Source organism: Carassius gibelio, chromosome A21 (assembly GCF_023724105.1).
Source record: "Carassius gibelio isolate Cgi1373 ecotype wild population from Czech Republic chromosome A21, carGib1.2-hapl.c, whole genome shotgun sequence".
NCBI classification, from domain to species: Eukaryota; Metazoa; Chordata; class Actinopteri; order Cypriniformes; family Cyprinidae; genus Carassius; species Carassius gibelio.
In genome coordinates, this window is record NC_068391.1 from 19,917,582 (window position 1) to 19,987,997 (window position 70,416).

Below are 70,416 nucleotides of genomic sequence, written 5' to 3' on the forward strand. Positions count from 1 at the left end.
GGAATGAAAACAAGGCTGTGAAGGACAGAACTACAGAATTGTTCTGTTGCCAGTTGTTTAGCTAATGAAACATATTTCTTGACAATAAAAGGGGTTTGAAAGTTGTGAGTTAATTAATATAAGTGATCTAGGAACATTATACAGCTCATGTCATTGTAAAGACTGAAAGTTTATCCCTCACAAATATGAACTAAGGTGTTTATGTGTTTATTAACAGTACAGTGAGTTATGCCAGGTTGGATTCAAATTGAGACAAGATATAACAAGTAGGTATAACTTTACTGGGTAAAGTGCAATATTCAAATACAATGTGATGCAACAATATGCATGCTCTCATGCTGTCTTTATAATGATGATAATACCAATAATAACAAATAATGATAATAATACAGTGCTCATTATACAGAGGCTTTGAAATAAAGCCTGGCTTCAGCAGTTGTCAGAATAACGCATATCTATCTGATCTGATCTGTCTGTCTGTCTAACCAGTATTTCCATCTGTTTTAGGTGTAGGATGCACAACCTAAAGTGTAAGCAGTTTTAACAGAGACGGCCTGAAGACACCTGAGACTGATCGCACTGAATTAACACTGACAGCTGCTGCTGAGAGCCCTATCAGACTTCAGTTTTACTTCTACCACAATGGCCTCGTTGAACATTACTCATCCCTGGGATGTCTCTTCGGACCTCAACCACAGCTGTTTCAAATGCAACCTCACAGAATTAGAGGACACACAACATACGGAGAAGAACTGGCCAGCCCTGTTCATTCTGGGGTTTATTTTTTTTACTGTTGCTGGGAATATACTGGTAATTATGGCCGTGTCAATCGAGAGAAAACTGCACAATGCCACCAACTACTTCCTGTGCTCACTAGCCGTGGCAGACATGCTGGTGGGATTCCTAGTAATGCCAGCCGCTCTAATTACTATTCTTTACAGTAAGTATTATACTACAAAAAAAGAACAACTAAAGGCTACCCAGGCTCCATTTCTGCAAAACTCAAAAAATATTAATATTAGGGATGCTCATTTCGATTAATTTTCCTGACCGACAACCGCCGCTCGTTAATCGATTATTAACCGTTAACTGATAAGATTATAATATTGAATTGGCATTAAATACAAATTAAATTGACGCGTATCTGTGACCCTTTAAAAAAATACAAACATTTTTTTTATATATAAAAGGGTTTATTTTAACGTGCAAACAGCAGCAGCATACAGAACCGGTTTCAGTTAAAATGTCCACGCACCTGCAGCATTTCTGACAGTGAGAAAAATAGAATAAAAAATTTACAAATAAAAAACACAATAGGCCTACACTAAATATATTTTTTAAACTTAAATAATTAACAAATTAAGATGACAAAAAGAAAACACTGAATCCGTTTGAATGAAGCTTTCAAAAACCGGGAATTTTTTTCGTTAGACTAAGATTTATCGTTAAATAAAAATAGCAGCCCTACCTCAACTCCTTGTCTAATTTTTATTTAAAAAAAGCAACATATCAATGTGATGTGGGGTCAGTCTGGAGCGCAGCCTTTTGACAGTTAGACCCGCGGCAGAAAACACCCTCTCCGATGGGACAGTTGTACCGGGAATACACTGGTAACGTCTCGCTAGTGGCCAGCTTCGGGAAGCGCCTTTCATTTGCTTTCCACCAGTCAAGAGGATTAATATCGAGAGAAGGAGGATCATCTCTCATATAGATGTCAACCTCTGCTTCTGGATAATCAGTGCGTTATCTCCTCAGATCGCCGTGCATCGCATCTTCTCCCTGATAACATGGAGGGCAGTGTTTGTTGCCCTTCATCACTCGAAGCGCGTGGGTGTTTGCTTCGTAAATCGTACTTGTGCTACTGCTGTATTTTAATACAGCGCCGCATAATTTACAGGTAACATTGTCGCCCTTTCTGTTAAAATGATCCCACACAGTGCTTCTTTTCGCTCGCTTCATTTTGCTTCCCTTGCTCGGGTGCCGACGCGCTCCGTGAGTTAATAAATATAAGCTATATAGTAGGCTATTTTATTTTTAAACCATGCAGCAAAAAAAAAAAAAAAAAAAAAAAAAGAACCTTAAAAAAACGTTTTAAACCGTTTAACTGATAGTATTAATCGGTCAAAATGTTTACTTTCGGTTAACGGTTAAACGGTCAATATGAGCATCCCTAATTAATATGCATGCTAATAAGCAACGAGTTGATAGTGATTTTAGTTCCCTAAACTAAAGTGTTACAATGGTTTATTAACTCTCCTCGTGTGTCTCTGAAACGTCTCCTCTTGTCGTCTGTTTCCAGATCACACCTGGCCTCTCCCTGAACTGCTGTGTCCCTTGTGGATCTTCCTTGACGTGCTCTTCTCCACAGCCTCCATCATGCACCTGTGCGCCATCTCTCTGGACCGCTATATCGGCATCCGTAATCCAATCAAATACAGCCAGAGCAACACACTTCACAAGACCATGATCAAAATAATCAGTGTCTGGACGGTTTCTGTAGGTGAGAATGAAGCATCCAGCTCAGAAATACAACAGATGTTGTTGTGGTTAATGATGATATACAGTCCTGAATCAACACATTAGTCAAGCGAGCGTTTTGACCCTGTTTCTGTGTGCTTCCTGGTGCGCCAAGGACTTTGCTTGACATCTGAACCTAGAGAGTACACAGCACGAACAGGAACTGACAAGAGAAGCAATTACTGCTGCATCAGGACTGTGCACCTTTTGGCTCCGTCAACCATATTTTCTGAATGATTTTAGCATTTCTGATGCATAAAGATTGATATTTCTGCACAGTTCTTCTTATGGTTTTGTGCTTAACACTCACCAACCCTATGAGCATCTCTTGTTTGTTAGAGGTTTTGCAAAACTTTTCGCTAAGGCTAATTTTGAAGAAGTTTGCAGTCATGCATGCACCATATCCAGAAGATGCATCTCCCGTTCTTGGTCAAGAGTTATCTTCATTATCTTAGTATGTCTTACAATGAGTAGCGATACAATGCTAGAATTTGTTGTTCATAATGTTGAAGTTGTGTATCTGTTGTGGGACAGATGTGCACAAAATTTGTGCTATTGTTTTTTTTTTTTTTTTTTTGTGGGAAGGGGTTGGTGCATTTATCTTTTGACTTTTTATGAGCAAATGCTCTACTACTGGTCTCTGGACCAATAGATGTTTGTCTTTGCAAGTCATGCAAATACTGCTTTGCCTCACACTAAAAGTCTGTCACAATTTTCCATTTCAGATCTGACTTCCATTCTATATACCCTTGGTTTGGTATTATATAGCAAACTTATTTATTGAACATATGTCCCTGGATTGCACAGTGAAACAAACTGCGTGCTTTTTATTAAAAGATAGTAATAAAATAAAAAGTTTAGATTTATTATTTTTCACTGTTTCACTGAAAATACAGAGAAAATCAGGCCGTTTTGAATTGATCAGTTAGACCCAGTACAAAACTGACCAAAAAAATATAGCATAATTTATTTTTTTGCATGATTTATTTTTATGCTTCATTTAACATTTCTAAATCTGCAGTTTTAGAATGGGACTCACATACATGTTTATGTGTTATAAATCAATAACAGGTCATTAAACATTATAGATATTAAATTGCTTTTCCTTTTTTTAGTGTGGCAACCTGAAATGAAATGGCTTTGTGTGACTGTTCACACCAGTAAATGTGTTCACACTTTCATTTAATTTGTGGGATGCGAACATGCTTTCTGAACTGATTCGTCTTTCTTCTTGCTCTTTTTCTTCCAGTGTTGTCGCTGCCAATTCCAGTAATGGGTTTCCAGGACAAGAAGAAGGTGTTTGTAAATAGCACTTGCACCCTGAATGAGCCTCGTTTCGTCCTTGTTGGCTCATCCGTGGCCTTCTTCGTTCCTCTGGTCATCATGGTGGTCTGCTATTACCTTACTCTCCGTCATCTCCAGAGGCACAGCGCTTCCTTCCCTCAAGAGAGCAGGAGCACCAGCAAACATTTATCTGTTCAGAGAAGTGACACAAGTCTGCTGAACCTCAACTCCTCCTTCAACAAGCCTGCACAAGGTGCACGAAACAACAGCAGACGTGGCACGATTCAGTCTTTGAACAATGAGCGTCGAGCCTCCAAAGTCTTGGGGATCGTCTTCTTTCTCTTCCTGGTCATGTGGTGTCCGTTCTTCATCACCAATGTGCTGATCGCCATCTGTCAGGACAACTGCAGCGAGCTTCTCCATGACCTCATTCACTTTTTTGTCTGGGTGGGATATATCTCCTCTGGAGTGAATCCTCTGATCTACACCCTTTTCAACAAGACGTATCGACAAGCCTTCGCTCGGTATCTAAGATGTAAATATCATTAAGCTGTGCCACAGAAGAAGTCCCAGGCCATCTGATGATATTGACAAAGTTACAGCTTAATGGTTAAAACTGATCAATAATTGACTGGTCGATTAATTTAGAATTTGACATGACAGATTGTTTGTGAGTTTAAAAAAATAATAATGTGTTGTTCCTGTGTTTCAGGATATAACAAAAGGTCCACAGAAGCACTGCCTTATGTTGCAAGCTATTTCTGTGAATATGCACATAATGATATGAGGTACACCTGTAAACACATGTTCAGTGTAGCTTCTGTTGTTCTTGAGATTTGTCTCTAAGAAGCACAATCAGGATTCTTTACTCGACTCAACTTTATTTATAAAGCACTTCCAACACCACAAGAGGAACAAAGTGCTGTACAGAAAGTATAAAAGAGAAACATAAAAACAAAAACAGACATATGACATACACACTTACAAAGCAATACATACTCAGGGGCTAGACCATGCAGAGACTTAAAAACGTACAACAGCGCTTTGTATTGAATTCTGTATCGTATGGGTAACCAATGTAGTTTAATTAAAACTGGAGTAATGTGTTCTCTCTTCTTAGTACCCGTTAAAAGTCTAACGGGAGAGAGAAGCCTGACTCACACTGAGATACAATACATTACAATAATCCAAACGTGAAGACACAAAGACGTGAACAACCTTCTCCATATAATTAAAAGTAAGAATAGATTTCCATTTAGATATTTATCTAAGATCGAAGAAACTATTATTAACAACAGCATTGATTTGCTGCTCAAATCTAAGCTCAGAGTCAAAAATGACTCCAAGGATTCTCACGCTAGACCGTTTTTCCCAGGAAACAACCCCAGGCAGTCATCGTCCACACACCCCTTATTTCCGAATAAAATGATCTCAGTCTTATACTCATTTAATTGGAGAAAGTTATTTGCAAGCCAGCACTTAACTTCTGCCAAACATGCATGAAGAGACTGAATGGCACTTTTATGCTCATGTTTCAGTGGTACATAAATTTGAGAATCATCTGCATAAAGATTATACTGAATCCCAAATTTTTCAAAAGTAGAACTTAGAGGGAGCATATAAAGGGAAAATAAAATTGGTCCCAGTATTGAGCCCTGTGGAACCCCAGACACAAGGGGGGCAATGGAAGAAAAATAATCCCCTAAGCTGACTGAAAGAGTCTTATCCTTCAAATAGGAAGAGAACCATTTCAGGGCTAAGCCCTGAACACCAACCTGATCCTTAAGACGATCAATGAGAATGTTATGATCAGCTGTATCAAATGCCACTGTAAGATCTAACAACAGCAAGACAACACGGTTTCCAGAATCAACACCTCATAGGATATCATTAGACACCCTCAAAAGAGACGGTTCTGTACTATGACCAACTCTAAAACCTGACTGGAATCTATCCAAGATGTTATTCCTAATTAAAAAGTCACAATTTTGAAAACGGACGAAAACTACTCATGTCAAATGGGTCTAAGCTGTTTTTTTTTAAAGGGGCTGAATAACAGCGTGCTTAAAACTAGCCAGAACAACACCAGATGACAAACTAATATTTATAATAGACAGAATACTTGGGCCAATCGAATCAAGAACCTGTTTAAACAGAGAACGGAGAGACATTAAAAGCAGCTGAAAAACTACTCGCTGTACATGGATTGAGTATGCGAGATGAAATCGAGGCAGAAACAGTATTACCCGGCGCAACACAAGGAAAGTTAGAATTTAAAATAACAGTCTTATGGTCAGGAAAAACAGTATCAACAATCTTCACGCTATCAATAAAAAATCCCATGGATAATACAAGGTCAAGCGTATGACCACGTTCATGAGTTGGACCCGAAACACATTTCAAAAAAATCAAACTACTCAATCAAACTAATTTACTAAATGTAAATTTTACTCTCCAATGGAAAACCTGAAACAAGAGCATTTTGAATCACTCTCTACAATTATTTTGCAACTGCACCTTCGGGACTCGTGAAGCGTCGGTCAGATGGTTTTGACTGCAAGAACAAAGCAAACATTAACTATTTCCTACTGATATAGAGCACTGACCAAACAGATTCCTTGCACTGTTTTCTTTCCTTTATCGCACAGCATGTTTTAACTGCACAGATACTGCTGTAGACTGTTTGTGTTACACTTGGGTAAGAGATTAAAGTGCATTAAAGTGAATTGATAATGAGAGAGTGCCACCATGTGGTGACATTCATTTGATTAACCAATGATTAATGGGGTTACTAAAACAATAAATTAAAAAAATATATTTTACTGAGAGTTTTGTTTTGCATTCTTGATTTGATTTGTATTTGATATATTGTATAAAAAGAAAAAGTGTGAAATGTATATTATATATATATATATAGAGAGAGAGAGAGAGAGAGAGATTAATCCGCTACTGATGTACAATTTGGACTTTTTAGCTTTTTTCACTTTAGTAATGCAGTGTGACAAGTGAAGCAAATAAAATGCATTTAAATTAACTGCAATTGCAATTTAATGTAAAGTTTACATTAGTAGTTTTTACTTATGGTGTGTTTAAAGTGAATGGGTAACAGTAATGGGTTCTACTTAAATACGTCTACATTTCAGGATGTAGTGCATCCTCGGGGATAATCCCTTTGGATCTAAAGTAAACTGCTTTCAAAATATGGCTTTCCAAAAAAAGTGATCTCTGGCTCAACTTAACTACCCCACTAAAATACCCCACTCCCTCCATTTGAACTAAACTGTATCCTCCAGCAGTTTAGATCCTACATAATGCTTACAGTATAACCTCATATTATAACCTCCTGAAGCACAAACGCATGCGTGTTATTTAATTTATATGTTTTTCATATTTGTCTATGATTGTTCAGACAAAAAAAGATCACTTTGAACAGCGAAAAAAAACAAACAATTTTTTTTTAACTTAAATGCAGTTACCATTTATTCAATCACTGGGTGAGTAAACCAGATAACTGTTCGTATATTTGTGGTCACATGAACAATTTAGTTTTAAGGTTGCCAAGAAACAAGGGTGGCTCAACTTTGGCCACTAGATGACTATACAAAGAAGCCATTTAAACAGTTAAATGGCAAGACTTGGTTGAATTGGGTAACAGCGTTAAAACTCATATTTCCTCCATCATATATCAGTGTTCCCCTCACACACACACACACACACTCAGGGTGGTGGTCTTTTGGGCACGCGCACACATGCGCAAAACATCCACGCTGCAGCGCACAGCGACTGGCGACGCTTCCAGGCAACGCGCGCGTGCATTTTCAGCACCACCTCCGCCGTTCATCGCACCACAACATCGACGTGATGCCACCGCGTATTAACGGCATGTGACGGCGAATATTTCACCGGAAAAGAACACCGAGAGGAGACAACTACAGCTATAAGTAAGTAAATGGCAATTACGCACAGGGTTACCTTCAGTGTTCTCATGTACGTGATAACCCCGAGATGACTAGAAGGAAAGACGCCAAGGTATAGGCTAACGGTGCTGGCTCTAATATCTAGCACCTGCTTTCAAATAAGTTAATAGATCATTAATCGTCAAGCTCATATTTATGACTGCCACCGTTTCGTTCGTTTTCCCATGTGGCCGAAGATACACCTGTTATCATATCACATGCCAGCACAGGGGTCTGGACGGATGACGTCAGCGTTCTGGGTGAGTGACGTCATGTCGATCAACAGCCACAGACCGACTGAGTTCTCACACAGTTCAGCTCGTCCTAAATTTTGTCTACGATGCTTCTGCTGAAATCTGAATTTAAAAATAGCCACAAAATGTCACCCTTTCAGTGGAAACCCAGCTGAAGTCATTTTTTGGTCAGTTACTGTTTTCTGTATAAAATCATCAAACTTTTATGCTTGTTATCTCATAATTAGATTTGGAGACTTTAGCCTGTATTTCACAGAGAGGGTCACAAAATGATGTAATGATGTGAAATCTTTGATTATGAGTATCTTGGCAAATCCGAGCAGAATTTAAGACACTATTGGGTTGGCTTCATGCGTGTTATTGCATTAACATGTGCTAAAGTAAACTGATGGTGCAGCAGTCATGTCTTGTAAACGTATACTTCCTGATTCCTCATAATAAATTGCACCCATAGTCTTCTGTCAAGAGCTTCATCTTGTGGTCAATTTAATTAGCACTATTAAACATTAGCATCTAAAAGACATTGGTGACTAGTTCACTGAAAACATGCACAAGCCTGAAACCAGTAATCAATGCTCTTATTAAAACCCCTTTGTGAGCACCAGCTTGCAGTTTAGAGGAATTCTGCTTATTTTAGTGATTAACAAACTCCAGCCTCCTGCTTATAAGCAACAGTTGGCAAGAAAAAAGAACATTTGGCCATGAGGTGTAATCTATGTTTGTCACTTAATGTGACATTTCCTTATTTCCATGATACTCCACATTCTACCGAGCCTGAAACCCGGGTGCCCCGTTCCCACAGATCTGAAAGCAGCCGCAAGCCCGGGAATGCAGGGTTGGATTCACTGGGAACAGATTACGTAAAGGGTTTTTTTGGTGAAGGGGTCTTAACATGTCTTGTCACCAGCATAGTTGAGGCATTGCCATGGTTTCCTCTCATGAATCAGTTCCTGCCTCTGACAATAGAGACAGGCTGTGTGTTTCAGAAAGTGAGAGATAATTCTTCTGTGCAGAGAAATAAGGATGTTTACTGAGGCCTGGTTTGAGGCAAGTAGCAAATCTTGTTTTATTTTCTCATACTAAGCAGATATAATACATGCAACATTTGTTTATTTCTTTACAAAATGCTCTGCTCTGTTGTTTTCTTATATTTGTGTTTGTATTTCATTCACCCATTGACTGTTTATTATATTTATTATATTCTGTTGTGTTATTTATTCAGTTTTTCTTGTTGTTTCTGTTTGTTGTTGCACTCTGGAAAAAGAAACCTCATTCTTGTAAATGGAAATATTAGGACATACAATATATTATCCTGAAGTTTTTGAAGTTTAAGAGAAGTAAAAATCAGTTTATGCAGGTGCAGAACAGATTTATATTCACGTGCTTTGAAGCAATGAATTTGTCAAAGTAGTGTGTGGACCTCTGTTTCTCGTAAATGCTGCCATGTATTGTGCATCTTATTTTTTTACAGACATCGATGTTGTGATGTTCAAGTAATGTGGATTTGGAAACAGATGTAATTCAAGGTAATAATTATTTATTTATTAGCCGGCACGTGTTCAGTGAAGTGATTGATGCCTGTGATCTGTGTTTTTAGTTCAGATTTTCCAACTAAAAGTTTTTCAAATTCCTTTTTGCGTCATTCATTATCCTTTTTTACTGAATAAAATTCATTTTGTGGCTTTAATAAATGACGTCGCTTAGAGACTGGCATGTTTGGCTTGTCCAAAATGTTACGTTTGCTGTCACAAACTTGTTAAATATTATAAATCAAGGAAAAGAAAGGAGCATTTTTTGTCTCTTATAACAAAAAGCTTTTATTTAAACACATGAAAATGCAGATCTTGCTGTAAATAATCATGAAAAATCGTCTTCGCACATTCTGCCCAGATTTAGACTCAGATATATATAATATGATTATTTTATAGCAGGCTACATTTTAAAAATACAAAGCTAATAGTTATTTATTTGAAGTTTCATCATAAAAGTGAAACACTGAAACCGTGTGGTGAGGGTAGGCTTTGATACATTGGTTATGAAATATAAAAATCAATTATAATGACTAATTACCCAATGCTTTAGATTAATGCAGTCAGTAAATGAATGCAGTCATTTTTAATTGCATTCATCCAAGTGAGGACGTGACTTCATTGTTTATCATCTCTTTCCCGTTTACAATCAGCTGTATTATGCATTTTATGCAATGTTGGGAAAATATGCAAGGAAAATGTTCTCCCCGTTGCAAATGTACCTTCAATCATATTTTTGACATTGCTAACGAATCGTGCTGAAAATAACTGGCTCAATTACACATTTCATGAATAAATATTAACCATATATGAACAGACCTAACACCACTCCACTGATTAAAGAGGCGTTTGTTTGTTCACTTATGAATCATAATGTAAGACAAGAGCTACTATAGTGCTAAAAGACATCAGTGTTCATACACACCATGTTTTGACCCGGAAAACCCTGTTTTAGGGTTTCTTCTGACGAATGTAGACAACACTTTATACAGTAGCAAATAATCTTTATTCATATTTTATGTGGAGATTAGGTGCAATGAATTTCCCCCACAGACTCAGAGTTCTGTGATATCCAAATCTCAAAAATTAACTGTTTTAGTAAAATGAGCCATTTAAAAAGTTGCATTTGTTGATTTAAAAAATGCATTGTTTAAAATAGCATTAATGTTGTGTGAAACCCCCTTCTGTGCTCTCTCAGGTCGTTGTGTGTAGTTGAGCACAGCCATGCCTCTTGTGAAGAGGACCATCGAGCCCAAACACCTGTGCCGAGGTGCCCTGCCCGACGGGGTGAACAACGAGCTGGAATGTGTCACAAACACTGCACTGGCGACTATCATCAAACAGCTGGGAGGACTCAGTAGGTTCAGTTTTTCTCCCTGGTTTAATGCAGTCATGGGTTGATATGAAGCCAATAGACTTTGCAGCATCAGTTCTGAGCAGTCAGCTGTATTTCAGCTTTGAGCATGATGGTTTTCTAGTACAGTCATTTTCAACATTATTCACCAGCGTAATCCATTACACAAAGACAGACAACTAGTTTATGACAAATTGCTTGAGATGTTCTTGACTTATAAGTTTCTTGGGATAAAAAATGTCTGATAAATAAATAAATGTAGCCAAATCATTTTAATTCAAATAATTATTGTCATTTTAACGTGTTAATTTAACTAATTAGTGACAAATGTTTTGCAGGGGAACAACAGGGGACAGTTGTTAACGTTATCAAGATTCATTTCATTAAGCTACTACAACTTCATAAAAAAAAATTATAAATCCATTAATTGTATTAATTAATCAACTAAGAAATGTAAGTTTAAATTGCGCACTATATTAAGCAATAATTAATATTATGTCAGCGTAACTCATCAAAATAATTTTTTGTTGTTTTTTATTTTTATTTAATATTATGTCAGCGTAACTCATCAAAATAATTTTTTGTTGTTTTTTATTTTTATTTAATATTATGTCAGCGTAACTCATCAAAATAATTTTTTGTTGTTTTTTATTTTTATTTTTATTTATTTATTTATTTATTTATAATAACTAACCCCAACACACTGATCATTTTGATAATAATGTCGACATATTTTCAATATAGGAAGTTTTAGTTCATATGTGAGAACTAATATATTAAGATCAAAAGGTAAGTTACAAAAGATTGTGAAATGAAATTGTTGAAGATTTTAAAATGCACTGAGCATTTTATATTAATCTGTTTTCACCTCCGTCGGGAGCTATGATTCAGATCATAACCCACTCACAGCAATACAGGAGGTGTCTATATCCCATAGTGAGATACTGAACAAATGTTAGAAAGAGAACGTTAGGTTACTGATGTAACCCCGATTCTCTGATAACATGAAGTGAGCTATCTCACAAACATTTCCCTCCTTGCCTCTCCTGCACAGAGCAGAGATATGCAAAGAATGAGGAATTGGCAGGTAGTGCATTTTTTTTTTTTTTTGCACTTTAGCATCTTGGCTTGTAATTTTTTTGGGGAAACAGCAAATTATTTTTAAATATTGAGTTTTTACTCCTTTTAGAAGAATTTTCAGAAGAAAGTACACTGTAAAAATTTTAAAATACATTGTGTAAATTTTACCAGAAAACACTGTTTTAGTTTTTTTTCTTCAAAATTATTTCAGTAACACTTTAGTTTAGGGAACAATTCTCATTATTAACTAGTTTATTATCTTATTACATATTACTAGCATATTGGCTGTTTATTATTACTTATAAAGCACATATCAATGTCTTATTCTGCATGAGCCTATTTTAGATCTCTTAACCCAACCCACCTAAACTAACAACTACCTTACTATTACTAGACTATTAATAAGCAGCAGATCAGGAGTTTATAGAGGGAAAACTCTTAGTTAATACTGAATATGAGGCCCTTATTCTAAAGTGTTACCATTATTTCAATGTGTTACTTGTTGTTTCTTTGTAATTATTTAGTAAACTAACAATTTTAGACTTTCTACAACATTTATTCAGTGTAGGTAAAACAAGAAAAAATCTGCATATTTCATGGTATCTCTAATTAAAAATGAGATTGCACATCAGTGATAATGTGTTTCTTGATTCAGGTCGACATGCGGAGGACATCTTCGGGGAGCTGTTTAACGAGGCCAACAGCTTCTACCTTCGCATGAACAGTTTACAAGAGCGCGTCGACCTGCTGGCGGTGAAGGTCACACAACTGGACTCCACAGTGGAGGAGGGTGAGTAAGAATGAATGTGCATTAGCGAATACAGACCCAGTGCTGACCTGATCTTTTGTGACACAGCCTGGAAATACACCAGAATGCAACCACAGGGCTGTCGAGAAGTTTGGTGCTGGTACCCAGACTCATACTGCAAGGCTAGGGCCCTGTGAAATCCGATATGTTTTTTTCTCAAATTCTATTTTATTTTTTCCCAAATAGTTTCACATTTTTTATCTTAATTTTTCAGCTTTTAGTTTTTCTATATTTCTGGTCTTTAATGGTTAATTAAATTTAAGAGATCAAAAAGCATGTCTAATTAACTGAAATGATGACTTTCAATCGGTTTACAGATTAACGATTTAACAACATCAGTTTATTAAAAATGTAACAAAAAGTAACATTTTCAGTGCCTTATGAAATAAGCAGTTTTTCTCTCAAATTACATTTTATATTAACAAAATGTTGTGTTTTCCGTTTAGTGAAATTGTATAATTAAAATGCATGTCTAATTAATTGGATTCATCAACAAGCATCTTATTCATTAATTCATTTATTAATAGGGCTCTATGATTCTGTGTTGTGTATTTACATTTTTCTGATAAACAAATGAAGGCATAAATGAAATTAAGAGTTCTTCACAACAGAAGTTTACTGTTAAAATTGAAACATGAGGGAATTTTTTTATTATTCCTTACAAAAGTAATAATAACGGTATATTATTATTATTATTATTATTATTATTATTACATTAAGATGCACATTCTGTGCTTTAATAGTTATATATTTCTGTCACAATTTAAGTTTCAAGTTAAACAGAACTTTTATTTTGATGGGTTGCTGTGAATACCTTTAAGTTTCTGTGTGAGTGTGATATGAGGATAGTTTTTCTCATATGAAATGGTAAAATGCACAGATGAGGCAGCTGCAGTAATTAGCCGTGTAGATGCAGTGCTGCGTGTCCCACTGACGTCTAGACACTAGCTGAGTTATTTAAGAGCACAGTGGAATAGTCAAGTTGAATAAGAGGCAGTTGACAAGAGAGCATAATTAATAGTGCAGTGCCTTCAAGTCCTTATGGGAAGTTCCTACGTAAATGCTGTGTGATGTAATGTGCATCCATAATGTGCTTCACTGTCTGACTCTCTTCATTAACAGTGCATAAAATGAATGAAACTTACTGTGCAGTTAACATTTACAATTGCAAAGTAATTTCAAACAGAACCACGAGTCTCTAACTGATAGTGAAAGTTCTATCATTTCTAACATTCGTTCAGTATCTGAACTATAGGAACACCTCAGGTGTGACCGATTGTCGAAGCACCAATAACACCACATCTGCCAACCATGGCAGACCAATCACTGCATTGATCAGGGAGTGCCACCTTCCTTTAAATAAACCACTGTAAATAAACACAAAACATTCCTAACTTTTGTTGATTGACTTAACTTAGAGTGACATAACTAATGTGTAAAGGCGAGTTTTCTGCTTTAAGTTTTAAATTTATTTTCCAAGTTTTTGGGTCGCTCACCACATACCAAAAAGCAGGAAAAGGAGAGCTCTCTATCACAGCAAAAATCCATACTAATTGTCACGTTGTGGTGGGCTTAGCATACAAAGAGAGCACAGGCTTCATAGCCACTGCGAAAGAGCCAACAATCCCCGGAGGAAAAGGTTGTCCTCCTCATTTGTGTGCTTGCGGAATGTGGATTTCTGCAAAGGATTCACATGGTCTGTGCATCTCCTGTTTGGGCGCTAAACACACTCAGGCAGCTCTGTCAAACCCCGAGGGCTGTCCTCATTGCATGACATTCTTGGTTAAAACCCAAGAGTGGAGTTTTCTTGTGGAAGTAGCTGGGAACTCGGACCCATGCCTCTCTGCTCAAACCAGAGACGAACCGATAAATTGTCCGTCAGAGGCAACTGAGGCCGTCAGCTCGTGGGGAGAGATGATGGAGAGGTAGTCACCCGTCCTTCCCCTGCTGTTTGAAGACCTGTTCATGGGAGAGGAAGATGACGATGACAAAGTATTGTCAACCATCATGCTATTCCGATGAAAGACAGCCACAAAAGCTTCTACTCCCATTATTTTGTGATTCCGAAAAGAGGGTGATGTCTCCGTCACATTTTGAATTTACAGGTCCTCAATAAACACCAGAAAATACCAATTCAAAATGCTTTTGCTCAGAACTTTCTGTCAAAGTATTCGTCAGGTTGATTGGTTCACCTCAGTGGACTTCCATGACGCATATTTTCACACAGATATTTTTCCTGCTCACAGAAAATATCTGAGGTTCGCTTATCAGGGCACAACATATAAGTATATGAAAATCCCCTTTGGCCTTGCTTTAGCTCCCAGGGTTTTCAGCAAATGTGTGGAAGGGATGAACAGAGGGCTCCCAGTTTCATCATATCTGGATGATCTGCTCATCTTCACACTATCCCCGTGGCATGCAGAGAGCGATATGTACACACTAGTGACGTATCTGGAGTGATTAGGTTTCAAGATAAACCAGACGAAGACTTGTCTAACTCCTTCACAGGAAATAGTCTAATTGGGTCTCAGGCTGAATTCAGTGATGTTTCGAGCTTTCCTATCAGAGGAATGCATCGAGACATTTCACAGCTGCCTCTCTTTTTTTAACAAGGGAGATCAATCCGCACACACTCCAATTTTGGTCTGGGCGGCGTGGGATTCCCTCTAAGCACCCTTCCTGGACCCACGAGGACACCAGCATGCATGCACAAGGAGTGCCTTGTCAAAAGTCACCAGCCCTGGCTATTTCAGTGCCCTTCCTCTCTCATCCACTCACTCCTGTCGGGAACTTGGCTGGCGGAGGGCGGCGATTAAGGGCCGGAGTGTTGATGATAATTAGGGGGGAGGATGCTGACTCGTCACAGTATGTTCAGAGAAACCGCACACTTCGTGGTAGCAATCCGCTGTTTGTCTTGTGGACTGACTCTTACAAAGAAAACAAAAAGAAAAAAATCTCCTGTCAATGCCTTTCTCTCTGGGTGGTGGAGGCTATCATGTTATGTTACAATAATGAGAATATAGAGCCCGCAATAGGACTACGAGCACACTCTACTAGAGGTATGGCTACATCTTGGGCTCTGTTTAGAGGCATTTCTATTTAATAAATTTGCGCTGCTACGAGCTGGTCTTCTCCGCACACATTTGCTCATTTCTGTAGACTAGATGTGATAGAATCCTCTCTGTCTCGCTCAGTCCTGGGAGTGAGTAGTCAGGTTGTAGTTTTATTAAGGGGCAATTTCACCTCCGTCGGGAGCTATGATTCAGATCATAACCCACTCACAACAATACAGGAGGTGTCTATATCCCATAGTGAGATACTGAACAAATGTTAGAAAGAGAACGTTAGGTTACTGATGTCTTCTTTTTCTCATCCTCTTTATGATGCGCCAAATGTTTTGTATGGGTGAAAGATCTGGACTGAAGGCTCCAGTACCTGGATCCTTCTTCTACGCAGCCATGATGTTGTAATTGATGCAGTATGTGGTCTGGCATTGTCATGTTGAAAAATGCAAGGTCTTCCCTGAAAGAGACGACGTCTGGATGGGAACATATGTTGTTCTAGAACTTGGATTTACCCTTAGCATTGATGGTGTCTTTCCAGATGTGTAAGCTGCCCATGCCACACGCACTCATGCAACCCCATACCATCAGATGCAGGCTTCTGAACTGAGCGCTGATAACAACTTGGGTTGTCCTCGTCCTCTTTAGTCCAGATAACATGGCGTCCCAGTTTTCCAAAAAGAACTTCAAATTTTGACTCGTCTGACCACAGAACAGTTTTCCACTTTGCCACAGTCCATCTTAAATGAGCCTTGGCCCAGAGAAAACACCTGCGCTTCTGGATCATGTTTAGATATAGCTTCTTTTTTTACCTATAGAGTTGTAGCCAGCAACGGTGAATGGCACGGTGGATTGTGTTCACAGACAATGTTTTCTGGAAGTAGTCCATGTTCTGATTTCCATTACAGTAGCATTCCTGTATGTGATGCAGTGCCGGCAAAAGATCACTGGCATCCAGTATGGTTTTCCGGCGTTGACCCTTACACACAGAGATTGTTCCAGATTCTCTGAATCTGAATCTCAGATTCTTTTCTCTGAGAAACTCTTTCTGATATTGCTCCACTATTGTTCACCGCAGCATTCAGGGAATTGGTGATCCTCTCCCATCTTGACTTCTGAGAGACACTGCCACTCTGAGAGGCTCTTTTTATACCCAATCATGTTGCCAATGACCTAATAAGTTGCAAATTGGTCCTCCAGCTGTTCCTCATATGTACATTTAACTTTTCCGGCCTCTTATTGCTACCTGTCCCAACTTTTTTGGAATGTGTAGCTCTCATGAAATCCGAAATGAGCAAATATGTGGCATGACATTACAAAATGTCACGCTTTCAACATTTGATATGTTATCTATATTCTATTGGGAATAAAATATAAGTTTATGAGATTTATGAGATAACTTTTTTGGAATCGGGTTTGTAAACAAAAGCTATAATAGTTACAACTTGAGTTTTTACTTAAAATATAGCTAAAATTATTTGTTTGTCATTATTTAGTTTACTTACTCTAAATAAAGACAAAAATATTCTCTTTGAAAGACCTTATTGTGATGTTTTTTTTATTATGCGTCATTCATCAGACTGAGCTAGCATATATTTTCTAAAATGACCAACATAATCTACACAGAGCAATGCAAATTAGCACAGCGTCTCAAACAAACATAGTTGATGATAACCAGGTGTGTATAACAACACTGGAGTAAAATAGATTAAGACCTACTTTTTTGAGCATTAAATAATGGTGCAATTACCAGTAAACAGACTACTGCAAACCTTAGTAAATCAGCTGGCACGATTAATTTATTAAATACTCTTGTCTAAAAAGGACACTCCTACAAATTTCTATGCAATAAGGTCAGCCGTAAAATAGCTGTGTTCACATCTTTACATCACTAATGTTTCACTGCACATCTTTTGTAAATCCAAAGTATAGTTTCTAACAACAAAAGAAGGTTTGCACAGGCGCAAACTGTAAATCTGGCACTTCTGTCATTTCTAACAGGTTTGTGATAGTGTTTGATAATGTTTTCCGGGTCTGTCTGCTTGCTCTACAGTGTCCTTACAGGACATCAACATGCGGAAAGCATTCAAGAGTTCCACTATTCAGGACCAGCAGGTGGTGTCCAGAAACTCCATCCCGAACCCTGTCATGGAGATGTACCAGCGCTGTGACAAACCACCTCCTCTCAACATCCTCACGCCATACAGGTCTGTATATGCTTCAGCAAGAAAAGTCACCCAGAAATGAAAAGTTTCTTGCACAGACCAATCATTTCACCCCATAAAACCCCAATATATCGTCAGGAGCCACAGGGATTCATTTAGTTTCTGTTTCACCACAGTTTCAGCTCAAAATGTTCTTTACTGTTCTACTGAAGAAAAAGTCACCTACATGTTTGATGGGCTGAGTGTGTGCAAATTAACTGCAAATTTTCATTTTTGAGTGAACTATTTGAGAGTTTATTAGTTTATGTTAAAATGGTCAAATCCAAATGGATATAAATGTATATGCAATTCAAATGCATACATCTTAAATTTAGGGACTAAAATAGTTTTAAAATTTAATTTAACCTTCATTAGAAAAAAATAGATGTGAAATCATTAGACAATCACAAAAAGTTAACTGTGTGTCATATACAGTTATGGTTTAAAAAAAGAAGATGTTAACACATTACTAAAACATTTTCTAAAAATAGGAATTGCTGTCAGGATTACAGTATTCTTACATGTAGAATGGAAGAAATACAGTAATTTCGCTATGCCCCTCCTCATGTTCCAACCACCACAATAACAGAAAAAAACATGATTAAATTCAGTTTTTCACATCTCATGCACAAATTACAGCTCTCTCACAACACAGCTTGGGTCTTGAATAAAACATGACCAAACAATTAACTCATTAAAACAGTTACTACTAATCTAAATGCTTCCTCTGCATCATTATTTTTCTATTTGAACATAAAATTGCTATTTTATCTGTTGCATTTTGGTGTACAGAAGACATTTAGGTTAAGGTTCTCTTTTCATTTGTCGTTATTATCATATGGCGTTGGCTAATCCAAATAATAACTCTTAAAATATTCTTTATTTTCTTTATGCAAAATAATAATAATAAATAATATTATTTTTCTGAATCTATAGTATTTTTAGTTAAATCTCGGGGATGAAATGTAAGCAATATGAAATATTAATATTAAGCAAAACGCTTTCATTTCTAAGTACAGTGTTTTGTTGTCTAACAGGGATGACAAAAAAGATGGGCTCAAATTCTACACCGATCCATCCTACTTTTTTAACCTTTGGAAGGAAAAGATGCTGCAAGCCACAGAAAACAAGAGGAAGGAGAAACGACGGCAGAAGGTGTGTGTGTTTGTGTATGGCCAGAAACATGCATTATGTAAGTACACAGACTGCTTACAGGATCAAATACACTGCAAGTGCATTCTTGCATTATTGTGACGATAATAGACACATTAAAAAATACAAGACCTGTCCCCAAGCATGAAGGTTTAAATACACAAAATGGGCCAAAAAGACACAGCAGAAAAGAGGAAATAGAAAGCAAGAACGACAAGATACAAAACAGAACTTCAAACTAAAAGTGCAAACAACAAAAGACAATAAAATACATTACAGTATTTGTAAATGCAAGATATTTAAAGTATATTTGCAAATGATAACTTCACTAATCACTTCCTCAGAATTAAAGTGCATGAGGTACAAAATTTGTTGTTCCAGTTTAGCAGACTTTAAGTATACCATTTTAGTATACTAATATAATACAATTGCAGGGTATTTTTATTAAGTACATAAATATGTTAATGTATTTGTAGTAGACAATTTCAGATACATTTAACTATATTTCTTATGAGGGTAAATGCAATTTAGAGATTTACAAACTTATAATTTACAATTATAAACGTACAATTCTGAAAAATAGTTCTGAGAAATAAAATCTTTGTGAGATATAAATAAAGTCGTAGTTATATATATATATATATATATATATATATATATATATATATATATATATATATATATTTTTTATATATATATATATATATATATATATATATATATATAATGACAATTCTGACTTTATTTTCTCACAATTTTGAGCTTATGTCTCAGAATTCTGACTTTTCCTGCAACTTTGAGTTTAAATCTTGCAATTCATATTTTTTTCTCACAATTCCGTCTTTATTGCTCAGAATTGCTTCTTTATATCTTACAAATCTGACGTGCAATTGTGAGTTTATATCTCAAATATATATATTAGAATTGTGAGATTTAAACTCAAAAATTGCAATTTAAACATAATCTGAACTGGAATATAAAAAGGCGTAATTAGCTTTTTTTAATGTTTTTATTTAGTGGCGGAAACTGGCTTCCATAATATATCAATTGCATTACACTAGAAATTTTTGCCATTGACCAATATGTTTCAGATTGCTCTTAAAAGTGTGAAGTGGATTTATTATTTTTCACATCGCAGCTCAGAATATTCTCTAGTGAAGGCATTGGGAACATTGCATGTTCTGGTAACACATGGTAAGTTGGTAAAATAGATAATATGATGAAATAGTTGCATTGTAAAATGTTGGCTGCTAAAACAAAATCACTGATTAGACATAATATAGAGAGGACTGATTAAAATACAACAGAACTGTTGACATACCCGAGTGTAATTCTATACGATACAGGAAGCATGATTGATTTTTGATGATCTGTTGTGAGAATGGTACTTAGCGTTTGGAAAATATGGAATTTATTTGAAAAAAATTTGCCCCAAAAAGATTTGTTTAAACTTATAGAAACATTTCCTTTTTTCTGCCTCAGCAAGAGCAAAAGCACATAGAGGATCCCAGTCGCGAGGTAAAGAAAGTCCGTAAAGCTCATAACCGGCGTCAGGAGTGGAACATGATGGCGTACGATAAGGAGTTTCGTCCGGACACTCGACTAACACCGTCTCCTTACCATGGCATGTCCTCTGAGGGATCTCTGTCTCCAGATCGGTGAGTCTTGAGATCTCTATACTGTATGCTCAAACCACTTAAAGAAATAGTTCACCCATAAATGAACTGTGCTTTGACTCCTCTCATTATACCAACAATATTCATTTTTTTAGGTTAAGTCAGTTAGAAATGGCTCTTTAAGGTAACAACCTACAAAAAAAACTTTTTATTTAAGTGTTTTAGGAAGTGTACTTTCTTTAGCTTCAAGTACAGATTTGTTAAAATGTACTTTTTAAGATTTAAAGTACACTACAAGTGCGCAATCAGGAGTTAAAATTGCCATTAGTTTATCAGCAGTTAAGCAAGCTAAATAATAGTAGCATAAGCAGTTATAGTGAATCCTATGCCATAAAACGACTCATTTTGTAAGTTCATGGGCACATGCAGTTTAAAAAAATAAAGATATTATTGTTCATAGACAGTAGTTATATTTAACAAACCCTTGAAAATAACCAACAGTCAGCTTTAAATCCTTATATTGAAGCAACACTATAAATAGAGATGCCTTAATTAAGTGTTGTGTCATAAAAGTGAGATGAAAAAACATCATTATGTAACTAGTGCACAAGTGGGCAGATTCATCTCATCCTTTTTTAGAAAATAAAAAATGATCTGTGTTCTGAAAATGAAAAAAAAAAAACACATGCAAATTAAGAAAACATCGTAATAAATTTGAAGACACACGCGCTGCAAATACTCAAACAAACTCCAACAAAGAAATGCCTTTGCGATGTGGTCTGTGCGTATTTGCAGCACGTGTGTGTGTTTGCTTTTGTTGTGAGAATTTGCAGCATGTGTGTGTGTTGTCAAATTGATGAAGGATGTTTTCTAAATTTGCAGGGTTTTTTTTCTATTTGCATATGTTTTTTCATTTGCAGCACGTTGTTCTCTCTCGGCCACCATAGTTAAGTATTATAAAACACTGTTTTAAATGACCTACCTTAAAACCTATTAGGAAATTCTTTCACTAATGCAGAGTCTTAAACTAGTAAAAAGCATTATATTTTGTTTTTGTTGCTTTGGGAACATGAGCATTTGTCATCATGAAATATTATTTTAACTAGCAAGCTTCAGTAAAACAGAAAAGCAGTTTTAATGAAATTATGTTCATTACTCATTTTAAATAAAAAGAGTGGAGAAGAGTTTTTGAAAGATCAAAAAACAGAGACTTGGAAACATGACACTGATGAAGTAAAGTGACCCGTACACTGAATTCATGCTCTGCATTTAACCCATACAAGTGCACACACACAATAGTGAACACAAACACACACACACACACGTTTGTTTTTATGAAAAGTGTGTTCCTCCCATAGGCGTAATATATTCTGTGGCCCTACACCTAACCCTACCCCTAACCCTAACCCTCACAGGAAACTTTGTGCATTTTTACTTTCTCAAAAAAACTCATTCTGTATGATTTATAAGCGTTTTGAAAAATGGGGACATGGGTTAGATCCTCATAAGTCACCCTCTCCTTGTAATACCTGTGTCATACCCATGTCATTATACAGAGTTGTGTCCTGATATGACACAAAAACAAGAGCACCGTGAACACACCCAGAGCAGTTGGCAGCCATATTACTCATTTTAATGCATGACAACTAAATATACATGAATGCAATGTGGTTTTCTTCAAAAAGAAAAAAAGTACCTTTATGTTAATTTCAAATAAATAATTTAGGAATTTAATTACACACACATTTTTAAACGATGTTAATCTTTTCACTACCTATGTTCATAGAGTGTATGATCAGAAATTAATTTCAGTATAACTCATAACTATATGTGCATGGTGTGTCTGAATGTTATTCTTTGCTGTAAACAAGATCTGGCATGTCAGATGAACACTCGTATCCAGCGAGTCCCAGTCACCCGCAGGAAGCAGGTGCAGCAGGGGCTGATGGGAAGGACACAGGCCCCACACAGACTCAATCCCTGGACCGAGCGTATCGGCCCCAAGCCTCGTCCACCGCCGCTGCACCTCGACAGCACTCTCTAGGACGCGTCCAGACCCACCACGGACCCCCAGCGGCAGACTCGTCCCTCAACGGACCCCGGCCAACAGCTGCCAAAGAATACAGGCATGTCACTCCTCTGACTAAAGCTTCAGTATATGTATATATACTTGAATAGTTCACCCAAAAATTTACATTTGCTAAAAATGTCCTCACGCTCGGGCAATGCAAGATGTAGATGAGTTTGTTTCTTCATCAGATTTGTAGAAATGTAGCATTGCATCAGTGTCTCATCAGTGGATGCTCTGCAGTGAATGGGTGCCGTCAGTCCAAGCAGCTGATAAAAACATCACAATAATCCACAGCACTCCAGTCAATCAGTTAATGATTTTAACTTTAAACCATTGCTTCAGTATAAAATTCAAGTCGATCATATTGCTTTCTACACTGAAAAAGTCATCTGGTCTGAATCAGGAGTGAAATACGCACAGATCAAGCACCGTTTACAACAGTTCAAAACAACTATGTTGGTAGATTTTGATGTGAAAGGGATGTGTTTTTTTTTCCACTGGTGCAATCATTGCTATGGATTGTGGACTCATAGTTTAGCTAGAAGCAATAGTTTGAAGTTAAAAATATCTTGATGGATTTGTTTCTTACAAACACAGTTTTCACTTCACAAGATATTAACTGATGGACTGGAGTGGTGTGGATTATTGTGATGTGTTTATCAGCTGTTTGGACTCTCATTCTGACGGCACCCATTCACTGCAAAGCATCCATTAGAAAACAAGTGATGTAATGCTACATTTCTACATATTTGTTCCCCCATAGAAACAAACTCATCTACACCTTGATTGGCCTGAGAGTGTGTACATTTTCATTTTTGGGTGAACTATTCGGTGTTTGGTGGTTGAAGCTTGAAAACTGTAGGAGATACATTTTAAAATTTAGTCTCAGAAGAAGAAGTTTAAAAAGTAGATCAATCTTTCTCAAGCCAACTTGGTAATAAAATTATTTTAAAAAACATGCCGTTATGCAAAGAAAGTAATAATTGCCATTTAGTTCTTAATGGAAGAAATTGTTGCAGAAAGACTGATCTTTACTTGTGTGAACTGTTCTTTTGAGCAATGATGGGATGTGACGAATACTCTTCTGGTGCAAAATAGTTCCTTAAAGATTTCTCCTTTGTAATCACTTCTCAGGGGCCATCAAATCCTGGAGCATTTCGTCCCGCCTGCCCCTCCTCCACCCCCTCCCCTCATTCCTTCCTCCCAGACCGCCTTTGACAGCACGTCTGGACCTCCGTCACTGGCTCCGGGGACAGTGGTGTCCCTCTCACGGCCCTACATCCCATCTCCTCCTACAGCTCCTCCTTCAGCCTACACTGCTTCACCTTCACATGCTGTAATGGGCGGCCCGCCGGTGGCCCCGCCCCCTCCTCCACCAGGACACCCCACCCACACCCCATCCCCATCCCGAATAACACACCCATCTGGAGAGTCTACTCTTCCCAGGAAGGGCCAGGTGCCTCTCATCCCCGTGAGTGATGCCCGGAGCGACCTGCTGGCCGCCATCCGCAGAGGTTAGTATGCACAGGACACAACTCAGTGTTCAGCATATTCTGCTAAATGAAGCATGTTCCATGTGCTGTTTTCATTCATTAGACTACTGGAGATTCAGAAAATAGTCTTAAAATAGGCCTTTTACATATTTACTTTTATAATGTAAAAAGAGACATGCACCTCTGTGTATATATACGTATATATGTGTGTGTGTGTGTGTGTGTGTGTACATATACACTTCCAGTCAAAAGTTTGGAATCATAAAGATTTTTTAAATAAGTATTTTCTGTTCACCAAGGTTGTGTTTATTTGATCAAAATACAGTAAAAACTGAAATAATGTGAAATATTATTACAGTTTAAAATAGCTGTTTGCTATATGTATATATTGTAAAAATGTACTTTATTCCTGTGATCGAAGCTGAATTTTCAGCATCATTGCTCAAGAAACATTTACTATTGTTTTTGCTGCTTCATATTTTTTTTCATTCAAAAATTTAAGATAAGTAGTTTTTTAATGAAAAAAGAGAATTCTTTTATTAAGCAAGGGTTCATTAAATTGATCAAAAGTGACAGTAAAGACATTTTTATTGCTACAAATCATCAAGGAATCCTGGACAAGGCAAGTATTTAAGGCTATTACTTTTAAGCAATTTAACACATCCTTGCTAAGTATTAATAAGTAATAATTTATTTTTAAAAAAGGAAGAAAAAAAAGGTAACACTTTAGTATAGGGTCCAATTCACACTAATGACTAGTTGCTTATTAGCATGTCTATTATTAACATATTAGGTTCCAAAAAAATATTAAGCGGCACATCTGTTTTAATAAATCAGCATACTAGAATGATTTCTGAAGACTGGGTTAATGATGCTAAAAATTCAGGTGCGCATCACAGAAATAAATGATATTATACAATACATTGAATGCAGCATCGAGGAGCAAGAAAGGCTCTTCTTTAAAGTATTGAACTGTTGGCTCCTCCTCCAGGTTTCCAGCTTCGTAAGGTGCAAGAGCAGAGAGAACAGGAAGCCAAAAAAGAGCCAGTGGGTAACGACGTGGCCACCATCCTGTCCCGACGCATCGCTGTAGAGTACAGTGAATCAGACGAGGACTCTGAGCCGGAGGAGAACGAGTGGTCCGACTGAACCTGAGGAGGCGAGATCTGCGACCGTAGTGCTGCTATTTTCCATTCCTGCACAGAGTACACACTCCTCATTAGATCAGAGGGACATCGGATGGGGCTAGCGACGAGATCATGACAGAGAGGGAAGGAAACAGAATTAGTGCAATGCAAGGAGAAGGACACAAGGGCAGGTGCACAAATAAACAGATGACAAGGTGAGGTAAGCACAGGAACCGTTAGAATACAGTTGGTCTAATTATCATAATGTACATTCAACATGCTAGCATTTCTTTAAGAGTCACCAAGAAAATGCTTAAAAACGATGGTCAACAGTGATATTAGCACTTTAGCACTAATTTTATGTTACAGATCATTGCCACAGTGTTGTTACACACACATATGTCATGAAATCTCTGGCTTGCTTCACTTGAGATGCCCTGAATACAGTATGGACAATCAGGTCATCGCTATCAAAGTATTTCTCCTTCAATATTACAACTCTCCATTATCCAAAACTATCACTTTGTTCAACTGTGGACAGTGTTGTGATGAATATTTATACCCCAGTGAGTACATTTCTTGATGCTCTTGTTGGTTGCTTTTTTATTTCTTTATTTCACAATGTGGCCAATAATTTATTACTGCTTTAACTGTTTACTAATCGTGTGTGTGTGTGTGTGTGTGTGTGTGTGTGTGTGTGTGTGTGTGTACCTCAGTTTGTAACAATACTCTATAACTTACAAGTACTGTATCATTAATGTGTTTTACAATTTATTGTTGTATAGATTTTTGTAACACTGCTGAAAAGAAGAAAAAGGCAACCTTATGTTTAAGCTATCATGTTGTAGTAATATAGCCTGATATGCATGTATGAATAATAAATTAAATAAAAATAAATATACTTAAATTTTCCATTTATTGAATTTTTCATTTTGCCGCCATTTTTAATGATTTTTGATGCATTCAGTCAGAATTTGCTGAATTTGTCTTTACTCTTGTTGACAAAAATTATTGTCAAAATTCTGGTGTTCCTCTCAATCCTTAAACTCTACAAAACAATTATATCTACAATTGTATTTCCTGCTGCGGATTTTTTCCACCATTTTTAATTTTCTGAAAAGCCTGCTTGTTCAAACTTCTCTTACAAGGGTAGTTGGTATCTGGTATCTAAATAGCAAAATAATTTTCATACATCAAAACATTTGCAAAGATTTAAACCAATTAATTGGTCGAATTGACGTAGAGTATATCCTGCAAACACAATATTCAAACTTAAAGGATTAGTTCACTTCCAGAATAAAAATGTCCTGATTATTTACTCACAAATAAAAAATAAAAAATGGGACCAAAAATTATTCAGACACTTTGACCTGACAATGTTATGCCTAAATGTTTTGTCCTTAATTGCTAATGCAACCTTTGGTGACACTTCAGATTAGGTAACACCTATTAGTTGCTTATTAGCATGCATATTACTAGATTATTAGCCATGTATTAGTGCTAATTAAGAACTTTGCTTGCATTACTCTCCTAGACCTTATTCTACATCCCTAATCTTACCCAATACATAAACCTAACTACTACCTTACTAACTATTAATAAGCAGCAAATTTTGTAGTTAATAGTTAACAAGTGTTACCTATTCTAAAGTGTTTTTATACCACAGATTGAACAGAATCAAGCATTGCTTGGTAATTGTTCAACACAGTATTGAGAGTTGTGTAAATATTGTCATGCTAAAAGTCATCTGAATTTTGTTTTGACTATATATACTCACCTTTTCCATATTTGGAGTTTTTCCCATTAGTGTATTCCCATTTTATTCAGGGTTCTTTGATTCGGAAATATACACTAAAGTTCAAAAGTTTTGGGTCAGTATATTTCTTTAATGCGTTTATTCAGCAAGGAGATAATAAAGACTTTTACTCTTAGAAAAGAGTTCTATTTTAAATAAACACTATTTAAATGAACACCACTATGCCCCAAGTGGTATTTAAACCAATGTCAATCCTAAAGATTTTGATTTAAACTGTGCAGGAGTTTTAGGGCCAGAATCCTCCGCTGATGATTTGTATTCACCTCAGCATGTGTATGGACCATCTAAAGACTTAATCAATAGTTTTACAGTTTGATCTGTATCTGACAGCTGCATATGCCTGTTGTGATCTGTGTTAGGAAAAGGATCTTTAATGTCAAGAGAACACAAAAGAAAACTCTTCTCGCTGCTAAAAATGCTTGCTTCTTTAAACACGATGAGCAGAAATCTGAATTGTTTTTCTAAAGTAATATTTTGCTCCCATGGTAGCCAAGACACCACAGCTATGCAGCCATCTGGTGCCTCACAGCATGATGTCAGCTGTGCTTTAACAAAGCTAATTTTCAGGTGATAAATCATTCCATCTTTAATCAAGCCGTTCCTTAAACACTTAGGCAAATTTATAGATTGCACAACTACTAGCATTTGGTCTGACAGGTCTTGACATCATGAAATCTTCCACTTACATCATGCCCCAGATGTGCATAACTTTGCTTTCAATAATGCAGGACAGACGACATTGAATGCATTGTCTTTGAAGTGACCCCAAGTATTCAGCGGTATTGGGTGGGACAGGTAGGGTTTTGTTTATGTCTACAGCTTCCCTCCGAGGCTATGACGTCACTGTCTCTTTCCATCAGCGAGGCTCCATCTGTCCCTTATATCTCCGCCAGCTCTCCAGTGACTCACTGGGGAGCCGAGTGGATGCTGAGAGGAGACCCCAAACAAACAACAGATGCACACAACCTGTTTACCCCACATCAGTGAGTCACATAGCGCCATTCACTCTCTGGCGCATTTATATGTACCTTTTGTATGTTTCCATTTAGGTACAGTATCTGTGCTGAAGCTAGAAAAATAACTTCCACAAGAATTTTTTATGTGACTAATGAAATGGAAGCAGTAACCAATTTGACTCAGTTTGTGATTGGACAAACATGCAGTGTAATAAGATGATGTGATCCTTGTAGCATGCAAGTGTCTTGTATAATGTGTACTGTTTTTATATACTTAAAAAAAAAGTAAACAGTATCCCAGATAGCACATGTACGTCTGCGAGCTTCATCTGGAAAGAATCTGCTGTGAACAAACATCTGATCTTTAAGATGTCAGTTTTACAGACATTCTACAGTATGTAAACTCTATGTCAAGTCACCTTTATTTGTGTAGCTGTAGCGTATCAGACCCGAACCAGACAAATTAAAGAGTCGATCAGGTCTCCACAGAACATCTTTATGTCAGAGAATGGCACAGGAACTGTCTTCTCTAGATATAGATGGACCAAAATGAATTCAATGAACATCATAAATGAACATCAGTCCATCGCTTAACTCCATATTCATTTATATGTAACCCACACATCTGACTATCATATTATAATCACTTATTGTGTATGTCTTTTAATAACTATTGGATAGCTTAAAGGTGCCATCTGTCATGTCTGGCAAAAAAATCAAGTCATACTCCACATTCCATAACAGATGGGGGCAGTATGCCTCAATAAAGTGAATTGGTCTACTCTAGAGTAACAAACGAGAAAGGCATAGTCTCTAAGCTCCGCCCCTACTTTCACAACAACACTACAGCCATAGCCGAAGCCTAAGAGGACGTTTTGCCTCCAGAGGAACGTTGGGTGATGTCAAGTGATTTAGAAACATGACATCTTCAAGCTACTCCCCTTCACCTTTACCAGTTAATATGTTCCTATTCGTTTTGTTCATATTACATTTTGAGTTGTATATACACATTATTTGAATTAAATTAATTTAACAGACAGCATTCTGTCAACATCATTGGTCAACATCAGACAGCTGATCAAAGCTAGCGCCAACCAATGTAACCAGAGCTGCCAACTCTCAAGCATTCACCGTGAGACACACGCAATTAACTCTTTTCACATGCTTTCACGCCACATATCAATTTTCTCACGCACAGAAAAACCACGAAGCAAAGAGGACACGGAGACCAACAGACTAGACAGAGCAGGTTAGTTATGATATAAAAAAATGGGTAAGTTTAGCTATATAAGCTATATAGCTAATAAGCTAGCTAATTATCAAACTCAGCTACGGTTAGCCATCGCTATCATTAGCACGTTTATCGAACAGCCTTCGATACATTTCTATGTTATAACTTCCCGAAAACAAATACACAAACATATAAAACAAACTTCTAGCGAAATACTAACAGCAACTAACTGACCAATCCAAAAGAAATGTTGCAAGTTCGGAGTCGAACCTCATTTCTTTCAGGTCCATCAGTTGTCTCCAGCGATTAATAGCAGTGCCGATGTTTACTCTGGGTCGGCTCCTTTTCTTAACGGATTTGATTTGTGATTCCGAGCGTGGTTGTTTCCCTGTAGCGGGTGGTGGTCTCTTGCCAAGGGCTTGAGCCATCCTTCCTAGCCCCTTTCACACTGCACGTCAGACCCGCAATATTTCCGGAACATTGCCGGGTCGCCTTCTGTGTGAAAGCAACCACGTCCCGGGATTGATTACCGAATTGAACCCGGGTCGGGGACCTAGTAACATTGCGGGGTTCGACCCGGGACGAGCGATGTGTGAACAAAAGCCAGATCTAATTCCGTGTCGAAGTGATGACGCGCGTTATCGCGCAACTCTTTTACCGGCTGTTTTGAAGGAAGATCAATGTTCGCGACGAAAACATAAGTGCAAACTGTAATGAAGCAGAGATCAGTTAGTTCCTCACTTTCCGCGCTGACGGCGAGATCGCTCGCTTGCTTCAGTGAAAGTATAACGTGCCTAGCGTTGTCGACTCGTACATTACACGTCACGCGCTGATGTCACGTGTCGTTACGGGATCTTCAAGGGTTGTGTGTGAAAGCACGAGTTATTCGTGTATTGTAGGTTGGCTGGTGGTTATGTTGCCCGCATACCGCCTCCCATGGCCGAAACTGGTATTACGACACCTGTCGGGCCGGGGCTAGTAATGCTAATGCTAATTAAGGTTGATATCTCTGCAGCACTAAAACTTGACATTTTTTTAATGACATCATCGCCCTTATTTCTTCTCATTCTTTTGATGCGTGTAGGTCATGTTTTGGATATTTTTACCTCAATTTTTGCATATGGCACATATGATTCATAATCATGTTTCGTATGTTTGTGTTTCAATCTGCTTGCTTGAGACATTCCTGATCATCAGTTATTTGTCAAATGTATCATATTCTTGCTATAGTAATCATGTCCAAAATTATACCCTGCAAGAGTGGACCACGTGCTTGATAAGATAACATATGATTTATGATACCCCCGAGCCAAGACAATATCTGATTGGTCAAGACAACATTTGAATATTTAAATTAAATACTTAGGAAACCATAAAATCTGGCTTTTAGCGTTTACTTTTCAGCTGCTGCTTTGAGTCATCACTGTTAGCGTTCTTTAAGTGCGGTTCCAGCCTGCTTCGGCCTGCTGCTACTTAAACACAATGAGAAGAAACACCACCCAGTCTCGTCAAACTTTACTTCTTTTCTTTTACTTTCTTTTATTTTCCGTTTGAGAGTTTCGTGTTCTGAATTAAGGTTTGAAACGCCGTGTCTCCGAGTCTGACCTCTAGTGCCTGTTAAACTTCAACCAGCCACACAACTCTGCACCGTCAGACGACGCCCCACCACGGGCTTCCCAAGACGTCACTTCAACAACTACTGAACTTCCAGCCAATCAGCGACATCGGGAAACCCTTTCAACTACAACAAAGGGAACCCCTTTACACAGGAGACGCAAGTAACTTTACCTCCAGACAGACATTTGTGCTGGTGTATCTAATATCAATTTTATTGAATTCCACATTTCCATTCTCTTAAACTCATCTTTCCCTAACTTTCGATCTTCCTGAAACTTCTATTAATGTGTGAGTGCCTGTGCTTATGTGTTAGATTAGTTTATATCTCTTAGATTTATCTAATAAAGCCTTATTCATATTGAAAAGAGAAGTATCTTGTGTTTTGTGCTTACAAGTTAATGTCTTAAACTGCCGATCTTGTTACTGTGCTAATTGATAGTGTTTCACTATAGTTTGGATATTAATATCCAGCGCAGATTTGATGTTAAACGGCTCGTTCAGTGAACCGCAGGCGCGTCTCAGTGATCAGCCGTGAAACACTGATTCTGTTCAAATTCCCTTTAAAATCTTAAATGATTCCCTTTTGAGCTAAATTGACTTGTTTCCCTTACAAGCGCTTTATAAAATACTGGTTGTGTCAAAGCATCTTTATTGAGTCAGATAGGAAAATAGTGTCAATGATGCAACAGGACAATAACAGTTATTTTTTAGTTGAAGTCAGTTTATTAACATTGTGCAGTACGCAGAAGGCTTTCAAACATGAAAAATACAGCCATGTTTCTGGAGTGAAAGCTGACAGAGATCAGTGACACTGGGACCCGTCTCAACACACAAGGAGTGCAACTTTCTAAGCAAGTACAAAAATATACTTCTATATAAACGTTACACAGAAAATAATTGTATAAAGACCAACATTTTAAGGTTAAATTGTTTTACAAAATTAAAGTCTGACACAATCACAGCTGCTCAAATAAAACTTTTCTCAACACACAGTACATTCAGACATGTAGACATTTCAGACTGGCTGTAATATTTCAAATAATTCAGTAGTTTCATTCAAGTTCAGTAAATCCAATGTGTCAAATTTGTTTTTTTGGCTGCCTTTACTTTGTCTCGGGTGAACTTCATTGAACAGACATCCCATTAAACCCAGAACTACAGAGTATGAAACACTTTTTTGTGTGGCTTTTCTGCGAATTAATAAGGTATTTCAGTAGTTTGACTGGATATCATTGTTTTGGAAATCACTTTGTGTCCTGGATGTTATTATAATATTTAGCTGACAATATTGTATTATTTACCCACAATATTTCATAATTATTATTATTATTATTATTATTATTATTATTATTATTATTATTATTAACCAGCAGCGGATTGTAGTTATGTTATGGCTATGTGGTTGATTTTACAATACAGTAGGCATCCTGTAAATCTGCCACACAAACAACAATCACTTAATTGTACATTCATCCTTCCGTTTTCTGTTTTTGCTTTATTGTATGTATTGTCACAAGGAAGTGCTGGAACATATGCCACATCTCGACTCAGTGGCTATAAAACACCATGGACAGCTATTAATGATTTGCCCAGTACAGTAAGTCATTGTACGGTATGTATTAAACCAGTACCATTGTACAATGAAGCAACTTGCAAGTTATCTGTTGCCAGTCAGTTTGGAGCCCCTAAAGGGAAAAATATGAGATTGGAGGAAAAATTATATTTGATGCTTTTGTGTACACTTTTGTGTAAACCATCACTTTCCACCAGAGAAATCTGCTGCGCTCTTGCATTCTCACATTTGCATTTTCTCGTAAAACTATTGCATTTCCGTGAGTAACTTCTAATTTACTCTCAAGAGCACCGAAATGCAATTTTTCCACCCAAATCATATTATTTCTAACATAATCATTTCACGAGGGAAAGCAATACAAAAGTTTTGAGTGAATGCAAAATTTTAAATACATTCAAATAAAGTTTTTCCTCCCACCTCATATAAATTAAAAATTTCTCTGGATATGCAAAACCTTCGCATGCAAATGCTAAATTTATTGGGCAAACACTATAGCTTTGCGAGAGAATGTAAAAACATTGAAATACAGTTTTTCCTCCAACCTCATTTAGCACAAAGTTTCTTGGGGCAACACAAAGGTTTTGAGTGAATGGAAAATTTCAAATACATTCAAATATAGTTTTTCCTCCCACCTCATATTATTCCTGATACAAAAGTTTTGCGAGCAAACAAAATTGAGTGAATGCAAAAGCACCAAAATCTCTCTCTCTTTTTTTTTTTTACTCATCACCAACCATGTCTTTTACCATAAGGAAGTTAAAGTATTATTCTGATATCCTGTTAAGTATAGTAATGTGTCTGTGTAACATGGACACAATAATATGAAGTGCTAGGCTATTAAATCTGCCAAAAAAAAAAAAAAATTAAATTACAATATGTGGATTATATGTGCTTTACAGACAGGCCAATGCCAACATTGTGCTTTAAACTGAAGATGCTACACATCGCTGGGGGTCCTGGGTCGCATGATGAAACTGTAAGGCATGCACCAGCAACAAGCAATCCTCAAAGATCGGAGAATTTCAGGGTTCCTGAACGCATATATCATGGGGTTAATGATGGAGTGGCAGATGGCCGGAAGAGCCGTGGCGTAGGTGTAGATCACAGGGGTTCGAGAGTCGGCCACCAGCGAGTACATGGCGAGAGGGACCCAACAGAAGGCGAAAGTGCCCAGGATGGTGGTGAGGGTGGAGACCCCTTTCGTGGTGGAAGATGAGTGCGAGGTAGTCATAAGCTGCCGCTGAACGGCGATTTGCTGAGCGTGCCGGAAAGCGATCTTACAGATCTGGAGGTACAGCTGCAGAATGAGAGCGAAGACCAGGAGGAAGGACACGGCGAGCGCCGCGGCGTTGTTTTTGTTCACCGGTCGACAGATGCTACAGGTGCTCTCGTCCTCCAAGCAGTTCCAGCCCAGGACGGGGAGCAGACCGAGCGCGGTGCTGATGACCCACATCAAGATGAGTGTGATGTAGGTGAACGTCACCGCGCCCTCGGTGTGGTACGTCAACGCGTTGTACAGCGACATGTAACGGTCTACAGTTATCGCAAAAATGTTGAGCACAGACGCCGAGAAGGCTGTGATGACGAGCCCCGTCGACAGCAGCGTGACAATTCCCGAATCGATTATGTAAGTTACGACGAAATTGAGGATCAGGCCCAGGCCGGCCAGGAGGTCAGCGAACGCTAGACTCCCGATGAGGACGAACATAGGTGCTCTCAGTGTGGGCGTGTAGGCGATGAGAGCGATCACCACTGCGTTCTCGCAGGACATGAGCGTTCCCGTCACGCACAGCAGCACGTCCCACGGGTTAACCATCACGGGCACCGGCTCCAGCTCCCAGGACGGGGCAGACGACGTGTTTCTTCCCTCTAATGCATCCCAATTCAAGAGAGAAGTGTTTGGGAGCAAGTTACTCATCGCTTCTGCAGCAGGAGGGTGAATCACTGGAAATGAGTCCAACAGGAGAGTCAGAGACACAAGAGTGCGTGCATAGACAGACGAGAACAAATGATTGATTCATTGTCACAATTGATTCCCTCAGGTGGGGTTTACAAGACACTTAATATTCAGTAATGTTATCGATTTAACTGCACTGTCAAATAAGACTCTGAACAAAAATGCATCTGAATTTAGATTAATAACACTAACTTTGCAACTGTTATTGAACTGAATCAGATCAACATTGAACTGACTTGCTGAATATTAACACTGTCCACTATTTAATAGCTGAAACCGAGTTAGTCAATATCTCCAGGAATATGTCAGGCTACACAACAAATGCAAAGAGGATTTCATCATCCTTCACAGATATCTGTTAACATATATCAAAGCATATTCAATAAAAAAAAGAAGAGCGAGCTATTTTTAGACAAATGCCATTTTTAGCCTCTGCTGCATTGGACCTATACTTATATATCAGACATTTCAACTACTTATGAGGTGATAATCAAGCCTCTTAACTAAAGTAAAACAAATCTCATTGTTAAATAAAGAGCAGTACGAACCACAGAACGAGCTCGCTTCTCCATCCCTCTTCCATCAAGTGAAGATGAAGAATAGATGAGGCTCTGGAAAGCATGCCATGCCAAGCGCATCTTTTTAGGATGAAAATTAAAACGTGGGTGGAAAAGAATATATCGACTTGCGTCTGTTGTTGTTTTTATCTATTTGCCCTTTTTTTCTCCGTTTATTGGCATCAAGGTTTCCTACCTGGGCAGCGTTCAGCCTTGGCTTGTCTTTCCGCTCATAACGCGTTGGCAATTCACAGACAGCGGTGCCTGCTTGCTCGCATCTGATTGGTTCTTGAGATGACTCGCGCAGCTGACGTCAAGAGCCCGGTCTGCGCCGGTACAACCTGCACTGGAGCAAAAATAAATAAATAAATAAATACCCTGCACTGGAGCCCCGCAAACACCAGCCACGGCCCTGGTTATTATATCTATTGCTTTTATTATTTGCTTCAAATATATAGCTATATACACTAAAAGTTTGGGATCTGAACGATTTTTAATGTTTTACAGGAGTTTCTTATGCTCATCAAAGCTGCATTTATTTAATCAAAACTATGGGGGGGAAATAATATTGTGAAATATTTTTATGATGTAAAATAACTTTTTTCTATTTTAATATACATTATAATGTAATTTATTGCTGTGATGCAAAGCTGTATTTTCAGCATCATTACTCCAGTCTTCAGTGTCACATGATCCCTCAGAAATCATATAATTTGATGATTATTGCTGGAAACTGTTGTGCTGATTCAGATATATATATATATATATATATATATATATATATATATATATATATATATATATATATATATATATATATATATATATATATATATATATATATATATATGGAACCTGTCTTACTTTTTTCAGAATTCTTTAATGTATAAAACGTTCAAAAGAAGAGCATTTATTTAAAATATAAATATTTTCTAACAGTATACACTACTTTTCAAAAGTGTGGGGTTAGTAAATTGGTATTCTTTCTTTTTGAAAGAAATTAAAATTTTTATTCAACATGGATGTGTTAAATTGTTACAAATATTTATATTGTAAGAAAAGGTTTATATTTTGAATAAATGAGTATCTTTTCTTTACTTTTTATTCACCAGAGAATCAGGAAAAAAGAATTTCAGTTTCCAAAAAAATAAAATAAAAATTATATATATATATATATATATATATATATATATATATATATATATATATATATATATATATATATATTCTAATAATAATCAGTATATTGGAATGATTTCTGAAGGATCATGTGACACTTCATACTGGAGTAATTGCTGAGGGAAATTCAGCTGTACATCACAGAAATAAATTATATTTTAAAAGTATATTAAAATAGAAACCATTATTTCATATTGTTTTAACATTTAGCAAGATTACTGTTTTTTTCTGTATTTTTGATCAAAATACAAATGCAGCCTTGATGAGCAGAAGAGACTTCTTTAAAACATTACAAGTATTACTGATCCTAAACTTTTGAACATATATAAATGGACAACAATATACAAGCTGCTCAGCATAAGGCAGGCCGATAAGTAATATTTATTAATCCTGAAATGATATTTAAAATAATAGATGTTTTATCCAAAGCGTTCAGGTGCTGTTGCTGTCCATGGTGCTGATTGTAGTTGATGGAGTTGACACTAGATGGCAGCAAACTCACATTCAACTATAACAAGGGCTCTCTGATGATGCAAATGTGATTCTAGTGGCTTCTTTTTATTTTTCAGCGACATTTAGAATAAATTTATCTACTCTAATATATAATATATTGGCAAGATCAATTAATTACAATACGATAGAGTTCCTGCCGACCAAACAGAAGATAATGGCACAATCAACACACTTGTTGAAGAAGATATGACTTTGACTACCATGGAAGGCATGAACATGTACACCTTCAAGGCAAAGGCGCTTCACACTTTAAACATTAGAAAGAAGGCACTTCTTCTGCTACAAAGGGTTAAAAAGCCATTTTGGCTGTTCACATATAAGACATTAAAATTGTTTAAAATAAATCAGATCAGCCAAGATGTAGCAGTGAATGGGTGCCGTCAGAATGAGAGTCCAAAAAGCTGATAAAAACATCACAATAATCCACAAGTGATCAACACCACCAAACCAAAAGTTGTGTTTTTAAGAAACAAAACCGTCATAAAGATGTTTTTAACTTCAAACTGTTACTTCCAATCCAATATATCTGTAATCCATAACATTGCTTTCTCCGAAAAGTCATCTTTTCTGAATCAGGAGAGGAATGTGCATAGAACAAACACTATTTATAAGTGAAAACAGTCCAAAAACATATAAGTGGGTGGATTTTGATGTGAGAGGACAACAGTTTAAATTTACAATGGTGGATTTGTTTCTTAGAAACACAGCTTTTGTTTTCTCCAGATGTTAACTGATGGACTGGAGGCTTATTGTGATGTTTTTATCAGCTGTTTGGACTCTTATTCTGACGGCACCCATTCACTGCAGAGCATCCACTGATGAGACACTTATACATTTCTCCAAATCTGTTCCCATGAAGAAACAAAACTACATTTTTGATGGCCTAAGGGTCAGGAAATTTTCAGCACATATACATTTTTGGGTGAAAATATTCCTTTTAGTTTGGTTACATTAAATAATGACCGTCTGAAAGCAGGCTCATCCGTGACCGGCTATCTATTCCAGATTCATCACAAAACAAATAGATACCAAATGTGTCCCAGTTACAGATAACAGATCTAAAGCAGGAATTTTAATGAATAAGTATTTATAAGCAAACAACTACAACTACAAAAACTTGCGATCAAAACCATCATCAAGTGTAGAACAGAATCTCTCGGAGGCTGACATTTGACTTTGACTTTGACTAGTAAGCAAACACTTCTAACACCATAACAAACACATTAATAACACTTTGGTGTCATGGCCACAAATAAATAAATTAACAAAAACACTGTAAAGATGTAGAAAAGTAATTCAGTTTAGGGCACGTCACATCCCTGGATGATGATTATATATTTTCTAACAATCTTCTTCAGAAATATCATATTTTATACATTAAGGGACATCATATTATAATCTCACACAAATTGTTTGTGCACGCTGTGCTTCAGTTTGCTTGAAGTTGCTCTGATGTCCCTTAAATGATTTGCGTTTTTGAAGTGAATTGGTCTTGAGACCAAAATAATAATATTATCTATATTAATTTTTTTTTAATTAAAGATGTGTCCGAAATTATTATTGTTACTATGTAATTTAAGAAAATATTTAATTTTGCTCACTCATGGTTTACAATATTTTTATGATTTTAATTGAATTCCTTTAGTGTAAGCTAAAAAATCTAATTCTGAATAATGAAGTTGCTTGCTGTTTTTTGTGTGTAGTCCTTATGTTGTGTGTTTCGCATCTTCCCCGGGTGCTTTCTTGACTTTGGTCATTAGTTTAACTCAATCTTGCACGATCTAGAAGCCAAGCTTTGTGTTTCCTGTCACTGTCCGCTTAAGCATTTGTGCTTCCTCTGTGTGAAGGGAGTGTCTCTTGTTTTGTTTGTGGCTTTGGTGACAGTTTTTAGAAAAGTGATGTCAACTATAGGACATCACCCATGATGAGGACATGCACTGAAAGTGAACTGCTGGGAAAAAACAACAAAAAAACAAACAATTCTTTCAGGCTTAAGCGCGTTCATTTCACTTTTTGATGTGAAAGGGCGTTTACATACATGTATGCCACAAATATAACTTTCTTATATTATAAACAAACAAGCCCAGCCCAGATGAGAAAATGGAGTAATGCATTACTTCCCATTAACAATAAATGTTTGCAGCTTCGGTGATGGACTTCACTAACTGCTGCATCTTCCAGCCAGACAGCTATAGAGACGCCTACACCTCAGCCTCATGACGGACTTCTCCATCAGCCACAAACCGGCTTCATCTCAGTCTTACGATGGACTGACCAGAGAAGAAACAGTATTTGGCTACAGCATTCACAAGAAATGAAACAAAAGACACTGCATTTACGTGCACCACATCACTTAAGAACTAACCTTGCAGTTCAATCGGCTGCATCTGAATTCTTTTCTTTGCGTTATTATATAAATCAAAACTGGATGAGGCATCTGTTATTACAGCTACGGTTACCCTCTATGATTCTCCATCACCCCGTTTGACCCTCCGTACTAATAGTAAAACATCCTCAAGACTCGTGGTCTGAGCTCGCTCATGCTGTGAAGTGCAAGGCTACAGTGAGTTTTACCACATGAAGGTTTACGATCAAACGGGCTTGTTATGCAACTGAGTTGTGTAATACAGAATGATTATATATTTCACACCTCTTCAAACATGCTCTCACACCACCTCTGTTGTTGAAATGTGGGAAATGCAGAACAATGGTGAATGTCTGTTTGGCATTGGCTGGATCTGACTTCAAATCAGCGGTGAGAACTACTCCTGCAGTGATATGCATTAGAAGCGTCATTGTGACTGCAATCTTTTTTAGTTGTTTTCATGCCATACTGCAATGCTGCACGAAGTAAGGACAATCTGTTTTATCGAAACAATTGGTGCACTGATCCTATTCGTTTGCTTAGACTTATTCTTATCAACTATGAGATCCCTGTTTCTGTTAATGCATCCCAATTGCTTATCCATACTGGCGTTGCTAACATACAGTGTGATCAGTGATATATAGGTTACAGGTTTATTGAAATTGCATTGTGGATTTGGACTTATGGCTGGGTATATAGCTGTTTTTTGACAAGCAGCACAGTGAATTTTCCAGAGTCTCTGAGGATTTGGTATTTATGTAATATGTCTCTCTCTCTCTCTCTCTCTCTCTCTCTCTCTCGCTCCTCACTCAGCATTCAACGAACTTGAACTCGGAGAGGAAGCAAGCAGCCCACTTCCTGTCGTCATGGTAACAGCATGTGAATTTGTGAGCTAGAGAGAGACAGCGATAGAGTGGGAACATCATCACACAGCACGGCTCGGTCTCCAGAGCGAATCAAAGGTAAGACGAAGGGGACAAAATGGGATATTTTAAGCACGACTGGGTTTGACATCTTCAGATCACTGGGAAATGTACTTTAATGCATTTACAGGTTTGTTGATTCCATGCCTTTGTCTGTGACGTTTGTCCTCTGCAGCAATATTGAGTATTTTGGCAAAGTGACCTCTGACTTTGGCTGTGGCAAGTTTTTTAAACGGGTTAATTTGGCCTCGTATTTTGCTTATTTGTTCTAACCTGTCATGGGTGTCATGCACCTCAATATGGTTACAAAACATCGATATTTCTGTCCGTAAGAAGCAACGTCACAATGCACACGCAGGAGCATGTGAGTAGCAAGATGTGTGCTTCTTCAGTGTTTTGTTGATCTGAAAGATTCCTCTGGTGATAGCACTCATGACAACTTACATGTCGACCACTAGTCAGTGATACGGCTGGTTATAAACATCGAGCGACAGGTTGTCGAGGTCTGAGCAACAGAAAAGCAGGTCTAAACATTCTGGTATCATTTTCAGAGCGAGCATCATTTAGGATGATGGTGTCCTTCTCAGCTAGAAGCTTGGGACAGTCTACAGGTCTCATTTAATTGCAAAACCATCATAAATAGAGGGTGGAATAGCAATATACTTCAATTTTAGAATTTAGAATTCCTATTTCTTACAGATACTTCTCTTAGATATACTGTACCTGAGATTTTAAAGTCCTTGCATTCCTGTCTCTGTATAAAAGTGAGTATAACGAATGCATTCACATAATACTTGCATGTTGGTTTATGGTGCGTTTGGCTATCTGTGACACAATCTAAGGATTTTTTACATAGATAAATGGGCTTCGGTTTTGAATAATCATGTCATTTTATTTTGAAAGGTACGAGCAGAGTGCAAATATTCTATGTGATCACTCTGTTTTTAGAGGTGTAGCGTGACATCATCTCTTAATTCACGTTATATTAATAATGAGTACGTTCTTTTTGTCCGAGGCTCTTGGTCTGCACAAGATTGAGGGGGAGATATAAAACAAATGGATTTCACAAAATCACTTAACTTCAAATGCCCATTTTTTATTTCCAAAAGTGGCAAAGCGCAGATTTTCTTTACTATTATTTAACACAGAACTCGTAAAGGCCAGCCTGTTTCTGATCACCCTAAAGACGTTTTGGCCTTGTAACCCTCCTCTGAGCATGAATGGTCCCTACTGTTCAATAAAATAACATGGTGTACCCCTATAAGTTAGCAGTATATAGTAACTTAATCAAAGCAATCATGCTTCGATGCACACGTTCTGTTGCTCATTGTCACTTGTGATAAACGCATGTGGAAATACAGTTTGAGAGTCTGCTTTCTGTCTCTATATGGATTAACAGGTAACTGTTGCCATGGCAAACACCCACTCATGTGCCAAACAGAGACCAAGATGGGCAGATCTTCTACTCCACACTATTTAGTCCACAGCATTTGGATGGTGATGTCACCCACGAGTGGAAAAGAGATAGAGTATTTGCCTTTATGTTGTAACATCACAGCCCTGCAATGAATTATTCTTTCTGTTGCCACAGGAACAGCTTGAAGGAGCTAATGGGATATCACTGCGACAGATTCATGGGAAAGGGCTGAACTAGAATCAGTGATGGAAAACACAACCTTGGTTTGTTCTGCCCAAGGCTGGTGCGGCCCGAACGTTTCCACCTTTTCATCCGAGTGGGACGATAACGTCAACTCCTTTCTGATGGCACCTGACGTGATAAAACCCCCTCCACAGTTCCAGGATCCAGAGGAGACGAGCCAGGCATCACCCACTAACTCTGCTGCCGTGATAAGACGAGATAGAGATTGCGTGAGCTCCATGAAGAAAGAGCGTAGGAGTAGGCCAACCAGTAACATAGAGCTCCACAGACGCTCCTTGTCACTGTCCACCACTGTCAATACTAACCCTGGTGTGGCCCGGCGCCGGTGCGAAAGCTATGCGCTTTCATATCCCAGCAGCAGCTCGGAGGACAGCGGCAGCGACAGCACATCCAGGAGAGGAGATCGACTCCCGGATGCCGTGCCGCGATCTAGATCTCGAAGCATCGTCCTCAAGAAAGCCAAAACTAAACCAGCTCCACCCGTGCGAACAGTGTCACTGCAAAGGCTCGCGGCGGAGAAGTATCCAGAACACAAATTACAGGGGCTCCATCTGAAAAAAGACACCCAAAGCATCATGAAACTGCCTGATCTCATCCCGTCCTCAAAGCAAGAAGTTGCTAAGTGCAAGAAACAAACTCCCACTGCTGAAGCACCTGGCAAGACGTCTGTCTCTAGTCACCGTGCACTAAATGAGCTTCGATCCAGCGAACCGTGCAAGTCTGGCACCTCAGTGGCAACTCCGATAAACGAAGGTAGTTCTGAAATAAACACATCCCCGTCTTCTTCCCACTCCTCGCCCTCCCAGCCTTGCATCTCTTCTCCTTCCAAACGCTTCGGGTCGAACTCTCCATCGAGTGGCTATGCAAGCCAATGCGAAACACCCACTCAATCAGGACCTTCTCAACTGGGCGGCAGAATGCGCCATAAGCCTTCCAGTGTTATTCCTGGCCAAAGGGCAAAAAACCGTAACGCAAGGCTATCTCTTCAGCTTCCTGAACTACAGCAGCACCCTCCTGATCCAGAACCAGTTCAGCCGAAAGCAAACCGCCGCTACTCGGACAGCGCCGAAGCCACCAGACCCAAGCAAAGGATGAGTAACAGTTTGTTGGTCATGCCCGTGGTTACTCAAGAGGATCTGAACAACGTGCATTTGCGCTCGGTCAGCAACTCCGATCTTGAAAATGCACAGGAAATTACAACGGACGTTATTCAGGAGGAGTGCCCTGCAAACAACCAAAAAGCCAAACCTCCAGTGGCTCCCAAGCCCCAGAGAAATAAATGGCCACCCAATGCCATGGCTCAGACGCGTTTTGGAACGGCTTCTGATCCAGAACCAACAACAGTCAAACCCACGGAGAGACCAGAAGACATTTACGCAATGATTAACAAATCAAAACCAACAGGGACCGTACCATCACATCTGAAGCAGGAGAAGGACTGCTACTTTTTGGAAGGACATTCTCCACAGTTGATGACCGAGTCCCGTCAGCCACAACCCCCATGCACTTTTGAAGCACAGAATCCAGATGCGTTCCCCTTCAACACGACCACCTATGAACTTCATAAGAAGAGAAGAACGCCACCACCGCCTCTGACGAAGACACCAGCGGTGGACAATTCACTTTATTATAACTCCGCATCTCAGAAAAGCCCAGACGATGCCCAGTCTCCAGACAAACTCTGCAAGTCCCCGAAGTCTCCAATCTCTGCAAGTCAATATCATGTTACCCTTTATGGTGTCATTCCATCTTACCCTATGGTCATTGAGCAACAGCACTCAAATGCACCAAGTAAGAGAACTGTAATAAGCTGAATTTAATCTTTTGGTCTGTGAAACTGCTATAGAGTGTAACCAATGGCTGCTTTCTTCAAGGCTCATAATATCCCATTCTTAATGTCAACAGATCATTCAACTTATAATGTAGAGAAGAGGGACCGAACGCCCGATCTTGGTCCTCTACAACTGGTAGGAGAGGAAGACGATGTGTTTCTTTACAAGTCCAAATCTCAAACGACAGAGGACCTATTCACCATAATTCACAGGTAAATACTGTAGTTTCCAGTCCAGCTCCAGTCTTGTTTTAGAGTTGGCTTCTGTTCTTTGTCATATTCCTTCCCCATTTTGCAGGTCTAAAAGAAAGCTCCTGGGTCGTAAAGACTCCTTCGAAAATAAGCAGGGTGACCCTGGCACTCAGGCGCTCGGCGGTGGAGCTTCCCAAATCAGTTCTCAAAATGACAACTTCATGGCTCTTCTGAGAAGGACGAGAAGTGCCAAGGCTAGCTGCAGTGAACGAATCTCCGCCACGGAGCTCCTCAGAAGCTCCAAGCCCACGGCTAACATCGCCGAAAACATGACCCACTGCAAAAACAGCCATGAAAAGACACACGGTCCATAAAGCATCTTTATGTTCAAAGTCACGTTTTATATCTAAACTACTTTGTGACAAATGCCATGTTAAAGTTCTGAAATAATATCAAAGTATCAAGAAACTGGCGTGTAAATATCCGCTTTCTTGTTTTGAATGAGATCTAAAGTAGAGCTTTAAGAAATTAAGATGTATATCTTCCTGAAGCACGTTTGTTGTTTTGAAATATAACAGAATGATTCACATTTGTAAATTCAAGTATAGCTTTATATGTTAATGTAAATATAAATGTTTTAAGAGTTGAGATGCTTTCCTGAGAAAATATCACAGTAGTAGTCACAATGTTCCTGAATATTAAAACATTAATAACTGGTTGTGTTTGGACTTCCTGCCTTCGATGAAAATAGCAGACTATTGTATTTCAATGACTGTTTTAAAGATGTTCTGCTGTAGATTTGCACATGTTCAGTATATTAAATTACTTTTCAGAAGTGACTCTTGATTATTTTGGGTTTCTCAGATTATTCTACAGTAGATTCACCCTTTGCATGCATTTAATTTGTTTTATGGTCACAGAAAAGCATTTTTTATTGTTTATGCATATAGTTTATCATGTATCTCTTTATATCAAAGTACCATTAGGTACGGTGGATTTGTGTGAGGAACAGCTAGCAGACAAAACAATGAATTTGTGTTAAAAAAAAAAAAAACATGCACTTCCTCTTGGAGCTTTAATGTTATTATCATAAATAGATTGCTGCTTGAAAATTTGACTTTTTGTGCATTTTGGAGAAGCAATGCAGTTTAAACATTTCTCCTATCAAAACATTCACATTTGATATATGGTAAGTTTACTAAACTAGTAATAATATACATTTGATATCGCATTATGAAGTTCTTCTCAAGCAATCAGTTCTGTTTTAACTCATAACGATGTTGCGTTGATTAATCGCATCCAAAATAAAAGTTTGTCTTTACATAATATTTACATATATGTGTACTGTATATCTATATGTATTTATAAATACACACACATACATGAAATATATAGAATATACATTCATATATAACATAAATAATATATAAAATGAATATATAAATAGCCTACATGTAAATATGCTTGAGAAGAGCTTCATAATGCAATATCAAATGCTTGCATAACAATGTCACAAAATTAACCTCAGTATATAAACAGAAAGCTGAATATATGAACTACATTAGTTAACCTAAACTAAAGATATTAATTCTTCTAATGCACTTCTTAATCTTAATAATGATTTCAACATTTCTATTGCATTATTATCGTAATGAAATGTAATCAAAAGTTTAAAGTATTAAATGGACCTAAGCCAAAATTAACTAACAATGAACAGTTGCATTTTAATTAACATGAACAAACACAAAATAACATAAACAAGAATAAAAGAATAAGGCAACTTTCCTGGGCTTGCATAAACCTAAAAAAAAAAAAACTTAAAAAATCACAAAATATTTTTTTTTTTTTTTTTTTTTTTTTTCGGTGAAGAATATCATGATGTAAGAATATAAACTTTTGGTTGTTGGTTATTTTTTGCAATAAAAAGCCAAGGGAACCAGGGTGATGCTAACTTCCAGACTGGTGTATAAAAGCCTCATCCCTGTTAGTATGTGGGGTGTAGTTTGCGTCATTTTCTCATAAACTTGATAATTAGTCCAAAGCAGACATGTTTTGACCATTGTTCATACACATACCAGTGTTGTGCCAATTCTGACCACCCGCCAGATTACCCCCCACTTAGTTTTGGTGGGTTGAGGAGTCTGTGTGGGGTGAGGTTAGGTTTGGGCAATCGGGTAGAGATTTGAATGAAGGAGGTAATCATTTGGCAGGGGGTCAAAATTGTGCACAACAGTAATTTAGCGATAATGATAAACTTTTCAACCTGGCAAATTGCCAAAAAACTGCCAGGATATACCAATATTTTCTAAACTGATTCACACTGTAATTACAGTATGCGGCAAAAACAAAACAGGAAAAACACCCAGAATACCTGAGCAACTGCTTTTTATATTTAAAATCTGAAATAATGCACATCATATCTGTGTCCATTTCTTCTTAACTGATATGAAAATACCAATATTAAAATAGCTAAACTGCTGACAATTGTCAAACTAACACCATCTTCTCAGACAGGTGTCTCCTCTTTTTCGGCACCATCTACACGTCCATCATATTAATGGCAAGCGCTCGCTGAATGTTCGAGAGTCTGCAGCCCGACTCTCAACACTGAAAATATGATATTTCAATGATTCGGTCAGAGGATCCGCACTAATGATTCTGGAGATAGATTTCAGATAAATGACCTGATTTTGATTAAATAATTTAAAAGGCTGAAATTCATTTTATTACTCTTGATTCGGTCATGTGTTTTAATGTGCAGCAGCTGATTTATTTTTGTTTTGCATTCTGTGGTAATCATTTTTGTAATAAATGGAATAGCACTAATAAGCATACAGATAAATGTTATTTCTGTTTATATATTATTAAAAGTAGGGTGGGTGATTTCCGAGAGGATAGTACTTGCACGCTAGCTTTGAAAGCATAAGATTTCACCCTCCCTGCAAATCGCTCTCCAAAGCCACGCCTCCTTCAAAACACAGGCAGCGACACGGTGAGAGACGGCTTGGTGGAGGGTTGAATGCTAAGCTTTTCAGATTACCTCATGTTGCAAAACATTACTGTATAAAGTGCATAGTATTACAATAATAATGCCTTTCATTCTTGCTCACTCTGCAATAGAGTAATGGAACTCGCTGATGACGTATACAAATACATACACTGACAGGCAGGTTGGACAGCCATTCATAGCCCTCGGACCAAAGAATATGTTTGGACAAACATTTTATGGTCCTACTGTAATGAAAGGGGCGTGACGAAGGGGTGAGGATCCAAGTGCAGGCTTTAAAAAACAGACAGGGTCTATTAACAATAAACAAGTATAATCCAGAAAGAGACAAAACAGGCAAAGATCAGGGCAGGCAGCAAACAATCAGGAAACCGGATAAACAGTCCACGGTCAAAAACCACAAAGACACCACAAGGAAATAACAGAAGACTAACAATATGAGCAATGAGTGTGAGTAAAACCAGGCTTTAAATAGGGTGCGACTGATGAGGAAACAAGATACAGGACAAGATACATTCAGCAAAGGATTATGGGAAATGTAGTCTGAGATAGAATAGCAAGAGTCAGAGGTGGAGTGATTCTAGTGGAGTTCATGGGAGATCATGAGGCCTTCCACAGATGACATAAATATAAATACATTTAGTGTTTGCTATCAGGATATGAGGAGACTTTTGACCAGCACAACAAAAATGTACTTGAATCAAATTACCTTCCCTGCTTTTAATTTCTAGTCAAATGTCTCAGTATTAACCTTTGTCTTTTAAAGACATTCATTAAGATTTTTAAATGTTTTTGAAAGACGTTTCTTATACTCACCATGGCTGCATTTATTTGAGCAAAAATACAGTAAAAACTGTGAAATATTATGTTTTCTATGGTAATATATTTTAAATTGTAATTTTGTAATTTTTAGAAAAAGCTGAATTTTCAGCATCATTACTCGTCACATGTTTCAAGGTGTTTTATTTGTCACTAGCACCATATTTGCAGACAAACAGAAGAATCACCATTTCTCTTCTCTCTCATCAAGTGTTTACATTTTCAATGCACTATATAAAAGTTTGTATAAAAATACAAATATCCACAGTCAGTGCAATATAAAGCAGATTTTTGTATGAATGTAGCAGCATTGTCCTTATACTGAACACACACGCACACACACACACACACACACACACACACATATATATATATATATATATATATATGTGTGTGTGTGTGTGTGTGTGTGTGTGTGTAGAGAGAGAGAGAGAGAGAGAGAGAAACAGTAAATTAATTCAGAAATCATTCTAATATGCTCATTTGCTGCTCAAGAAACATTTCTGATTTTTTTTTTTAAAAGTTGTGCTGCCTCATATTTTTGTGGAAACCGTGAGATGGTTATTTCAGGATTTTATGTATAGAAAGTTAATTTATTTAAAATAGTAATCAACTGAAATGTATAGATATCTTAGCTTTCACTTTGAAACAATTTAATGCATCCTTGCTGAATAAAAGTATTATTATTGTTTTAATCTTCCCCCTAAAGTTTGCTGACATGCTAATTGTAAGGCCCCTTTTTGGTGGCAGCCACTGATGGATGAAGTGAACGCTGATCCTGAAAATACATTTGTAATGTTAATGCATTGTCAAATTTTGTCCCGCAGATACAATATCTCTTATAATATGTTAAAGCTTCATAACCGATTAAACCGAAGTCTAGTATAATCTGTTACTTTACACATTTTTGGATAATACAAAATACTATTTTTTTTATTCCTTTTGAGGTTACTTCTGACCTAACTCGTTTATCACAGTGGTTTGAACAGGGCAGCTCTGTACCATATTGATATAAAAATTCTAAGAAAATGTATTCCATTCTTTGTTATCAACAACATGAAGTGCATAAAACATGATCACATTACATCAGGGTTTGTGAAGGAACTTTCTTTTCATTAAAATGTTTCATTGAAAAAAAGAAAAAATTGTAAAATAAAATAAATCAATATTTAATGTTTTTATGCCCTCTTAATTTTGAGCATAATTATAGCTGTCTAACTAAAGGCCGGTCTGTAGTGCAATTTCACAAATCTTGTATAATTTTTTTTTTTACTTTTAGTAACTTAGACAATGGCCCCGTTTTTTTGGAAACAGTCCATTCCTTAAAAATTTAATATTACTGCTTTTTATTTGTTTGTTTGTTCAGGAGTATTTTTTATTTCTTTCCTAATGATATATACTCATGTAATTTATTATTTATTTTTTTATTACTGTTTAATCTTATCTCTTGTGTGTTGTGTTGAGATAAGATAATGTCTCCATCTCAAGGTAAGTTTGTTGAAGCAGCAGTTCTCCAATCTTTTTGCTTTGTTATAATAACATATGATGCATTTATGCAGTGTTGATAAGAATGCAAATAAGATTATTCAATAAACCCAGCACATTTTTACACATTAATTCATCTCCTGCATCTTCCCCTGCTTCTATGGCTGATAAAATAATTATTTTTTGCAGTATTTTATACTATACACTATTTTGATTTGTTGATTGATATGCTCTTAAAGTGTGAAGCCATGTTTTATATTTATATTTTTTGTTTATCATGGCCACTACACGGTTTCTGTACTTCTATGCTATTTTCATACACTTTGCTTTTATTATAAAATTATTTGAATTGTGTTATAAGATAAACTATAAAAGAGTAGGAGTCACCAAATTTCTGACTGATAGATTATCGCAAGATACTGTAATTAAAAGCCATTTCAATATTAAAAAGATGTAACACTATATTTTTTATGTAAAATTAAGCATTCTTATTCTCGTTACAAAGATATTTACTACAGCACCAGAGTCTGCACACAGAGGCAGCAGACGGCAGATCTCCCTTCCAATAGACAGACGCCGTTGCTGGATTGACGGCTCTGATTGGTTAAGAAGACTGTCCATCACAGCTTTTTTTCGCAAGCGGACCAATGAGAGACGTCTGGTGACCCCGTTCACACCGCGCAGTGCGCTGACGTGCTCGACACGTGATGTTTTCGCTGGGCTGTAGTGATGTGTAGCCACCATGAGTGAAGCGGGCAAATAAAGATTTATCATGGCAGCGAGCGATGATGGAGGCTCTGCGAAGATGCAATGTTTCGTCGCGCTGAATAATCACCAGGGGGATACATCGGAAAGCAGCACGGATTACTCGAACGTGTAATTGTATCTGAGCTAGGAACGCGCAGCCAACAGAATGGGCCGTGCATCAGTGTAAAGCGGAGGTAAAGTGACCTTTCATCGCATTGTCCCATGGAAGATCGGCCGCGTTTACCGAATCACGGCGTCATGTTGACACTAGAGGCACAACCGCGTCGCGCGGTCATGAAAACATCCGACATCTCTTGTGCTGCTGGGGAGCCTCCATCCTCCTCCTCCTCCTCCTCCACCTCAATCAATAACAACGGCTCCCGTTTGCCCATGCACTTAACAGCCTCCTCTCATTCTCAGCCTCAGAGGAGGTACCATCCGCCTTACCACTTTAAAGTGCACCATCTGTTCCCGGATGAGAGCCCTCAGGATGCTGTATTGAGGAAGCACTTGCCACCGCTCCAGTATAAAGTGCACGATTCTGCCTTCTGCCGCGTCCTGAGCGCCGACACCACCGCTGCTGCCCTGGCCGCCGCCGCCGTCTGCTCCGCCGGTGTGGACCGGGACATATGGAAATGTGGTTATCTCAGAAAACAGAAGCACGGCCACAAGAGGTTCTTCGTCTTGAGGGGCCCCAGCAACCTCGGCCCCAGTCGGCTGGAGTATTACGACAGCGAGAAGAAATTTCGAAACGCCCTTAAAGCTGCTGCCTCTGGTGTTGTGTGCCCTGCCAAGAGGGTGATTTATCTGTCCCAGTGTTTTACGGTGAACAAGAGGGCTGATGCTAAGAACAAATACCTCATTGCCCTTTATACTAAAGATGAGTATTTCGCCGTGGTGGCGGAGAGCGAGCAGGAGCAAGAGGAGTGGTACCTAGCCCTCACCGAACTTATGGCGGAGGGGAAAAAGGGGCAGCTAGACAATGACGAACTCGACGACGGTTATGGTACGATTTCGCCAGGTACTATTTTCAAGGAGGTGTGGCAGGTGAACGTCAAACCTAAAGGCTTGGGTCAGACTAGGAATCTAATGGGCGTGTACCGTCTGTGCCTTTCCACCAAGACCATTCACCTGGTGAAGCTGAACTCGGAGACGCCTGCCGTCAACCTGCCGCTAATGAGCATCCGCCGCTGCGGCCACTCCGAGAGCTTCTTCTTCATCGAGGTAGGCCGCTCTTCTTCCATCGGTCCCGGTGAAATCTGGGTGCAAGTCGAAGACTCGGTGGTGGCGCAGAACATGCACGAGACCATTCTGGACACAATGAAGGCTCTCAAGGCCTTTCCTGACTTCAGGCCGCGAAGCAAAAGCCAGTCCTCCGGCTCGAACCCCATGCCGTTCATCACTACTCGCCGACATCTCGGCAACCTTCACCAGAGCCAAACCGGGCTGCAGTGCCCCTCCAGGACAGATTCAGTGACGGGCACGCCACCTACAGGGAAAAACAGAGGGCGGGGTCAGCGCTACCGGACCTCCAGCGAGGGCGAAGGCACTCAGGACCGCCCCCTCAGCTCTGGAACAGGCAGCCTGGTGCACCTAAATACTCCCATTCTCAGCGTGGGCAGGGAAGAAAGCGGCAGCTGCTGTGCCCACGCCTCACCAGGTTCCAGCCAGCACACTCGGTCTGCTTCACTTCCTGTGTCTCACTTCCTGTCTGCCGCCAGCCCCATCAGTGTGTCCAGCAGCAGCGGGCACGGCTCGGCCTCTGAAACCCACACCCGCCCCTCAAGCTCCTCCATTTGTGGCTCCCCTAGTGATGGAGGCTTCAACTCGTCTGATGAGTTCTGCCCCAGCCCGTGTGACTTCAGGTACTTTCACACAAGTTGCACCACTCCCGAATCCCACGGCAGCACTCCGCCCATTCGAGAGGACTATCGACTGACTGAATACATGACCATGGATTGGCACAGAGATGGGGCGAGGACTTTCGAAGAGGAGAGCAGTTACATGGAAAGGACTTTCCTCAAGTTAGCACATTCATCCAAGCCAAAGCTTGGCGGGGGATTGAGTATCACACAGCAGAAAGCTACACAAACCTCATCTTCTTTAGATGAATCAAGCCCGGTGGAGTCCAAACGACACCAGGTTTGCTCGTGCCTGCTGAAGTCAGCCCATAAGTCTTACTCTGAATTACATCACCCAAACAAACCTGCCTTGCTCAGCTCTGAGTGTCAAAAGAAACTGCCAAAAGACGATGGCTATATGCCCATGATCTACAGCATTGCTCCGTCTCCAAATGCAGGTTACATCCCTATGCAACCCCGAGCAAACCACCCCAGCACCCTGGACATTCAACCCTGTTCCTCGCAGCAAGCGGACCGATACGGCTACATGATGATGCTCCCAGGCGAAAGCCTCTCTGGTAGAGAGCAGGTGGAGTATGATGACTACATGGACATGTCACAACTTAGCGTGGCCGAAGGCTTTTCGCAGGCCTCGCCTGAAGGTCCAAAGACCTCGTACTTCTCACTCCCACGCTCTTACAAAGCCCCGTCACGAGAAAAGTGTGAAAAGATGGAATACATTCCCATGTCCCCAACTGAGCCCTTAAGCCCACCTAGTCCTGGAGAGTACATTCACATGGACTTTGGGTCTCGTCCCACTCACATCGCTGCTGCTTCTCCATCCTCCGTAAATTCGCCCTCCACTCCTCCTCCTTCTCAGCCCTGCTATCAACACTGTTGCTCCTCACCAGACCATGACTGTTTGGGCCCAAACATGGACAGCCTCCTGAAGGACCACCCTCCTCGACACTCGCTCGTAGCACCGTGGAACCCGCCCAACTACGCCCGTCCCTTAGGGTGCTCTTATGGGCAGGCATTGACTAATTTAGATCCTGAAAAGACGCACGTCGAATGCGGAGATGGTCTGTTGAGAACAATGCAGCACCTTTGTATCTCCGAGCGTCTGCCATTCGGTCATCCGGAGCTTAAGGTCATCAGGGCGGACCCGCAGGGAAGGAGACGACACAGTTCAGAGACGTTCATCCCCTCGCCTGCTTCTTTTATTGGTGGTTGCGGAATCAGGCCCTCAGCCAATCAGAATCTACCCGAAGATAGCAGATGGCAAAACTCCGGCTCCTTCGATAGCATGTGGTCACACGCGGATGCTTCTCGTGACACGGCAGCCCTAGCGACGAGCTCCGCTAGCGGAGGGACGCCTCAGAACACCTCATCCAGCTACCTCAACTACATCGCTCTGGACCTGAGAGAAGTGCCCAGGGTCACACGTGATACTCCCCCTCCACACCCAGATCAAAATAACCTCCAAGAGAGCGATGCTTATGCTGGTATAGACTTCTCCGTTTCGGGAGGACGTGCCACTGCCTCAAAAGGTTGGTTGCATCTCTGTCTCCCCTTATGCAACAAAATCAGTGACAGCTAGTAGCCCTCTAAAAGCTGCATGCTGCATCAACATTAATTACTCTGTTTGTCGAGTAAAAATGCAAATAGCTGAGACAGTTATTGAAGCAATTATGTGATGTGATGTAAAGTAACCTAAACAGTCTATTTGTTAGGATGCAGTTGTGAATTGCACCGTTTTTTTTGTGTTTTTTTTAATCAAATGAGTCTTTCCCTGAGGAGAGACAATGGAGCAGAATTGTTCTGTCAACTTGATAAGGGCATGTTGTTGATAAAGTGAGAAGAGAAACTATGAAAAATGTTGCTATTGCTTTCAAAGATGCTCTTTTTTCCACACTGTATTTTTGAACTGATTGAACATGATTTGAAATTTGGTTTTGCACTTTGAATAGCACTGGGAAAAGAGCACTTCATGTGCACAGAGCAGCTGTACTAACATAGAGATCATGTGATGTGCAAATATAATATAATTAAAGGAATCCACTTGCATGCTGCCTAAGAAACTTTGCTTTCACAGTTTTAACAGTCAAGTAAAACCTTTCACCAAGAAGATTTAAAATGCTTTTTTTTCTGGTTTATCACAGATTCATTATTGCTTTCGATGTCCTACATAAGTTTTAATAAGAACTTTAAGTCATACATGTAAGCTTAAATTATTTTTCAAGTATATTTAGTATTTATCAACCAACACTACCAAAAAGGTTTTATTTATTTATTTATTTGTTTTACTTATTTTTGACTTGACGAACATCTAAGCATTATTGAATCAAAATACATTTATTTGAGAAGCAAAATGACTTAATATATTAAGTCTTGTTTTCTGGAAGATTTATCAGAATTTTGTTTGTTTTTGCCTAAAACAAGAAAGCATCTGCCAGTGGGGTAAGAAAAAATCTTAATTCAAAGGGTAAACAAGATTATTTTTGTTGTCCCATTTGGCAGATATTTTTTCTTGTTTTAAGCAAAAACTAGCAATATCTAGATATTTTTTTTCTGAAAAGTAATTTTGTTTATTAATCAGGATTTAAGAATGTCTAGACAATCTTTAGAAAATGTAAAAATACCAAGGTTTTTTTTTTTTCTTTTTTTGCAGTGGCTAATAAAAGGTTAAAGGTTTTTTTTTTTCTCTTAAGCTAATAGTTAAGAGATGATATATCATAAGAGATGAGAGGTATATATTTGCTGGAATCAAATAACTTACAAAAATCAATAATTTAAGAATTTAGGAACACTAATTTGTGAAGCAAAAAAGCATATTATTAAAATTTTCATAACATACTTTAAAAACAAAACAAACACACAAATAAATTGTCTGCACATTTCTAATTGATGGTTATATTTTTTTTATAAAATCAGCATCTGCTGTAACAACCTCTAATGGGTTAAAAATATATCTGAATCCACCATAAAGTGTTCTATCAGTGTGTTCTTTTGGAACCATTTAATATTACTATAGTAAACTGCAACAAACTACTGATTTGTGTGGTTCCAATCTATAAATGAGCTCTCATTCATAAATATAAAGTTGAAGTTGATTGATGTCCAAAGTGACTTTTATTCAAACCCATGACCTCTACTGTCTGAAATACAAGGATGCTAACATCGAACACATTAAGCGTTTCATAACGTGCGCTCTATCTCTGTGCCCTTGCAGATTGAGTGACTCAAAAGCTGGTGCTCGGAGGGGAATCAGGATACGGAGAATCCACTGAACTCTGGAACGCCGAAAAGCAAGCCGCCTCCTCCTCCACCTCCTCCGTAGAACTCCAACAACAAAGACTGAGAAACTGCACAACCTCTTATGCTCTGTATTTTCCACATAACTGCCTCAACAACTGGTTTCATTTGTCTGTTTTTAAGATGGTCCTCACTGCAGAACAAAAGATGCAGGGGGCGTGGTTAGATCTAGATCCAACTCCTCCCACCTAACATATACCTTAACCTACGAGTCTCCACCCCCTGATCCCTAAACCCACCCATCACCACCCCTAAACCTACCAATCTCCACCCCTAGACCCACCCATCACCACCCCTAAACCCACCAATCTCCACCCCTAGACCCACCCATCACCACCCCTAAACCCACCAATCTCCACCCCTAGACCCACCCATCTCCACCCCTAAACCCACCAATCTCCACCCCTAAACCCCACAATCTCCACCCCTAGACCCACCCATCTCCACCCCTAAACCTACCAATCTCCACCCCTAAACCCCCTCCCATCTCCACCCCTAAACCCACCAATCTCCACCCCTAAACCCACCCATCTCCACCCCTAAACCCCACAATCTCCACCCCTAGACCCACCCATCTCCACCCCTAAACCTACCAATCTCCACCCCCTAAACCCCACCTATCTCCACCCCTAAACCCACCAATCTCCACCCCTAAACCCCACCCATCTCCACCCCTAAACCTATCAATCTCCATCCCCCTGGATCTTGTGTTCTGTAGTGAGGGGCTACTGCGTTTTTGTCTGAATGATGATGTTTGGTTTATTTCTTTCTTGCCTCCGGTCTTAGAGTGCGTTTGCTAAATTAGAACTGTGAGCTTCAGATATATAGCACTTCTTTTTTTGTGTGCATGGTATGAAACGCATCATAGCTCTTTGGTTACAGGTTTATGTTTCTCCATGCAAAATCGGATGTAAATAGGAGAAGCTTGTATATCATTTTGTAAAAGCCGTGCTCATTACCCTGACACTGGAGATGGTCCTCACTGCAGAACACAAGATCCAGGGGGCGGGGTTAGCTCTAGAGCCAACTCCTCCCTCCTTACATGTACCTAAACCTACTAGTCTCCACCCCCTTGATGTGGATCCAACCACGCCCCCTGGATCTTGTGTTCTGCAGACACTCACCGCATTTATTTCCGCCCATTTTTATTTGTATAAAGAGTATTTTTTTAGGGGTAACACTGTAAAAGGGTTCAAGCTTGTCATATGGACCACTAGTGTACAGTCGTGAAATCATCTCACCCCCTGCGAGATTGTCTGAGAAATGAGGAAACATCGGGCGAATTCAAAAGTACGACATGCTTCAAAACGAGAACGAGAGCACCTTTTAGCAGAGACAGTGTTTCTGAGTCAACTGGATTCTACCTCCTGTTCACACCGTTAGGAAAACACTCACAAAATCCTTTCAGCCTTGCCTGTATTAGTGTGATATCAAGTATTACCGACTCGAGATGCAAAACACTGTCATTTTTTCTGTCCTCGTTTAAAATAGCCTTGTTTACATAGACTGGGAGTGATTTTGAGCCAGGATGTAGCCACTGGTCACCAAACAACGATGTTTACTACTTATTTGTGTGCATTTCACTACTAGTCTTACAAACTGCCACAGTACTGAAGGATAACGTCGTGCTACTTTGCATTCCCCACGTGGCACATCCTTGTTTGTGTTAATTTATTGATTATTTATTGATCGTCTGTGTTTATTTATTGAATCCAGTGTAGTGACGTTCACCGTTTGCTGGTGAGCGCATTGGTACGAATATAGTATTACTTGCTGAGAGGCGGAGTTCAGTGTAAATACAACTTCACACAACCTGTTTTCCCCTCATCTCTCAAGCCTTTCTTAACTAAGAGTTACTAGAGCCTCTTTTTTTTTTGCCTGTACCTGGAAGCTTTATATGAAGAGATTTTGGGTTGAGGTTGTGGTTGTGGTTGAAAGCTGTGTAGTAAGATGTGTACGCTTTACAGTAGTAGTCCAGATTATGTTGGGACGAAACCATACGTCGGTGACTTTTTCCCATTGGTTTTGGTAGCGGCCCGCTTGCGTCCGCTCTCTTTCTTTGACTAGCTTCTGTCATGCTATTGTGTCATGATATTGCGTTGCTTTAATGTAAAATGTGAAATTAAAAAACAGTAGTATACCGTTTCTTGGGGATTTTTCTACACAATAACTACAGTGACAGACTGGAAAAATAATCTGACTTGTGTTTCTTTTTATACTAGGGGCTCTACTGAGGTTATATTTTGGGGATACTGATATTGTTTGGAATTGTGTCGAGTTGGTTGCCTTTTAAAATGACTGAAAGGAAGCTGGACTAAAGAAATATCTGAGATGGGCAAAGTCTGTGTCAACTCACTGTTCATTTGGTCAGTACTCACTTACGCTGAAAGCTTGTGATTGGGTTGAAACATCATGTTGATAATAACGACTAAAGCAGACCATTATCAGCGCCGTCTTCCTTTTGTAAATATTGTAATTTTTGATATCCCTTCTCTCGCCAACACGCTACACAGCACCTCGCTTGGTTTCAAGGATGAGGGTGTTTTTTGTTTTTATTTGGTCACTTCTGCATTTTTATATTTAGTTTTTTTTGTGTATATTTATTAGATTGGGTTTTGCTTGTAATAGAGCTATTGCAATAAAAAAGTGCCAAGGTATCCCTGACTGAGTCATGTGCTTGTGATTTCTCATGTCTAGTGGGATGCAACATTGCTGTGGACATGGCCAAAAAGACTATATTTACAGTTAAGCAACAATTATCCATTGATGGGATATATACATCCCACCTATTCAAAAACTATGTCGATAAAAAATGAGGAGGGTAATTTTATAGATACATATTATATATAATCTATTAGTAAATCAAGTTACATTTCCTGAATTATAAAAAAATAAAACACAAAGATGGACTACCGTTCAAATGTTTGGGGTTGGTAAGTTTTTTTTTTATGTTTCTTATGCTCATCAAAGCTTTTATTTAATCCAAAATACAGTATAATTTTTTGTGAAATATTATTACAAATTAAAACAACCGTTTTATATTTGAATATCTGTTCAAATATAATTTATTTCCGTGATCAAAGCTGTATTTTCAGCATCATTCCTCCAGTCTTCAGTGTCACATGATCTTCAGAAATCATTCTGATTTACTAAAAACACTTCTGATCATTTTCTATGTTTAAAATATTTTTGTGGAAACTGATAGAATTTTATCAGGATTTTTCAATAAATAGAAACAGAATTTATTTTAAATTTAAATCTTTTGTAACCCAAATTAATATATATATTTTTCCAAATTTAAAGCATATATGCTGAATAAATTGAAAAAATCTAAAGTCTTACTGACACAAAAGTTATGTGTATAACAGTTTATAGGCAGTGTATATATATATCTGTATTTCTTTGAATAAGTTACTTATTAATATCACATTACATAATTTCAATTCACGCATAAACCAAAGGAGAGTCTTGGTTAGATTTATCATCTTTTATAACCATACCAAGACAGTGTGGACATGAAAGGGACAATATTGTCACCAATAAATGATAGGAACTTGTAATTAGGTAGCTATACAGTTTATTTATTTATTTAAAAAGTGACCAATCATAATTGCACTAAACTTATTTAAATATCATCATTTGAAGCCATATTTACAGATGTGCAGAGGTGGGTGAAATAATTAACCCACTGTAATAAGGAAAGGAAACATCCCCTTTACCAGTCAGAAACATATATATGTCAAAAAGAGAGGCACTTTTTTTTTTCTTGAATAACACTGAATTAAAGATGTCTGCATACTATCCATCTCCCCCCGTCAGGAGGTAGTGTGTGTTGAGGTTGTAAAGATATAATCCTCATGAAAGCCTTCACCACTTCATGATACAGTACGATGAAGTTCATGCAAACTCATCGAGTTCTCGGTTTGTTTCCATAGTTAAAAGTCTCCTACACGACCTCTGAATGAGGCCAAGCGTTGCACAAAGTATCTACGGGATCCTTGGCTTGTTATGTTCCTGTCCACCACAGAAGGAGCTCACTTCTGTGCTTCTGGTGTTTTTGCGTATGGGAAGCGTGTGCTTGGTGTTGATCGGAGGCACTTGTGCGGTGTGGAGCAGAGGAAGGTTACTGACATCTCATCATCCGTCACACATTTAGGATCTCAAACTCCTCTTCTGACTCAAAAAGCTTGTCTGGGGACTCGATGAACTCTAGAAGAAAGAGCAATGGTATTTAGGTTATTATCAGATTTCTATCAAGCCTGTATTTGTTATGCATTCTTTATGTACTATAAATGTACACACAATTTCTTAGAAAAACCCTTAATCCACACCACTCCAGTCGAAACAGTTAAGAAACAAACTGTGTTTGTAAGAAATAAATGCATCAAGACATTTTTAACTTCAAACGGTTGCTCAAATTTGAGTCCTCTCTGCATAATAACGCTTCCTCCAGTGAAAAAGTGGTGTGGTCTGAATCAGGAGTGAAATCTGCACAGATCGAGAACCGTTTATAAGCCAAAACAGCTCTAAACAAAATGTGTGTGTGATTTTGATGTGAGGATCACATGGACTTTTCCACTGGAGGAAATGTTATCATGGATTAGAGACTCGTATTTTAGCAATGGTTTGAAGTTAAAAACATCTTAATGATGGATTTGTTTCTTCATAAGATGTTGACTGATGGACTGGAGTGGTGTGGATTACTTTAATGTTTTTATCAGCTGTTTGGCCTTTCATTCTGACGGCACCCATTCACTGCAGAGCAAGGGATGCAATGCTACATTTCTCCAAATCTGATGAAGAAACAAATTCATCTACATCTTGAGGGTGAGCACATTTTCAACAATTCTTCATTTTTGGGTGAAGTATTCCTTTAAAGTAAAAGTCAAAATACTATAACACTTCAAGATATGAGACTTGTATACATTATAACTATGGGAACTATTATCTATTGTAACCTGTATAGAATGTATTCATTGTTGTACTCTTATTGTAATGTGTTATAACTGCCTTTACGATTATTCATAACACATAACATTAGTTTTTTTTTTTAAGTATTATGCATGCATTAAGAATATCCTGACAATGCATTATAACTAAAGTTCTAGCACACAATGCCTCGGCTCTTATCCTCAGTACCTGCTCCTGTGGTCTGCACCTCTGGTTTGGTGGGAGGAACGAACGGAGGCCAATGAGACGGGTGTTTCTCCACCAGCTCGAACATCCGCAAATTTCTTTTCTTGAGGAGCTCCTAAAAGTCAGAGCGAAATAATGACAGCAAGTTAAAACTGTATGGAAAGTAAGTTGGTAAATCGTGTTCTCGGTCGTTCTGCATGCATGTGAGGGTCTAACCTGCTGAACCAGATCACACCAGCTGTCGAAGTCCTCCTCACTCTTGCAGAAAAAGCCCTAGGGACAAACATTCACCTTTACTGATCCATGAAATTAAACCCTGAATGCATTCTATCATTCTATTTTCGTTGAGATGTGAAATGGTCTAAAGTGATATGCCATCACGAGAAGTAAAAAACAGAAAGCTGGGGTTTATTTTCAATGGATGAACATTTTGCATGAACATTTTTTTTTTTATTACTTCTGGAATAAGTCCATGGGTATGTCTTCTGACAAAGCATCAGTTAGTGGCCGTTCACACAGAATGCATCGGTGTCTAAATGCGAGACACAGCGTTCAGGAACGGTTCCTACGACAAGTTGCAGTCAAATAAGAAAGTTGCTACTGTGCTTGCCCCGCCTCTGGGCTCTTCTGATTGGTCCACTGTTTTGGAACTGACACTGTGTGTAAGGGGCCATTTACACGACAACCTTTTCAGCCAAAAACGGGACATTTTTTATGTGTTTTGCCTGTTTGTTATTTTTCGGGTGTGTACACTGATGTACATACTGATGAAAAAAAGTATCGTACCGTACCGTACCGCTCAGTGGAAACGAGCCATTGCTTACACAGCTGATTCAGATTACCAACTCGTTAGAAGTGAGCTTTGTGAATTAACTGTGTTCCGATCGACATGATCCCTACACAGTGTTCATTGCTATCCCTACAGGGGTTTACTTCACTTCGGAAGATGGACTGGAATTGGGAAGCGCTGATGTAGCGGACTGCATGTAGTAATGTTGTCTGTGGTATTCTGAGCATGAATGTGTTTCAGGGGGCGTGGCTTTGGGAGGATGGGATGTTCACGTTCAGTGCTATCGGGTTAATGTTACCATTTTCCAAAGTCTACTATTGCACCTTTTAAAATCGTGTGAGATGCTGCTCAAGACACGAGCACAACAGTCATACACATTCATCTAGTGCATGTTTACACAGAAAAACTATGGAAAAGTAGTGCATTGGAATGGAAAAATACATTCTGTGTGAAGGGTCCCTTAGAGTTTCCAAACATACAACATCATGAACATATCAACAACTGCAATAATGATAACAAAAGTACTAACATTTACATTCATGCATTTAGCAGACACTTTTATCCAAAGCGACTAACAGTGCATTCAGAATATATATTTTTTGTTCCTTGGGAATTGAACCCACAACCTTTTGTGCTGCTAACTCAATGCTCTACCACTAAAGCCACAGGAACACAGGAATATTTGCTTATTTAACTTTGACTTTTTTTTGGCCAGGCAGTGTATATTCTAGTGCTGTCAAGTGATTTAGAATAGCACACCAGTGCCGAATGAACTTCTCTTTTGGCATTGACATGGTTTGAGCTCTCACCAGCGCGACAGACGGATCCAGGCTAGTGATTTTCATGCGGTGTGGGGTCCTCTGACAGTGATAGCTCTGGTCGTCCACAGCACTGCCTGATTCAGTGTCCACGGCCTGCTGCGTGGTGTGAGGGTCCAGATAGATCAACTCATCATCTGAAAAAGTAAAAAGATAAAGCATTGATCCGATTCCTTCGATTTTCAATGAAGAGCATATTGGATCATGCATATGTATTGAGCATGCTATTTAGTATAATACAGCGCCAACCAATCAGAAAGAGAAGACTCACCGATATATCCAATAAAATAATAGGCCAGGTTGGGCTTTCCTCCCAAAACACCACATGACTGTGGCATCTTAAAACACTCCTAGTAAAAGAAGATTCAACATGTGTGTGTGTGTGTGATAAATGAAAAACTACCCAAGAAAGAAATATAATAGACTCTTCGGTCAAAGAAAAGTGTGGTACTTTGAAGGCCTGAATGTAGACGGGGTTGATGGTGTTGATGCCCATTCGAAGAGGGATGACCAGCAGCAGCGGCCTCCAGTCCAGGGGCTTTTGGGACTGAAGGTGAAGTGCCTCTAAACAGCTCTGACTCGACACTGTCTCTTCTCCTCGGCCACAGGGACCAGCCCTGTGCTGCTTACACTGTTTCTCTGGTCCAGAGGAAAGAGGTGAGAACCCAAGAAGGTTAGAAGTGAGAAAGAAGAAGATTATTCATTTCTTCGACTGAATGAAGGACATGGGGAACTTTCTCCCAAGGCTTAAAAGACACTTAATGTTCAGTAATGCATTCTTCCTCAAATTAAGGCCTAAGAAAGTCTTACTAAATGCTGCATGCACTTAAAAAAAACTTAAAATGAATATCTTTCTTAGTATTTTTGTTTTGTTTTCCATACAAATATCTTACATCCTTAAATCAAGATACATTTACTTGAGATGCAAATAGATGCTAAAAACAAGAACAAATATCTGTGAATGCACAATGAAAACTTGTTTTCCCTTTGAATCAAGTCGATTTTTCTAAGCCCACTGACAGAAATTAGTTTTTAAGCATTTTTCAGGTAAATGTATGTTGATTTCAAATTCTTTAGACATTTGCACTGAAAACAAAATAAAAACAATGGCGAAAAAACACCTTTTTACAGTGTAACCAGAAGTTATTTCCACATTTAGAGCTATTTAAGTCTTTTAAAATTAATTAAAAAGTGAGATTTGTTGGAAGTTGTATTTTGTATTCTTTTTAAGCTGATACAAAACATTTATATTTTGAGACCATATTAACGTATTATGTTCCACTCAATTTATTCCTCAAAATCTACTACATTTACCATCAAATTAACCTATTAAGAGCTCAACTGAAGCGGTTTCATAACTGAAGAATATTAACACTGTTATTTTCCTGTTTGTTATTGTAAAGCTGCTTTGAAACAAATCTAAATAAATGTGACTTGAAATGACTAATCGAAAAAAGACACTTACTGATGTCTTCAATAACAACGGTGTTGTCCATTGACACATACACAGCTAAAGTATTCCAGTCATCAAACAGAGCAAGCTTCCTGAAAGAAAACAGACACTTCCTGTTAGTTCAACCTAAATGTTGAGGGTGAACTATTCCTTTAAAAAATAAAGCTGAAAGAAACTGCAGAAAATGTCATGTGTACTGTATACTCCTGCTCGTTTTTTTCTCTCTCCCTCAGTTAAGATTTGAAAAAGAAATGCTTTTATTTTATTTTATTATTTATTTTAAAGACAGACCATCAGATTTGGTCACAAATTGGATTTGAGACAAATGTGTCCAACAACAAAATATTCTTTTTAAGATATCATTCTTAAAGAAAAATGAGACTTGCTTTAGTACTTGTGCCACCGTGTTCGGTCCATACCATTCTCCGACAGACTTGCCCTCTCCAACGCCCATCTGAGCTAAACACACACACACACACACACACACACACACTTTCAGATGGACAATGCAATGATGTGCACTTGCTGTGAACTAACGGTTAAAAAAAACCATATGCAATGAACATTGAGAGGACTGGGCCAATAATAACAATCACAATACAATCACACACACGCATACACATTATATGCTTTACCCATCTGATGGATAGAGTAGCAGCTATCCTTCTTGTCTAAAAAGCAGTGCAAGATGCGATGATACTCTTTGGGCTGATGTTTCTCTGGATCCCATCTCCAGTCTACGACACACAGAAAAGCAGAACACTTCAAAGCTGCAGCATGTAAAACTGCTGGACACGCAAAAAGAGCGAGAGCAATTAAATATGCAAACTTAACATGTTTCCTAAATATCTGCAAACATATATTTAGCGAGAACTGCATTTGTAGACCCTGGCAAATAAAAGTCAACCTTCATGGCACACAACATAGTTTGGCTGTGCTATTTAAAGGGATAGTTCACCTTCAGGTGCTGGTCCCCTTTGACTTCCATAGTATGGAAAAAAAAAAACACTATGCAAGGCAACGGGGGACCAGCACCTGAAGGTGAACTATCTCTTTAATCTGATTATCTACTCAGTCTATTAAACTTCTGAGGAAACCCTTCTTTAAATAATGTTTTTGAAAAATGTTTTGTCGTTAATAAAGACGTCAATTCATTCCTTTCTGATATAGATGACGATGTTCCAAATTCTAAAATAGCTTGGAATATAGACATATTTTTTCACATTTATTAAACGATACGTTGGCTCAAAAAAGTCATAGGAACCCTGCTTCTTGGTTTGGATTTCTATGTCAACAATAATACTTGTTAGGTACATTAGTGAATTCAGTGTAGTATTGTATGAGCAGTATGGTAGCAGCTATTGCACACACTTGTTATATCGATAAGAAGCGTTCACATTGTTTACCTCGACCGAGATGCCTGCAGACCAAAGCCTGCGCGAGGATCATCTGTCCACAGCGGAGCATGCAGCCCCATCCTGCGTCTGATGAAGGGCCTGTTCCTCCTGCAAACCACAGACACCAAGCATCCTCCAATCAAGACTGAATCAGCTCCAGTCCATTTAGTCAGACTAGTTTCCCTTTGACTTACCTATGGGAGAAAACTTCTTCCTATATGTGAACCACAGTCGTGAGTGCACATCCGAGAGCAGCTCTGGTTTCTCTGGAAGACGACGATCCAGATGCATTTATGCAAAATTCAATTTAATAAGAGCGAATGTGTTGATACAGTTAATTCATTCTGGAAGCAAAATGCCACGACATGTGGCCTGTCTTACTTGTTTTAAGATCATAACATGCTCCCAAGATCCACACTGGCTCGTCAACATCCGGCAGGTCTTCCAGGAACTCGGAGAATACGTTGATTTGATTCTCATACTTGGCTAGAACTGGAGTAATTGGTGACACGTTAGTGTTGTGAGACAGTCACAGTCAAATCCTGATTAAACAACACAGAGCAGCACTTCAGAATTAGGAAGATTAGCTGAGGTACTTCTGACATAAACATCTCCCACAACAACACTGGGATGGCCTCAGAAGCTAATACCATGGCTCTTGCATATAACAAAATGACATATTTATATTCCATGTATTTACTGTGTAACTTGAATTCCATGGTACATAACATAGTATAAGTCCACAAAAATGGTCATTTCTTTTTTGTGTTAGTGCCAGTGATAACATAAAGAGTATTAACTCGTGAAGCAGACTAACGATGTGTCTTCATTTACAAGAGAGAGATGCACAGGCCACTGTAGAACAATGAGAAAACTTGAAACTCAGTTATGAAATTTATGAATCATTAGACTTTTTTCCTCACATCGACGCTTTTCTAACACAAAACATCATCTGAACGTTGTCAGCCGAACGAATCTATAAATCGCTGATCAATTTCGTATTTTTAACCATAAAGTCCTTACCTGCCTCCATTCTCGGCCGTCATCGGAATACAAATACACCGCGGTGCATTGTGGGTAACGCAGTCCATCTCTGAGTCGCTCTAATAGTCAACAGCGCCAGAAAAACTACACTAACCAGATTTTGTAGCTGAAACGCGGAAGTCAGATTTTCTTTTTCATCATAACATGCACTAAAGCTTGACCCTCCATATTTGTACGTCATTTCATATTTATTTTCCCACAATAGAGCCTGGGAAAGCAGCGGGTTTTTTTAAGATACTTTCAAGATATCACTCCGAGGTATTGATTAACATTCTGCAGTATTATAAAGAAAGTTATTAGATGGTGTTATTGTTTACAGTCGTGTGTTTTTTTGATTGACCAAGCTAATCCGCTAGCTAGTAAAAATTCGTTAAGTTTAGCTGTCATGTAAATGATATTCCAGCATAATAACCTTTATTTAATGAACGTTTACAGTTTTTGAAGCTTTAACCTATGGTTGGTGCATAAAGCATTTTTCATAAATACATACTAACAGAGATTTGAGGAGTAGGCTACTTTAGATGCAGTGATAACAGTTTTTTAGCCCTTTAAGCAGCTGTTTACAGTTAATGTGGTGTGTTGTGAAAAAAATGAATTTGTAAAAATACAGATTTTCTATTAATTTGGGGGGTCATTATAACTGCACAATGATTCTAAAGATATTAAAGAAGTAGTTTTTTTTAATATAGCATTCTGATGTGTCATGTCAGCTGTTCCAAATGTGTTTTTTATCTCCAGATCTCAGATATCAGGTGCAGAATGTCCTACGTGTTCATCAGTGACTCCCTGCAGACCACGGTGCCTCTGCTGCAGGCCTGTATCGACGGGGATCTCGCTCACACCAAACGGCTCCTGGAGTCTGGATTCGACCCCAATACCCGGGACTGCCGCGGACGCACCGGATTGCATCTGGCTGCTGCTCGGGGAAACGTGGAGATCTGCTCTCTGCTGCATAAGTTCGGTGCTGATCTGTTGGCCACTGACTCGCAGGGCAACACAGCACTGCACATGTGTGGGCATGTTGACACCATCCAGTTCCTGGTGTCCAACGGCCTCAAGATTGACATCTGGTCAGTGTCTTCATGATCTCGTGATTGGTGCCATGGTACAGTGACTAGAAGTAATCAGTGTTGGGGAAGGTTACTTTAAAAGTAATGCGTTACGCCATAAAAACGTAACTAATTCTGTTACTTAGTTACTTTTCATGGAAAGTAATGCATTGCAATATTGCGTTACACCATAGAAAAGTAACTAATTCCATTACTTGGTTACTTTTCTTTGAAACTAATGTATTACAATATTGCATTATGCCGTAAAAAAGTAACTAATTCCATTACTTATTTACTTTTCATGGAAAGTAATGCATTACAATATTGCGTTACACCTTAAGAAAGTAACTAATTCCATTACTTAGTTACTTTTCATGGAAAGTAATGCATTACAATATTGCGTTACGCCGTAAAATAGTAATTAATTCCATTACTTAGTTACTTTTCATGGAAAGTAATGCATTACAATATTGCGTTACGCCGTAAAATAGTAACTAATTCCATTACTTAGTTACTTTTCATGGAAAGTAATGCATTACAATATTGCACTAAACCAAAAAAAAGTAACTAATTCCGTTACTTAGTTACTTTTCATGGAAAGTAATGCATTACAATATTGTGTTATGCCATAAAAAAGTAACTAATTCCGATACTTAGTTACTTTTCATGGAAAGTAATGCATTACAATATTGTGTTATGCCATAAAAAAGTAACTAATTCCGATACTTAGTTACTTTTCATGGAAAATAATGCATTACAATATTGCACTACACCAAAAAAAAGTAACTCATTCCGTTACTTAGTTACTTTTCATGGAAAGTAATGCATTACAATATTGTGTTATGCCATAAAAAAGTAACTAATTCCGATACTTAGTTACTTTTCATGGAAAATAATGCATTACAATATTGTGTTACACTTAAAATAGTAATTAATTCCATTACTTAGTTACTTTTCATGGAAAGTAATGCATTACAATATTGCGTTACGCCATAAAAAAGTAACTAATTCCGTTACTTAGTTACTTTTCATGGAAAGTAATGCGTTACATTACTTCCGCGTTACTTTTTAAATCTGGACAGGGTTTGCCTGTTTGTTTTTAAAGTAAAAAAGTTTTGGCAAATATAAAAGCCTTTTCACACCAAAAGTGAAATGAATACGCTTCAGGCTGAAGGGAAAGTAAATTTATTTCCGAACAGTAGAATGCAGGAGAAGAAATGTCAACACACTTCAGCAATAAAAAAAAGACACACAAATGTTTCTCAAAGTAATTTTTGCTCATTAGTACAGTTGAACTGGATCATCGAAGGTCAGATGCAAAGACAGTGGTTTATAGAATGGGATGAAATACATAAAATATATTTGTGTTGTTTAACATTTAACCATTGCAGGTTTGCATCATATTCTGAGTTGCATTATTTTTATTCATTTTGAGGAATACCGAAAACTTGTTCGTTTTTTTGTTTTGTTTTTTTCTGAGTGAGATGAACTAATGAATATTTACATTTATTTTAGAATTGCATTTACGGATTTCTGTCAACATTGAGACAGGAGAGCTGTCAATCACTAAATTGCGAAAAAGTAACTTGCGTTACTTATTTGAAAAAGTAATACATATATTCTCTAAATTAGTAACTAGTAACTTGAAAAAGGTAATCTGATTACGTAACTCGTGTTACTTGTAATGCTTTGCCCCCAACACTGTAAATAATGATACTGAATTACCATACTCATAAACCATGGCATTCACACGCTATTCCAAGATACATTACAAGTCAAAAATTACGTATATTTTATTAAGTTAGATACACATTTTAGAAAAATCAAAACTATGAAATTACAGATGGATGTATGGGAATTTTGCAGTGGCTGGCAAACTTTTCAGTGGCACAGACCCCAAAATACAAGCATCACATAAAATATAAATGTAGATAGATATTTGAAAAACACTACCATTTTTTTTTTAAGAAATTAATATTTATTTTCAGCAGATTGGTCAAAAGGGACTGTACAGACATTTATGATGTTACAAAAAATTTCATATAAATGCTGTTTTTTAACACAACGGTGTTTGACATTGATAATAATCAGAAATGTTTCTTTAGCAGCAAATCAGAATGATTTCTGAAGATCATGTGACACTGAAGACTGGAGGAATGATGCTGAAAAATCAGCGCTGCATCACAGAAATAAATTACAGTTTTATATATATTTACATAGAAACAGTTATTTGAAATGTAATAATATTTCACAAAATGTACTGTATTTTTGATCAAATGTAAGCTAGTCTTGGTGACCATAAGAGTTTTTTTTTTTTTTACATTTTAAAAATAAAATAGAGGTTTAATGTGTAAAATAATAACGTGAACTGGAAAGTACTGATCTCAGGATTTCTGGCCAGCCTTTAAGCCTAATATCACATTCTAGAAACGCTGAACATTTATTTATTGTATTTTAGTATTGTTTTTGTACTTATTTCTTCTCATTTTCTTTACTCTTTCTTTTTCTGCTGACCTCTTATCACCTCTTTGTGGTTTGAAGAGCCCTGACTAACAGTACTCATGTTACAGGGCCAGTATTACAGCTACCACAAAAAATCTGACCGCTTGATGTTACTGCTTTTTGATCTGAACAGTAATCACAATGGAGCTACTCCGCTGGTGCTGGCCAAGAGACGCGGTGTGAATAAGGACGCGCTCCGTCTCCTGGAGGGACTGGAGGAACAGGAAGTGAAGGGCTTCAACCGCAGCTCCCATTCCAGTCTGGAGAAGATGCACATGGCTGAGAATGAAAGGTGAGATGATTACCTATTTTATACAATCCCAACTTTTTTTTACCCCTTGCGGAGTTGTCTTTGAATTGTTCTTCATAAGTGTGTTTGCTCATTAGTGCCATGGAGAGCCACTCTCTTCTCAACCCACACCTGCATCACAGCGATGGCGTGTTGTCCAGCTTCCGCACTACATGGCAGGAGTTTGTGGAAGATCTTGGCTTCTGGCGAGTGCTCTTGCTGCTCCTCGTCATTGCTCTGCTCTCACTCTGCATAGCGTATTATGTCAGCGGAGTCTTACCTTTCGCATCTAATCAGCTGGAGCTCGTGCACTAATATAATAATATGAAAGCTCAATAAAAAATGCATTAGCTGATGATTGTTCTTACAGTTCATGATTGTGTGTAACCACGCTTTCAATTGTAACCATACATTCTGTGACTCAATTTAAAAATATTTTTGTGTATATTAATGTAAATAGACTTAAAAATGTTTTTCATCTTGCTTGTGTGTTTGGAAGGATCTTTTTATTGCCTATCCTTCACTCACTCATGTTATCATTACTCGTGTACCAGCCCACATAACCGCCTTTTTTATTTTATGTAAATTATTGGATTTACACATTAAAGTCTTGTGATTGCAAAAAGGTGTTTTATATGAAGTTTAACCCTTGCACTTTAACAATGGTGTATGTGAAGTGGTTTAGGCTCATTCCTACAGTTGAAAAAATACTGCCAATTTTACATACAATGTTAATCACATAAGATGATTTTATGATCCATCTTTTCAAACTGAGGACAATTGAGGGACTCGTACAAAGGTCAAAACATTTACTGATGCTCAGGAAGGAAACACGATGCATTAAGAG

General features: G+C 38.2%; 7 protein-coding genes across 12 annotated transcripts in view; 5 read left to right on the forward strand and 2 right to left on the reverse strand.

The window, feature by feature from the left end:
• The first annotated feature begins 225 nt into the window (after positions 1-225).
• On the forward strand, positions 226-6,621 carry LOC127941504 (5-hydroxytryptamine receptor 2A-like). Its single transcript, XM_052536585.1, has 4 exons — positions 226-266; positions 508-940; positions 2,300-2,500; positions 3,767-6,621. The coding sequence occupies exons 2-4, from the start codon at positions 643-645 to the stop codon at positions 4,348-4,350; spliced, it is 1,083 nt and encodes a 360-aa protein (XP_052392545.1). The 5' UTR covers positions 226-266; positions 508-642; the 3' UTR covers positions 4,351-6,621.
• Positions 6,622-7,581: 960 nt separating this feature from the next.
• On the forward strand, positions 7,582-26,414 carry LOC127941331 (actin-binding protein WASF3-like). Of its 3 annotated transcripts, XM_052536279.1 has the most exons (11): positions 7,584-7,742; positions 7,955-8,017; positions 9,483-9,537; positions 10,739-10,897; positions 12,630-12,764; positions 17,898-18,051; positions 19,086-19,203; positions 20,683-20,858; positions 22,688-22,942; positions 24,022-24,401; positions 25,372-26,414. In XM_052536279.1, exons 4-11 carry the CDS (start codon positions 10,765-10,767, stop codon positions 25,527-25,529), a joined length of 1,509 nt encoding a protein of 502 aa, XP_052392239.1. In that variant the 5' UTR covers positions 7,584-7,742; positions 7,955-8,017; positions 9,483-9,537; positions 10,739-10,764; the 3' UTR covers positions 25,530-26,414. The 3 variants fall into 3 exon arrangements, with proteins under 3 accessions (XP_052392238.1, XP_052392239.1, XP_052392237.1); XM_052536278.1 differs by lacking the exon at positions 7,955-8,017 and having other exon boundaries at positions 7,582-7,742; XM_052536277.1 differs by having other exon boundaries at positions 7,585-7,742; positions 7,955-9,537.
• Positions 26,415-31,827: 5,413 nt separating this feature from the next.
• Positions 31,828-35,524, reverse strand: gpr185a (G protein-coupled receptor 185 a). Its single transcript, XM_052536582.1, has 2 exons — positions 35,206-35,524; positions 31,828-34,644 (listed from the first exon to the last, which is right to left on the reverse strand). The coding sequence occupies exon 2, from the start codon at positions 34,616-34,618 to the stop codon at positions 33,638-33,640; it is 981 nt and encodes a 326-aa protein (XP_052392542.1). The 5' UTR covers positions 34,619-34,644; positions 35,206-35,524; the 3' UTR covers positions 31,828-33,637.
• A 4,009-nt stretch (positions 35,525-39,533) lies between these two features.
• On the forward strand, positions 39,534-44,716 carry si:ch73-362m14.2 (NHS-like protein 2). Of its 4 annotated transcripts, none has more exons than XM_052536225.1 (5): positions 39,534-39,661; positions 40,085-40,233; positions 41,786-43,645; positions 43,760-43,898; positions 43,984-44,716. In XM_052536225.1, exons 3-5 carry the CDS (start codon positions 41,857-41,859, stop codon positions 44,249-44,251), a joined length of 2,196 nt encoding a protein of 731 aa, XP_052392185.1. In that variant the 5' UTR covers positions 39,534-39,661; positions 40,085-40,233; positions 41,786-41,856; the 3' UTR covers positions 44,252-44,716. The 4 variants fall into 4 exon arrangements, with proteins under 4 accessions (XP_052392185.1, XP_052392184.1, XP_052392186.1 ...); XM_052536224.1 differs by having other exon boundaries at positions 39,613-39,756; XM_052536226.1 differs by lacking the exon at positions 39,534-39,661 and having other exon boundaries at positions 40,232-40,324.
• A 5,151-nt stretch (positions 44,717-49,867) lies between these two features.
• LOC127942214 (insulin receptor substrate 1-like) lies at positions 49,868-57,748 on the forward strand. Its single transcript, XM_052537884.1, has 2 exons — positions 49,868-53,326; positions 55,009-57,748. The coding sequence occupies exons 1-2, from the start codon at positions 50,158-50,160 to the stop codon at positions 55,011-55,013; spliced, it is 3,174 nt and encodes a 1,057-aa protein (XP_052393844.1). The 5' UTR covers positions 49,868-50,157; the 3' UTR covers positions 55,014-57,748.
• Positions 57,749-58,651: 903 nt separating this feature from the next.
• atg4a (autophagy related 4A, cysteine peptidase) lies at positions 58,652-65,786 on the reverse strand. The gene is made up of 13 exons (XM_052537887.1): positions 65,709-65,786; positions 65,067-65,177; positions 64,880-64,951; positions 64,695-64,793; positions 63,924-64,025; positions 63,675-63,747; positions 63,301-63,380; positions 62,287-62,474; positions 62,107-62,185; positions 61,827-61,972; positions 60,444-60,500; positions 60,231-60,342; positions 58,652-59,300 (listed from the first exon to the last, which is right to left on the reverse strand). Exons 1-13 carry the CDS (start codon positions 65,716-65,718, stop codon positions 59,236-59,238), a joined length of 1,194 nt encoding a protein of 397 aa, XP_052393847.1. The 5' UTR covers positions 65,719-65,786; the 3' UTR covers positions 58,652-59,235.
• Positions 65,787-65,844: 58 nt separating this feature from the next.
• ankrd46a (ankyrin repeat domain 46a) overlaps positions 65,845-70,416 on the forward strand; it is a 4,825-nt gene continuing 253 nt past the window's right edge. The window contains exons 1-4 of the mRNA XM_052537891.1: positions 65,845-65,987; positions 66,468-66,799; positions 69,414-69,572; positions 69,668-70,416. The exon at positions 69,668-70,416 is cut by the window's right edge and continues 253 nt beyond it. Coding sequence (XP_052393851.1) covers positions 66,489-66,799; positions 69,414-69,572; positions 69,668-69,884 — 687 coding nt within the window. The 5' untranslated portion in view covers positions 65,845-65,987; positions 66,468-66,488 and the 3' untranslated portion in view covers positions 69,885-70,416. The remainder of the gene's footprint in view (positions 65,988-66,467; positions 66,800-69,413; positions 69,573-69,667) is intronic.

What these genes read in the sequence shown, in the direction of transcription:
- LOC127941504 (XM_052536585.1), top strand. Translation starts at nt 643, where the DNA reads ATGGCCTCGTTGAACATTACTCATCCCTGGGATGTCTCTTCGGACCTC. An exon ending in TCTAATTACTATTCTTTACA is followed by an intron (nt 941 to 2,299) that starts GTAAGTATTATA and finishes GTCTGTTTCCAG; the next exon opens with ATCACACCTGGCCTCTCCCT. An exon ending in TGTCTGGACGGTTTCTGTAG is followed by an intron (nt 2,501 to 3,766) that starts GTGAGAATGAAG and finishes TTTTTCTTCCAG; the next exon opens with TGTTGTCGCTGCCAATTCCA.
- LOC127941331 (XM_052536278.1), top strand. Translation starts at nt 10,765, where the DNA reads ATGCCTCTTGTGAAGAGGACCATCGAGCCCAAACACCTGTGCCGAGGT. An exon ending in GGACTCCACAGTGGAGGAGG is followed by an intron (nt 12,765 to 17,897) that starts GTGAGTAAGAAT and finishes CTTGCTCTACAG; the next exon opens with TGTCCTTACAGGACATCAAC. An exon ending in GGATCTCTGTCTCCAGATCG is followed by an intron (nt 20,859 to 22,687) that starts GTGAGTCTTGAG and finishes GCTGTAAACAAG; the next exon opens with ATCTGGCATGTCAGATGAAC.
- gpr185a (XM_052536582.1), bottom strand. Translation starts at nt 34,618, where the DNA reads ATGAGTAACTTGCTCCCAAACACTTCTCTCTTGAATTGGGATGCATTA.
- si:ch73-362m14.2 (XM_052536225.1), top strand. Translation starts at nt 41,857, where the DNA reads ATGGAAAACACAACCTTGGTTTGTTCTGCCCAAGGCTGGTGCGGCCCG. An exon ending in ACAGCACTCAAATGCACCAA is followed by an intron (nt 43,646 to 43,759) that starts GTAAGAGAACTG and finishes TAATGTCAACAG; the next exon opens with ATCATTCAACTTATAATGTA. An exon ending in CTATTCACCATAATTCACAG is followed by an intron (nt 43,899 to 43,983) that starts GTAAATACTGTA and finishes CCCATTTTGCAG; the next exon opens with GTCTAAAAGAAAGCTCCTGG.
- LOC127942214 (XM_052537884.1), top strand. Translation starts at nt 50,158, where the DNA reads ATGGAAGATCGGCCGCGTTTACCGAATCACGGCGTCATGTTGACACTA.
- atg4a (XM_052537887.1), bottom strand. An exon ending in TTATTTTATTGGATATATCG is followed by an intron (nt 61,973 to 62,106) that starts GTGAGTCTTCTC and finishes TTACTTTTTCAG; the next exon opens with ATGATGAGTTGATCTATCTG. An exon ending in TGGATCCGTCTGTCGCGCTG is followed by an intron (nt 60,501 to 61,826) that starts GTGAGAGCTCAA and finishes GTTTGTCCCTAG; the next exon opens with GGCTTTTTCTGCAAGAGTGA.